The sequence below is a fragment of the Glycine soja genome, chromosome 18, assembly GCF_004193775.1.
Source record: "Glycine soja cultivar W05 chromosome 18, ASM419377v2, whole genome shotgun sequence".
NCBI lineage: Eukaryota > Viridiplantae > Streptophyta > Magnoliopsida > Fabales > Fabaceae > Glycine > Glycine soja.
The window spans coordinates 14,225,838-14,297,926 of record NC_041019.1 but is presented as its reverse complement, the minus strand read 5'-3'; the positions used below and the strand labels follow the sequence as shown (position 1 = coordinate 14,297,926).

Below are 72,089 nucleotides of genomic sequence, written 5' to 3'. Positions count from 1 at the left end.
ATATATTGATAGTGTAAATTATAATGTTATTCAATCATGTATGATATTTTTATTAACTTTTATAATAATTATTTTAAAATGTATATTAATTATAATTTTTTATTAGTTGACAGGATAAAGATAAAATACTCAATAAAAATTGAACTCAAATAAATAAATAAAGCAATGCATTGCATGGATCAAATTTAGATACCACCCTGTATGGGTCTACATATAACAAAGCTTCCTTTTACCCACCTTATGTTTATCTCCCACTTTGGGAGGGGGAGAACTGGAGAAGTCATGGTGGTAGCACAGAGAATAAAATTATTGTAGTGTTTGAAAATGAAATGCAGAGAAATCATATTTGTCCTAACCTAGCTTCCTAGTTTATAGGCCTTTGTTTTATACATACATGGAAATGGGATCACCTTAATTAGACAACTTTCCATCAAAATTAATTAGGACGCACAACTGGTGAGTTGATTATTATTTTGTTATAAATTGTAGTTTACATATGAGAAAACTCTCCAGCCACACTATATGAATATTAAAAAAAAAACTTTTAAGTGGGTCAATATATTTTCTTAATTAGTTCAAAATCAAATTAGGGAATCAAAGCTAATGATATAAATTTATACATAACATTTTAATCATATTTGACTAGCATGCGCATGCCGTTTCAATCTATTTTGTTGCTAACTGTTTTAATGCATTTTTTCCATAAAAATATGGCCCATACATTGCATAATAATATGCACCAAGCGGCAAGAGAGAGGAGCAACTTTTTGTTGGTCTGTTTCTAGGGTTTCATGCTCTTCAAGTCTGCGGACATGGTTCTCTTTCCTCTTATATATTTTTTTCAAAGAAAAAAAAGAAGAAGAAAAAACTGCATCATTTGTTTCTGACAATCCTTTGAATTTTTATTTTATAGAGAATTTTAAGTCATTTATTTCAAATTTTAGCTCATTTCATCTTCAAATGAATGAATTTTAGAATATGAGAATGAAAGATGATAACCATCTTATTTTCTAAAATTTAATTAGAACTTTCATTTATTTTCTTATATTTTTTGTATTTTAATTTTTAGATTACAAAAAGGAGGAGGATTAAAGTTCTAATGAATTATGAAAGAAAACATTAAGAGTAGCCCATAAGATGCTCTTGAGATGAGAAGATTTGTTCTTAGTTGAAAAGAGTAATGTAAAGGGAGGAGAATTTCAAATAAGAGAGAGATGTATAAACTTGTAAGTGATAGTGATATCATTTTTTTTATATATATAATTCTTGATTGAGGGAGTAAGGTTTTGTAGGGTGACACATTATTTGAGGAGGCTTTTCAAGTTTTTCCTTAAAACTTGTTATCTTATTTTGAGATAGCCAATATGTATTAAAATGTTCAGGTGAGCATAGGCAAGAGACATGAGTCAAGTTAAATCTTGTGTTTTTTGCTATTTTTATGTGGTTTGTTTTTGTATGTGTTCCTATATTCTTTGCAATGTATCTTATTGGTGATAGCTAACTATGATGTAAGTACAATCAGTATTAGCATTGAATGTTTAAATTATAGTGAAGTGATTAAATATGTATTTTAATGTCATTTTAAGCTTAACAACTAATTTAGTACTCCCTCCATTTTAAAAAAAAAAAAGAAATACTCATTTCATTTCTTTTAAATTGTCAATTTAAAAAAATTGTTTCTATTTATACTTTTTTTTATCAATTATACTCTTACTTCATTAATTAATTTACACATGTATTTATTGTGAAGTGGAAAAAAATGAGATAAAATGGGAAATCTCAACGATTTTATAAGAATTAAAAAAATATTGTATCTCTTTATTTCTATGTAACAAGCTTAAAAGACACATAAAAGGAAAGAATAATGTTTTAAGGTTATGCACATTAAGTAAGAAACATTCAATTGATACAAATATAGACATTAATTATCCCACTATCCACAAATAATAAATACATTCTACCCTCCACCAACTTATTTTTATGACACATGTCTCTTTTCAATGCAAGTATTTATTGATCATCTTAATTACATATAGGGATATTGTTGGAAAAATAATTCAAAAACCTAAAAGGATTATTCCCTCCATCTCAAAATAAGTGTCATAATTGAAAAAAAAAATTGTTTCAAAATAAGCGTCACATTTGACTTTTCAATGTAATATCAATTATTTTTTTCACTAATATAGTTCTCCTAATAAGTATCACTTTAGTTTTTCAATATAATTAATACTAAGGTTAGTTTTTGGAACGACACTTATTTTAGGACAAAGATAATATTATTTTGAGACTAAAATAAAAAAAGCTAAAAAGATTATTATTTTAGAATGAAGTAAGTAACTAGTTTTACTATAATTTAATTAGTCAATTTATCAATTTCATCCACCTTGACGTATTAGATTTTGATTTCCAATTTTTCGCTAAAGTTATTTCAAAGCTAGAAGTTGAAAGTTAATAAGCTAGCCAATATGAAAGTGGTTGATAAAACTAGTTTTTTTTTTTTAATACAAGATGGAATAAAGCAATAAATAAAGACACAAAATAAGAATTAGCTAGCCACGAGAGAAACAGAACACCCGAAGCATCAACACAAAGATAACGAAGATACAAGGGTGGATGAGAAGAAATTGCAGGTTAGAATCCCCCAACTGATATTATTAACAAATTAACATTTGTCGATAACAAAATCAAAATAATGCAAAAGATCCACAAAAGGAGAGGCATTCCAAGATGTGCAATCATGATCTTGAGCAACACCATTCTTGGCAAGGTGATCAACACAAATTATTAAGTCTTGAATTTTCCTTATTAGCATTGCATACTTAAACGTACAGGCTCAGATATTAAGGATATGGCATAAGCATAATCATAATAGGTTATCACTTGTGTGTATCCTAGATCCCAAGCAATTTGTAACTTGAAGAATGTCTATTAGTTTGGCATAAATAGTATCTCTTTGACCCGAGAAACTAGAGTAACCGACAAGGGTGACTTTCTTGACACACTTTGATCAACATTGATGGAAAAAAATCCATATATTCTTATGGCTACAATTAATTGTAGCATTTTGTTTAATCAAAAACTAACTAATATTATAATCCATTTGATTTTACATACATCAATCATTGTAAAAAAATGTGGCAAATTGAAGTAAAAGAGAGAGATTCCAAGAATACCTCACGCCAATTCACAATCTTGCTGGATGTGAAAAATAGTCTTGCTCGTAGAGCAATTGTAGCATTTGTCATGATTAATAATACCATGGTGATGCATAAACCACATTTGTAGGCAAGGAATTATGGCATATGAACCATGCAATCACACAAATGCATTCAGACAAGGATAATTTTCAAATCCATCAAAAAGACTCATCTGTAATGGTGGGAGATATTTTGCTTCACTAGCTAATTACAAACAAATCTAGTAGTTTATTCATTACAAGCTACTTTGATTCCAATGATCATGTCTTGAACACCCAACAGAATAGAAGGTAGGGGAGAATTAAAAAGATGAGGGATGACCCCTGGAATTAGAGTGCAAATGTTGGATAAGTCCCATTGATCATCCCAGGTAACATCCTTATAATATTTTTATAAAATATATAATCTCACAACAAAAAAAATCTAAAATATTTAAACTTGTATAAATTACAATTGTTCTCAACACATTTTCATATTTTAAAAATATTAGTATGATTTTTTCATTGTCAGTCCAATAAAAAATTAGAAAAATAAAGTGATAAAATTAATATTATTTTTTTCTCTTTTATATCTTATGATATTTTACATTCATTTAAAGAAAAAATATCTTACGGCAAAATATTAATTTTTGATGGGGACAAAAATAAAAGTTCTATATTCATATAAAAAAAACTTTGTGGGGGAAATTGGCCATATAACCTTTAACTTGGATCTATTGGTGCGTGGAGGAGAATAATGCAGTGGTGGCATGGTGTCCAATATGGAAAACATGATTTGTAAAAGTCACATGATTGAGAATAGTTGTAGATGTTCTAGTAGTAAAACTTAGCGTTGGTGGAATTGTAATAATTTTGTTAAAATTGGTTTGTATGTTTTGGAAGGTCAAGTGATCCATCAATTTTGAAGTTGAAAAGCCTAATATTGAATGACTACTAATGGGTGGTAATGACTACTAATGGGTGATAATGACTACTAAATGCATTCGTGATGGTAGAATTCCTATATATAGCACATGTGTTTGGTCCCTGAGCTTACATCTTTCATTTTCGTCTGATATACCATCTATAGAGAGAGTGAGAGCTTGGAAGAACCAAAACAAATAAGCTCTTTCATGACAATGGTTGGAGGTATATTTTGATTTTATTTTCCGCATTTGTTAATGACCTGTGTTTTGTTTTCTTGTTTATTACATCACAGGTTTGATATTTTAGTCTTACATTTGATATTAGAACCTCAGTTGCCTCTGCCTTGTCCATTTTTTGTTTTCGGTAATTTTTCGATCTAATTTCATTTTTGTTGTTGAGAGTCTTGTATGTTAAAAATAAGATTAGAAATCTTTATTTTGGTTGATTTCCTTGTTTTCTAACTTTTGAATTTGTAATTTTTCTCTCCTAATTTTTCCTTTTTGAGCAAATAATTGTTAAATTAACATCATTTAAGTTTTTGTGTAGAGAATATTAAAAGTGATGAATTTATTATGCTTAGTGAGTAAAATAAAACCCAAAAAGTAGGATAATTTAGGAAGGTTGGAATAATTAAGGAAAATAGAGCTAGTTAAGGAAAACAAAGCTAATTAAGGAAAGTTGAATAATTAAGGAAAGTAAGGTTAATTAAGGAAAGAAAGTTAATTAATAAAAGTAGGCTAATTAAGAAAAGCAGACTAATTAAGGAAAGGAGACTAATTCAGAAGTCCGCTAATATGAACCTCTAAAAGAAAGAGAGAAGAAGGAAAAGACACACAGAAATTCCAAAAGAATACAATTCCTTATAGAAAGGCAAAGACTAGAAGAAGAAGAAGCAAGCATTGGGAGTCATTACTTCCCTCCATTCCCTTTCTTATCTTTTCCTCCTTTACTAAATATTTCTCTCTTGCAATTGTAAAGTCTCCATGACAATTAGAGGCTAAACCCCCTTTGTTGGGAATTTGACAGTCAACTACTCTTGATGTAATTTCTCTTCCTATCTATATATGAATATTACATTTACATTATCCTTTCTTGTACTTAATATTATTACTTATGGCTTGATCACCCATTTGCATGATAAGTTTTAGGGGTAGCATTGGGAAACATTATTTTCTAATAGAACTAGGAAATGATATCTAAATAAAGTCATCGCTAGGGATAGGTTGATATTTGTTTAGCCTGTTATACATCTACATTCTTAATGTAATTTGCTATTTTAGCTCTGCAAAGGGATTTGGGAGAGAAAATAGATAAATCAAAGTTTACCAATCACAATTCATCAAATAACTGCATACATTCCAAAAAGCTTCATTGGCCAATTCTCAAGTTCACAATTGTCATAAGTTCATGAAAGGAATAGAACAAGATGTACTCCAAATGAAATGGTTAGCAAGAATGACAAATTACAAGGAATAATCACCAAACTTCAATCCTCATAAGGCTAGTGTTTCTCTCAATCCCATAAGTGCCTCGGTAAAAGTGTTTGAATTATAACAACTAAATAGTAAAATCTCCAACTTTGCACATCATCTCAGTCAATTCTATCATACATGCACAATGTGGATCACTAATGACTTTATTAGGCTTGTAACATGGTTGGGCTAACAAAGAAATCATGGTTTTTCTAAGAATCAAAGATTAGGATCTATGAGAGCATTTATTCCCCCAAATTATTTACAAACTAAAACTTAGAATTTATGATTCTTTAAATCTTCTCTCTCTCTCTCTCTCTCTCTTTTCTTGCAATAGAAAATCACCCAAAAGCATTCCCCCAAATTTGGGACAAATTTGTTTGGATCCATGAGTACTCTCCAACAACCTAAGAAATGGCAGTTAGTAAATATCACTTTTTGGGCTGGGATTCCAATGACAACTTTTTTTTTTACATTAGGCTCAAAAAGGGTGCTAGGGATGCATTCATTCACAGGATGGTTTTTTGGCTAAGTAGTTGAATAAAATAAAAAACAAGGTCTTGATCATTTCCACATCATACATGCATTTCAAGCAATCCAAGAATCATGCAAAATCAGGAAATTAAAACCAGTTGTTCTCTCACAGTTTAAAGTTCGCACAACTTACCGGTTTTCATTAAAGTATTCAGGTTCTCATTCCATGTTTTTTTGTCAGAAATACTATCCTTTTCATTCTTTCACTGCTAGTTCACACTCCATCCTTGCACTGACGCCTGCTTGCACGAGAATCGGCAATTCACAAAAATACTCATTAGTACGCAGTTCATCTAACTCATGCAATTGATTCTCTCAAAATGTGTTGCTACCAATCAATAAGTTCCTACTTCTCTATCATGCATCAAACTAAATTGAAACTATTAAATGATTGAATTTAAACTACTAAAATTAAACTACAAAAATTAAACTGCCCTAAATGCAAGAAATTAAAATAAAACAAAATAAATAAAGGCAAATAAAGAAAATTAAAAAAATCTTGATCAAAATAGGCCCCAATCTTGTGTGGGCCTTGGATCCCAAGCTTCCTGAGCAACAGTGATGTCTGCAACATAATCATCATCAGCTCCAGCATCTGCGATATCATCATCACCAGTACCAAAGCTATCACCCCCCTACAGAAGGAAGTTGGACTCCTGGCCAGGCAACTTGTACAACAATTTGGTCGCTTCTTGCAAGACATTCATACAGTTTTCTTAACCTCCTAGAGCTAAGGCAAGCACACATTATTATTGAAATAAATTGAACACAACTATCCTAAGAAATAACAAAAAAACACACAATGCAATTAACTAAAAAAATAAAGTAAGAAATCTTGGGTTGTCTCCTAGTAAGCATGTCTTTAACGTCACTAGCTTAATGGGTCAAATGCCTTCAAGGTGGCATGAATGTCATGTAGAATACATCTTCCTTGCACTTTTGCTTCTTAGCTAGAGACTCCATGAAACTCATGTATCCCGGGAATGCCTTCTATACCATTGCAAGAGAAGTGTTGGTGTTCAAGTAGAGAATGACACTTAAAGATTTATCGCATTCTACATGCCTTTCTTCCTTGTCAATCAGTTGATGAGGAGGGGTATTGACTTAGAGAATACTTTCTTGTTGAATTTCTACTTGTGAGCACTTCTCCCATTTTTGTTGTGTTCTCTTCTCGCTTTTTTCTTCATCTTTTTCTCTTAAATCATGCTCTTCTACAAGACTTTTCTCATGAGCTTCAACCTCTACAAAGTTTTCTTCCCTTGTGACCAAAAAGGGTAATTTAGCCACTTCTTTTGCTAGCTTACCAACTTGAATTTCCAGATTTTGAATTACGTGTTGATTAGCTTCATATGTTTCTATGAATTGCATCAACATGTTCTCAAGATTAGAAATTATTTCTTCTTCATATTGATTGTAAGGTTGTAACTCTTGCTCCCTCCAACAATTTTCATGGAGTAACTCTCGCCAACCTGAATCTCCAGATTTTGAATTGAGTTTTGATTGGCTTTGAAGCTAGCTTGGGATGTTTCCATGAATTACATCAACAAATTCTCCATATGAGAAATTTTTTTTTCTTCATATTGATTGTAAGGGTGTAACTTTTGTTCCCACCAAGAATTTTCCATGGAATAGAGATGACAATTATTATTGAAATTCTCTCCTCCACAAAAATCATAATTTATCGGTGGTGGGTGAATGACCCCTAATTATATGCTTTCAACATGCTCAGACCACCTCTTTAAAATATCTTCCATGGGTCAAGTTCTTCTAAGGTTCCACCCTGCAAGCATAGACTCACAAGAAAAAGATACTTCTTCTTTTTTTATCATTTAAATTTTAAAAATTAAGGAAAAATAAAAATTAAAAATAGAATATCCAAAATAGCAAGTACAAAGAACAAAGTCATCGGCAACGGCTCCAAAAACTTGTTGATGAATTGGCAAGTGCACCAATGCGTCCCAAGTAGTAAAGTTAAAACGAAAATCTGAGTATCGTATCCACAGGGACTTTGTTTGTACTTATGTAGATGAATATTTGATTAAGAAAAAGATTTAGAAAGATTGTAGAAAAATAGTAATTTAAATTGACATAAAAGTAAATCAAACAAGAGGAGAAATTAAACAAAAATTTAAATTAAAAGACAGAAAAGATGAGAAAATCCAATAGTATTGTAGAAGGAAATTCAGAAGATGAGAATGTTGGAAATTTAGCCTACCAGAGCTATGCTTTGCTGTAATGTTAATGATTTTTCTCTATTTATAATTGTTACAATTTACACTTGCATCTACTAGTATACTCTAACTTTGGTCCCCCGCATGAAAGAGTGTAATTTATCTATTTTCTCTCCCAAATCTCTTTGTAGAGCTAAAATAGTAAATTGCATTAAGAATAGAGATGTATAGTAGGCTAAACAAATATCAACCTATCCCTAGCGATGACTTTATTTAGATACCATTTCCCAATTCTATTAGAAAATAATGTTTCCCAATGCTACCCCTAAAACTTACCATGCAAATGGGTGATCAAACCACAAACAATAATATTAAGCATAAGAAAGAATAATGCAAATGTAATATTCATAAATAGGTAGGAAGAGAAATTACATCAAGAGTAGTTGACTACCAAGTTTCCAACAAAGGGGATTTAGTCTTTCATTGTCATGGAGACTTTACAATTGGAAAAGGGGAATATTTAAGTAAAGGGGGAACAAATAAGAAAAGGAATGGAGGGAAGGAATGACTCATAATGTTTGTTTCTCCTTTTTCTAGCCTTTGCCTTCTATAAGAAATTGTATTCTCTTGGAATTTGTGTCTTTTCCTTCTTCTTTCTTCTTCTTTTATAAGTGCAGATTGGAAGACTTCTTGTACTAAGCCCGCCTTTACTTTTCTTAATTAGTCATGTTTTCCTTAATTATTATACTTGTCTTACTTATTCTTCTTTCCTCAATTAGTTTTCTTTCCTTAATTAGTCATGCTTTCCTCAATTAGCTTGTTTTTCTTAATTAGCTTTGATTTCCTTAATTAGCTTTATTTTACTCACTAAGCACAATAAATTCATCACTTTTAATATTCTTTGCACAAAAACTTATATATAATTTAACCTCAAAATATACTCACAATTAGCAGTTATTAGCTTACTAGACGTCACGTGAGCCATTGGGTCATTTATGGTACTTTTGACATATATTCATTTTTCATATGTTATATGCTTATGTGTTTTTGTTTATTTTTGCAATTTCTATAGTTTTGATTTGTTTTATGCATGAATATATTTTGGAAAAGTTTATTTCGTGGATATATATATATATATATATATATATATATATATATATATATATGAAATCAAATACATAATACTATGTTTCGATTATGAAATTTTATATGAGAATTTTATTCATCATCGTATCATATTTTGATCTTGAAGTGCATAATATGATTTATTCTCATATGATTAAGTTTTATGTCTAAGTGATTTTTATATTTTGATTAATTATGGATTAGTCACAATATTTATAATTTTATTAAAATTATATATTAAGTTGTTTAAAGATCATATAAGGAATTATGCATAATATTGTGATTAATTGTATTTTATATAATGAATTTTATCCCACAATAATTTTTTATTATATTTGTATAATTAATTGGGATAAAATGACATATTATTTTTCATGGTTTACCCACAAGAATCATGAGACATGTATAATTTGTCAATTTTATCATAAAGTAAATATTTGCGATAAAAAACAAATTATTTTCATGTTGTACCCGTAAATCATGAATTTGAGTATGAAATTTTATTATTTTATCATAAAGTATAATTGTATCTTATTGAATTAAAAATTTTGCCCGCAGACAATTTTTATGTCACAAGATTCAATTTCTAGTATGTTTACATTGGTAACACATATAATTAAGGTTAATATACCTCAAATTTTGACATAAGCCTTTGGATTAGTGCAGCTTCTCAAACTAGTAGTTTTTCTGATATTCAATGTGATGTTTCCGAACTCAAAGAAGATAACTATAAGATATGGAAGGAGAGAATTCTTCTGTAATTGGGGTGAATGGACATAGACTATCCTATAAGGAAAGACAAACCACTTGCAATCACTAATAAAAGTAACCTAACAGTTGTTATGCTATATAGGTGGTGGTAGCGATCCAACCGGCTCAACATGATGTTCATTGAGACCAAAATCTCGGCTAGGATACGTGGTTATGTAAACCAGCATGGAAAGGTCTGAGACCTTCTTAAGGCTATTGATGACCAGTTTATGACTTCAGATAAGGCTTTAGCAAACACCCTGATCATGAAGTTCTCCTCTCTTTGGCTCACTAGTGTGAAAGGTGTATGTGAGTACATAATGAAAATGCGAGATATTTAAGCTCAACTTAAGAAACTGGAGGTTGATATGTCTAAGTCCTTCCTAGTGCACTTCATTTTGAACACCCTTCCATCGGAATATGGACCGTTTAAGATTTCCTATAATACACATGAGGACAAATGGTCTATCAATGAACTAATGACCATGTGTGTTTAGAAAGAAGAAAGGCTTGTAATGGAGATGAGTAAGAGTGCATTGCTGACAACTGTTTGTGGGAAGAACAAAGCAACTAAGTCTCAAGCTAATTAGAAAGGGGAATGGTAAAATACCACCTCAAGCTAATATTAAGAAGGTGACAAATTATTTCTTTTGTAAGAAGAAGAGACACACGAAGAAGAATTGCCCCAGATTCCAAGAATGGCTTGAGAAGAAAGGTAAATCAATCTCATTAGTATGTTATGAATCTAATATGGGTAGTGTTAATATTAACACATGGTGGATTGATTTTGGATCTACAATCCATATTGCAAATTCTTTACAGGGTATGCAAAACCTAAGGAAACCAATGAAAGGTGAGTAAAGCATTTTATCTGGCAATAAGCTAGGCTCACTTGTGGAGGCTATTGGAACTTGCATTTTAACTTTAAGTATTAGCTTTATTTTGAAATTAGAAAGGACCTTTTATGTGCCAAGTTTTTCTAGAAACTTGATTTTTGTTTTTCGACTCATACCTTTAATTTTAAAGACACATCGTTTGATGTATTTTATAATTATGAATGTGTTGAGAATGGTATCTTGTCTGATGGTCTTTATTTTCTTGGTTTACAAAATTATTCCACTTATAGTTAAATGCATGTTCAAACTAGTATTAAAAGGTGTAATATTAATGAGAATTCCTCTATGTTATGGCATCAAAGATTAGGACATATCTCCATTAAGAGGATTAAAAGGTTAGTGAAGGATGGGGTACTCAATACTCTAGATTTTGTTGACTTTAAGACTTGTGCGGACTGCATTAAGGTTAAACAAACCAACATGTCTAAGAAAGGTGCTAACAGGAGTTCAAGCATATTAGAAATAATTCATACTGATACTTATTGTCTAGATATAGATGCATGTGGTCAGAAATGTTTTATCACCTTTATAGATGATTATTCACGATATATGAATGTTTATTTGCTTCATAACAAAAATGAAGCATTGGATGCGTTCAAAGTCTTTAAAGCTGAAGTTGAGAACCAATGTGACAAGCAAATAAAAATAGTGAGATCAGATAGAGGTAGAGAATATTATGGCAGATATACTGAGAATGGACAAACACCTGGTCCTTTTGCAAAGTTTCTTCAAGAACATGAGATTGTTACCCAGTACACTATGTCTGGTTCTCTAAATCAGAATGGTGTTGCAGAAAGAAGGAACTAAACATTATTGGACATGGTATGGAGTATACTTAGCAACTCCAATCTTCCTAAATCCTTGTGGGTTGAAGCACTAAAGACAACAATGTATATATTAAATCGTGTTTCAACCAAGACTGTCCCAAAGACACCTTTTGAGTTGTTTAAAGGTTGGAAACTAAGTTTGAAACATATGCACGTTTGGGGTTGTTCATCTGAGGTGAGAATATATAACCCACAAGAGAAGAAACTTGGCCCGAGAACTGTTAGTGGGCATTTCATTGGATATGCCGAAAGGTCTAAAGGTTATAGGTTTTACCGTCCATATCATATTACTATGATTATGGAATCAAGAAATGTCAAGTTTCTTGAAAATGACTTGATTAGTAGGAGTGATCAATTGAGGGACTTGGATTCTAAAATTGATCATATAGAATCTCAACCTTTCACATCAAGTGAAAGATTGGTTGTAATTCATACCCCTCAAGTTCAAAGGGATGATGAATAACAAATGATTGGTATTCCACAACCTATTACTGATATCCAGTAGATCAAGTTGATCATTAAATTCTTGAAAATGATGAACAACCAGGTGAACAACATGATCCACAAGAAAATGTTGATGCAGAATTAAGGAGGTTTACTAGAGTAAGAAAATCAGTTATTCCTAGTGATTATATTATATATTTGCAAGAATCTGACTATAATATTGAAACTAAAAATGATCCCAAAACTTTTGGTCAAGCCATGAGTTGTAAAATTCAAATTTATGGTATAATGCCATGAAGGATTAGATGAATTCCATGCAGAGTAATGGAGTTTGGAACCATGTATAGTTGCCTAATGGGGCAAAGGCCATTGGATGAAAATGGGTCTTTAAGACCAAAATGGATTCATTAGGAAACATTGAGAGATACAAGACAAGACTCGTTGCTAAGAGATTTAATCAAAAAGAAGGAATTGATTACATAGAGACTTTTTCTCCTATATCTAAGAAATATTCTCTTCATATTATCTTGACATTAGTTACTCATTTTGACCTTGAGTTGCAACAAATGGATGTGAAAACAAATTTTCTTAATGGTGATTTAGAGGAGGAGGTTTATATGAAACAACTTGAAGGCTTCTCCTTTAGCAGTGGTGAGCATTTGGTTTGCAAGCTTAATAAATTGTACTAAATTATTTATTTTTATTATAGAATATATAATAATTTCTATTAAAAATTATTTATTTTCAAAAACTATTTATATTAAAATATTTGTATTTTTTTACAAAAATATATTGTACTAAATTGTTTTTCAAATATTTTTTCTATCATAAATCCTTTTCCTATTGGATATTATTTTTAGCCTTTTTATATATTACTAACAACAAAGTTGACTAGACGTTTTGTCATTTTAAAAACATTTACTTTGTGTTGTATCTCTTTATGAAGAAAAATAATGTTGATGTGTATAGTAGCAGCATTGTTAGGGCATCGAGTAAATAAATGGTAACTTAACAAATTTAAAATATTTTAGTATAACTTCAATAAAAAATTATATTTTAAATCATTTAAAGAATCATGTTTAATATTCTTAAGTTAAATAAACAAAATTGTATATTTTAACATGAAAAATAATGTAATAAAAAAAGAAGTATAATTTACTTTAACAATACTAAATTAGACAAACTAAACTTTATATTTTGACTTAACACAATATAATGTAATGCTTTCATCTATCATACACAAACTGTTAATTATTTAGAAATTATGCCGTTAATTATTTAGAAATTATGATAAATATACTTTTTAAGATAATTATTAAAAAAAATAAACAAACTGTTACGCACAATGAATAATAAAGTACATTTAATTTAATCCTACGGTAAGATAATTATCAAAATTCTTTTCTCTATTTTTTATAATAAAATATAATTTTTAAGTTAATTATTTAGAAATTATGGTAAATATACTTTTTAAGATAAATTAACAACTAATTTATCCTACGGTAAAGTACATTTTTATCGGATTATAATTTATAAATTACATCTACAAAGTGAATAATAGACTCGTCCACACAGGATTGACCCCTAAAACCCTGAAAGCTAAAATCCCTTCTCCGAAGCATTCGAGGGTTTATCACACTCTTATTCTCAAACTCTTCGTCGATCAGACGAAAACTGAAAACCCCAAACTTATTCATCAATCTCCACTACATGATGAGTGTGATTCTCAGAAGATCCTCTTCCGTAATCTCGCGCCGCTTCTTCGCCGCTCTCGCCTCCGTCGAGCCGCTTCCTCGCAGGTTCCCCGCCGACAGGCACGGTGTATCCGGCGACGGAGCCCGGACCTTTCACGCGAATCCCGGACCGTTGAATTTCCGAGCTTCGCCGGTTCCTCGAGCGGCGCAGTTCGCCGTCGAGCGCGATTACTCCAACTACGAGGAAGTTAGCAGCGCGAACAGCGACGAAGGACTCGAGATCGCGAAGCTCGGGATCGCTCCGGAGATCGTGGATGCTCTTGCCAGGAAAGGGATCGCGAAGCTCTTTCCCATTCAGGTAACGCCTAATTATATTCGCTGTGTTCTTCAGTTTTCGTTGGAAATTTGTGACTTTCTTTTTTGTTATTAGGTTTTATGCTTTGTTAATTGTTGTGGCGAGGTTGATGTGTGATTTTCTTTCTCTTTTATTTTTGGTGAATTTTCGTGTTTATTTTGGTAAAGGGAAATGATAAGTAACTTGAAACCGGTTGTCGGAAAATTTTACGGAATCAGTTTACTAGTAGAAAGTTTTTTCGTATATTGCAAGGACATTTTTAAATTTGAATATATTATTTTTAAAAAATATTATGTTAAACAAAATATCATTTTTATTACATAATAATAATGAAATAATCAAATTAAGTTCCTTGAAAAGAAATAAAACATAACAGAAGGTGTTTTCATTTTTAATAATGAATATTTTATTAGATGTAACGAAAAATAGAGATAAGACTTTTGATGTTAAGGAGGAAATTATTTAAAAAGAGATATAATTTCTGTATCTATTTTTTTGATATGTAGTGTGAAAATTCAAATTTAGAAAAGAAACAAATATCTTTAATTTGATATGGTACGTCAAAGAAAATAACTTTTGAACATGCTCTTGTTTAAGAATGAACACTCAAATTTATATTTATTATTATTATTATTTATGGTGAAATGATTTTACTTACATTCAGGTAATTTGTTTTTTTATTTATTTAAATTTTGTTTGAATTTGAAATAGTTTGGTTGAAAGAGAAGGCATATGTTTGTCTTTGTAGAAATCTTGCCATAAGTTGAAAATCAATTCTCACTATATTTTGTGCTTGGGCTATTCTTTCTTAGTAGTGGTCGTAAACAGCTGGACTGAAATGAGTTGATTTACTTCCAGTTGGTCCAGATATTTATTTTATTTACTCTTTGGTTGAAAAAGAAAGCAAATGTGTATGTTCATAGAAATTTCATGAAAGACACTTGTTGCTATATTTTGGGCGTAAGCTACTGCATTGTTATTAGAAAGCTGTGGTGAAATTAGTTGATATATATATATATATATATATATATATATATATATAGAGTGCAAAGGTCTGTGCTCACAGAAATTTCAGGAAAACTAATTTATGCCATATAAAACTGCTGTTTAGAAAAATTATTGTCTTTGGTCATGAGTCTTGAGATATTCAATTATTGTTGTTGTTGTAGAGAGCTGTGCTGGAACCTGCGATGCAAGGGCGTGATATGATAGGTCGAGCTAGAACAGGAACTGGGAAAACTCTTGCTTTTGGGATACCCATCTTGGACAGGATCACTCAGTTTAATGCTAAGCATGGGTACTTTATATTAGTTACACTTACATCTTACTTGAATCTGTAGTCTTATTTTTCTGCTTGAAGGAGGATTAGGTAACCGGTAGTATATAGTCTTGATTTGCGTCTTTAACTAAACAATTTTTTTTTTATTGATTGTTGCAGACAAGGAAGAAATCCTTTGGCTTTGGTTTTGGCTCCAACTAGAGAACTTGCGCGGCAGGTTGAGAAGGAATTCAATGAGGCTGCACCTAACTTGGCCACAATCTGTCTTTATGGGGGTATGCCCATCCAGCAACAAATGAGGCAGCTTAATTATGGCGTAGATATTGCAGTAGGCACGCCTGGTCGAATTATTGATCTTCTCAATAGGGGGGCACTGAATTTAAAGGATGTCAAGTTTGTTGTTCTTGATGAAGCTGATCAGATGCTTCAAGTAGGATTTCAAGAAGCTGTGGAGAAGATCCTGGAAGGGTTGTCTCCAAATCGTCAGACTCTTATGTTCTCAGCAACAATGCCATCTTGGATAAAGAATATTACCCGCAATTACCTGAACAACCCCTTAACCATTGATCTTGTAAGTACACTAATCTGTTTTAGGCTCCAGGAAAAGGCTACTGCAGTTTTCAAATGTCATTTCTGTTGGAATTATGCAATCTGCTAAAGCTTAAGATTTGTGATCCAACAGTAAATAAATTTCAATTGATGAAATCTTCTTGCGGAGTACTCAGATTTTAGTGATTCCCAAAATTGAGGTAAAAGTTTAGAGTGTGCAGAAAATTCCCATGATAAGGGCTAAAACTTTTAGTGTCCAATTGTGATGAAATACAAAGAGTAGGATATATTCTATGAGTAACTCAGGTATATGGATGAATAAGTTCACACCATCCTAAGGATATTGGCCAGCGGTACCTTTGAGATACAGAACTAAAAGGGTATCTCCCCTTCTTACGTTCTTAGGGATTTGTGCAAGAGACACAGGGAAATATAATAAAGTTCCTAAACATTTTTTGGAAAATCGAAACAAATCAATTCATTGGTGAACTAAGGCAGTTTACATAGTATAGGAACAACCATTCTGGTGTGGTTATTTATTCTGGATACATTTTATTTTACCAGAGAGCATACTAAAGAATCTTGAAAAAAGTGACATTGAGGCATGAGATTACTTGAAAATTACAAACACAAATTATTCATATTATATTTCCTTCAAAACTGCTTCTGAAACTGGCATATTTGGTTGCCTCTTCACATTCTCTTGAATGCTACTGGGACAAGACAAATGCATGTACTGAACTCCAGTAGTTGGATTGTGGACTCTGCTGTGTCCACAAAATTAAAGTGAAGAGAGTGAAGCTTGTAGCAAAAGTTGTAGGCTAGCTGGGGTAACTTTTCAGCAACAATTTTACTGTACATACTATATAGATGTATATATCATGTGTGTGCATATGTGGGTGGCAATGTGTGTGTTCTCAATCTTCAAAAGAAATTGTAGCTTTCTGCATTTATGTATGTATGACTATTTTACTGGACATGGTTATTAAAATTAAAAAGTGATTCATTATATGGTGACTCTTAACATCTGATTCTGATTATTCTATATAATTTTGGAATTTATGCTGCTGCATGAGATCTTCATTCAATATTAGTTTGGTGTTTAGGTAAATCTGATGGATGCTATTGATTTCTTGTCTCTTGACATCTAGCACACGGAACTGAACTGTACTTGTTATATACACATTTTTCCATGATATTTACTTTGCAAGAATGAATAGGAAATCTCGTAAAAAAAAGGAATCATGAGTAAATAAGAATGCTTGAGATTAATGTGCTGTATCCTTATATTGATTGGTATTTGGTAATAAGTTAATCAGGAACTTATTGGTGCCATAGGTTGGAGATTCTGATCAGAAGTTGGCAGATGGAATTTCGTTGTACTCTATTGTGTCTGATTCGTACACTAAAGCAGGAATTCTTGCACCTCTGATAACAGTATGAATTCAGATACAATCTTTTCTCTTTATTTTTTTGCATCAGCTATATTTGTGGTTTTCTTATCATTGCTATTTATTTATAAGCAGCTATTTTAGTTGTTGTTGTTTTTACTAAAATGATTGCAATTTAGTCTGCCTGGTCTGTGGACAGGCTTCTATTGCCTTTCCTAATGGTATATATTTTGGTAGGAACATGCAAATGGAGGAAAGTGTATTGTTTTCACTCAAACGAAACGTGATGCTGATCGGTTATCATATGTCATGGCAAAAAGCCTTAGATGTGAGGCCTTGCATGGAGATATTTCACAAACTCAGAGGGAAAGAACTCTTGCTGGCTTCAGAAACAACAATTTTAATGTTTTAGTGGCAACTGATGTTGCTTCACGTGGGCTTGATATTCCCAATGTTGATCTTGTGAGTTCTGGTTTGCTACACTTTCTTTTTGAAATAGTTGTGTTATATTGTTCTGTTACTTGTTTCTTGATTAAGGTTCAAGAAAAACTCTTATTTTCTATTTGATGATTCTGCTCCTTTGTTATTACTGTCCTTCGAATATTTGATACTGTAAACTAGGGTGCTGTGTTGTAATGTTTGGAAGGATTTTGGTGGGGGAGGGGGGCGCTTGAATATGTTTGGGATACTATTTTGGAATTCCTTAAATTTTGAGTATGAAGGAAAATTATGGGGTAATGTTCACTATTATCTGTTTCTGTTTTATTATTCTTTTCACCATTATCTGCTTTTGTGTGTATCTTGTTCACTCTAATCTTTTATGCCTTTATGTGTAATATATTGTCATTTCAAACCCATTGACATACACTGTTATTCAAGTTGTTTGTATGTAAATTTTTTACTTGGTTTCCTCTTACAGGTAATACATTATGATCTTCCCAATTCATCAGAGATATTTGTTCATCGATCTGGACGAACTGGCCGTGCTGGGAAGAAAGGAAGTGCCATTCTTGTTTTCACACAAGACCAATTCAGGGCCTTGCAGACTATTGAGCGTGATGTTGGATGCAAATTTACAGAGGTGATCTTTGCTTCCTTTCCATTTCCATCCTTCTATCTTTCTTACTGGAAGATGTCTTCATTATTATTATTATTCTAGTCCCTTACTACTCAAAGGTGGCTATCCTATTCTCTTGCCATAAATCCAATCCAGTTCACTCCGAAGGGGGATTTGAATGTGCTGCCTCTCAAAATTAGGGAACTTTGTGGTGAATATCCTTATTTTGTTATTAGTTCGTGATTGAATCAAGGAAGGAAGTCTTTAATTTGACCAAGGTTTTCCACTATCGCTGGGTGCCAACTGCCAAGTGCCGATAAAACTCAAGTTGATGAAATTCTTCATCGAGTCTAGTACTCTTCTATATCTTTGTTCAGCCGGCAAACTGGTGTCCGTACATACAGCAAGTGTGGTGTTCTACTCATTAAACTTGGGTAGATTATGCAGGATGTTATCTTGATGAGTGCAAAGGGTTATAATATATGTACATTTGAACCCATGTTCAACTGTCTAGGGTCTTCTTTGCCTTTGAGGCTCATAACACCAAGTAGGACGAGATGAAGCTGCAGATTTCAGACTAAAAAACCTTGAATGATTAAAATATGATGGCATTTGGATAGTACACTTAGTTTTGGTAAAGGACTAGGCTATGATATTACTGCAATGCAGAATACACATTTCCTTATCACAAAATTCTATGAATTTCATGCTCAATCACACGATGCATACATATACATCTATAGTTCTAGGTTGGGTTAAGTAGTATATTATATTGAAATATAAGTTAAATCTTGTATTAAACCTGTTAGTTATAGCCTTATAGGTTGTTCTTTGATGGTGAAGGGTATAAGGTTAACAGAAAGTATTTGTTGTAAGATGTTAAAAGTTGAAACCTAAAATTCTAAACTGAGTTCGCTGGAAATGATCTGAGAAAGGCTGAAGTTCTTTATGCTCATCTTTGAAGGCTGTAGCCAGCATATTCTCAACTTCTAATGGAGCAGCAGGGGTTCTTATGTTATGAATTCTCATTTTAACCAAATTGGATTAACACAAAATTGAGTCTTTGTCAAACTGATAATGCCTTGGTGAATATTTTTTGATCTCGATGTTTACTTGGTGTTACAAATTACAATTGTACTCTGTGTGTTCACATGCTCTTTTACTTAAGATGTGAAAGGTCAAATCCTTCTGCTATAATTTTTTTTCTTGACACCTTGAGTTTCTTTGACTCTTCCTATTCTTGTTTATCAGCTACCAAAGATTGATGCTCCAAGTGGATCAGCAGAGATGTTTAGTGGCATGGCTGGTGGTCGATTTGGCTCTATGAGGGATCGTCAATCTGGAGGTACAGGTTTTGGTCGCAGTCCTGGATTTGGTCGTTCTGGGAGTTACGGTAACTCTGGATTTGGCCAATCTAGTTATGATGGCTTTGGTTCTGGTCAAGCTCCTCAATTTGGTGGAAATTCTCGCCCCGGTGGAAATTCTCGGCCCAGTGGTTTTGGTAGTTCAGGTCAATCTGGTGGTTTTGGTAGTTCAGGTCAATCTGGTGGTTTTGGAAATTTTGGGTCAGGTCAATCAGGTGGTTTTGGAAATTTTGGGTCAGGTCAATCTGGTGCATTTGGTGGCAGAAAGTCAAACCAAAGCAGCACCTTTGGTAATTCACATGGTAGTGGTTTCAGTGCTTTTGGGAATGACCCAAATAATGACAGTTACAATAGATGAAAGCCGTTTTAACTTCAACTTGGTAAGTGCACCATCTTCATTTCTTGATTGTTTAATTTTGGCCTCTTGCACAGTTTAGTTTACTGTCTTTATCTAAATTTTCAGGCACTTTGTGATGGAAAAGGTTACGGCATAAGAATAATACATTCTATTCTTTGGGGCATTATTTTTTATTGGGATAAATCTTTAGCTCAAACTTAATTCTAGTGTTATTCATGGCAAAAAGAAGGGAGAAGGCTGTATCATCTACATGTTCCACTTCTGCCAATCTTCTGTGTGGCTCATTATTTTGCTTTGTTCGGTTGGTAGAATATGACTATGAAAGTACATGTGTATGTATATGCCTTGGAAATTTTGTAGCAGCAGCTTTATAGATGGGTGATCCAACTTTTTTAGTACTTGTTCCTCAAAATTCATAATATTTAGAAACAGGTAGGCGTCTGCTGTTCGTACATATTATTATCATACAAGGAAATTATCGTATTCTAATTGATGTAATATATTACGAACAATTTGTTTTTGGTTGCGCCGTGGGTCACTTCCGGGAATGAATGAAATATTAAAGAGAACCTCGATAGGTGATTGTATAATTGTATTGCATTAGGCACCAAAATTGCTGAACTGCATTGAATCATCTAGATTGCTAAATGGATAATTGGTTGAAGTTGATGGTCAACAATAACTTGATAATTACTTCTTTTTTTTTTTTTCCTTTTATCAGTGACCTCCTCTACCCCGACATATATATAAATAAACAAAATATATAAACATATCGGTAACCAAATTCACACGAGTAAAAGGTTCACAATCACTTCACTATTATCAATTAAAACTTATTAAAACATATTCGGCTCGAAATAAGATCATCAGAATTTACATAGATATTTTATTAAATCAGTGAAATAAAATAAAATAGATTAACATTATGCAATTAATATAAAAACTTATGTTCAAATGTCATATTCTATCAGAGCGTTGTGTCTCGACGTCTTTTAGCATAATGTTTCTTTAAGCAATTCACCTAGTCATTTGCTCCCCCAAACACAAAGTTCAAGATCATCACAGGATCCAAATACAAACCAACACACGGGGAGTGAGTTATCACATTCTTAACTAATAGAGAAACAAGACAGCTAGATATACATATCATATAAACCAAATAAAACTTACTTACACGTAATTCACGTAATTCCACCACTTTGTCATTCAAAGTTCACTTTTCATCCATCAATCACACTTTTTAATTATCAATCACATTACACAAGAATCATACGCTCTGATCAAGACATAATAACACATCAATTACATAATAAACAATTCTTGTATTGTCTTCATGTGATTCCTTTTTCTCCCTCCACGAATATTCTCTCACAAATTCCAACGGTGAAAGTGTGCGGAATTGAATTTCGAACAACATATCCAAATTTCATGAAAATCCAACGGTTAACGAAACTGGGATCGTAGTTTTACCGAAACAGTTTTGGATTTCTGCGGGAAAATAAAAGACTACAATGCGAAGGGTTTTCCTCTAAGCTCAGACATGATTTTGAAATTCCCAACGGTGAGAATGTTCGGAATTGGATTGCAAACGTGTTGCTAAAATTTCACGACGATCTAACGGTAAATGAGTCCGAGATCGTCATTTTTCTGATACATGTTTGGTAGACTGTGGGGAAAAGAAAGAGTTTTGAGTGAAGAAAAGAGAAAAACGAAGATGAGGGGAAGAGGAGACACCTGACTTGACATAACTATTTATACCTAGGGTACTCAATGTATTATTTCTTCTATATTTATTTATTTATTTACTAAAAAGTTTTTTAAATTTATTTATGAAAAATTGGAATGTTACATTATCCCCTTGCAATTGAATTGTTCCAAAAGTCGGAAGGAACTTTAATCACTCCCTATTTCGTTAAATGATAAATAACAACGTAGATGTTTAATAAACTTTGGTTTGTTGTGAACCACAAGACTTGGCAAATTAGAAAAGGTCGATCACGTATCTAAAAAGGAAGTTTTACCTTTCGTGTCACTCAATTCTTAACTCAAATCACAGTCTAGTCTTATGATTTTTGAATTCTAATAATTTAAATTTTATCATTATCTAGGCTGAATTAAATATACTTTAGCTGATTATTTGTACAGTTGACTTTAGGTATTAATCTTATAATAGATGTATAAAGGTGTTATCATTTGTATACTTTTTTTTTTTATGTACAAAAGACTTTTGAAACTATCTTGATTTGTGTCCCTCCTCCTTTTCCAAAAAAGAATAACTTTTTATAATTACATTAAACTAGTTGTGACTTCATAATTATTTAGTTCTGAAATTTGGTTGCCTTATGGTTGAATCTTAGAAATGATATTTGACAATTTCTTTAGGACTAAATTAATAAATGTATTTTTGCTTAATTGGCTTATTGTAAAAATGTTTTTTTTTTATTTTAACCCTTCAATTTATTAGGGGAAGAAATTTTGGCTAATAGATAAGTAAAATTTGATTAAGAATTGTTTTTCTAACCATTCAACCTAGATACGATCCAAATGATTTAACTATAATTTAATACATTAATCCCTTCATTAAAATATCAATTAAATTAGCCTAGAATACAATTTTGATCTACTTTTCAAAATCAAAGATCTTGGTTCAACTATCAATTTCAAGGCATTCACCGTTAATAAGAAAATGTTGGCGGCTAAATCACCATTTGACACTGCTATTGGATTTTTTTTTCATTAGATTCTTAACTAGTAACAAATTTTGCTTAAATTCTTTATTAAGATAAATGCTCAACTAATTAAATTAGTGATTAAAAATTCCAATATTATAGTATCACGACAACAATTTAACAGTCAACATTTTTTTTATTATCGGTCAAAGCTTTAAAATTGATAGTTAAACTAAAATCTTTGATTTTGAAATATAAGAGATCAAGCGTCTTTATTTTTTTTATAGTGAGATCAAAATTATAATTTGAGTAAAATTAGAAAATCAAAATTGCATTTTAGCCGATTACTTATCATCATGATTGCTAAGCGACTGAGTATCACATTGACATTTCCATGTAAAATATGCATGCTCAAAGGTTCACCGTGTAACTAAATGCACTGAAATGGAGTCAAGTGATATAAAGTTAAGTGTGTGAATTTTATAATTGTAAAATTTTTACAAGGTTCATTTACCTCTCTTTTTTTGGTATGTTTTTTTATGCATTTTTATCACTTGTTTTTATTGTTTTACATTCTTAAACCTCAAGGTGTATATGCTACATTTTGCAGTTTGATACGTAGTTACTATTTAGTATTGCATTCTTATTTCTTAACACATTTTTATTCCAGTTTTGTGCTCTATAGTTGAGCCTCATCATCAAAGAATAGGAAAAAGAAATGTCATATTAGTGATGTTATTAGGAGGCTTATGCTTCGGCACTTGGCAGTGGCTAATTCTGTTGTTCTATTTAGGCTAAATCATAAACCACGATCTCACGAACATATAAATTTTGATGAACACGAACATCGATCCATTTTCCAACTCGTAGAACTCAGTAATACATAACCTGAGACGTGTGTTAGACACACTGTCTTCAAGGATTAATTTGCGTAAAATCCAAATCCCCCAGGATTTAATTGATGCATTCTGAATTGACTGAAATATTAGAATCAACAAGTAAGAGAAGAACTAAGAATCCAAATAAAGAGTGGATAAAATAATAGGGATTTTTGTTTTTTTCAAGATGCAAAAACAATAAGGAGAACATCTCATGTTAATTTTATTTTTGGTAATAAATAATAAATATGATTAATTAAAAAAATAATATATAATTAATCTATTTTAAAGGAGTATCAAAAAGATTTTAATACAATAATCAAGTCAATTAAATTTGCATCATAAAACCCTTTGAAATGGAAATTGTTCGACGTTTAAAAACAGCACGTTAAAAGCCTTTTAAAATACTCAAAAATACAACAATCGTATGTACATTGTCACAATGTGTTATAGTTAGGCATACTGTGACATATCCTTCATTTTCGTTGGGCTCACAGGTAATTTTGCAACGTAGGTAACAAAAAAAAGTGTTGCGCCTTTATGTAAAATATATGTAGTTAATTACATGAAGAATTGAATCGATTGTAGGGAAAAAAAATTGAGTTGATTAATGCTGTTAAGAGGTACACTGAACTTGAAATCTAAGACCATATTGTCAGCATAGAGGGAATTTACTTGTCATATACAAATCCCTACACATGAATTCAAAATCACAAGCCACAAGCCTACTTTTTCTTTATCTTCAGATAATTCACATCTATAACCCCTACAACCACAACCATAAGCCGCAACTATCCCAAGTTGTGGCAATATATGGATAGTACTTAGAAGCTGGTTCAGCCTTGGACATTCCCTAAAGAACAATTGTTGAAGCCCAACAAAATTTCCAATTGAAAATGGCAGTTCATCTATGTTAGTATGATCCAAGTAAACCTATCTTATATTCTCCATCGTTCCCAGTACTTCTGGGAATTTCTTAAGACCTGAGCAACCACTCAGATCTAGAGTCTCTAGAGATGTCAAGTAGATTCATGGTAGCAACATTTCTAGCTGGGTGCATCTTTGAGCACTCCATTAACTTAAGTTTGTTAAGAAATCCAAGTGAACTATGGATGCTATATAGATTAGTGCTTATTAAGACCCAGTGTTGTCAAATTTGGTACTCCAAATAAGCTACGTAGTTCAGTTAAGAACTTGCATCCTTCAAAATCTAGCAAGCTCAATGACTCAAACACCTACAAAACAAAAGCCAGCGCCTCAAATTATGAGTTTTCAATTGGTCATAAATATCAGTGTTCAAGGCCAACAAAATGTGTTTAATGCAAAAAAAAAAAAAAAGAATTGAAAAAATACTTGCCTTGAGTGATTTGAATGATTTAAGGCAACTTTCAGGCAGGCTGAGTATAACAAGATTCTTGGGATTAAAGTTAGATGGTAATGATGGTGACGGATATCCACTCCAGTGCAGCACTCTCAGACTATTTGGTAGATTTTGAGGGCCTCTAGAAAAGTGTGCATTTCTGATTATAAGAATTCTCAAGTTTTTCATATGCTTGAAAGCTTTTCCACTCCACTGCTCTTCTTTGTCTTTACTCAAGTCCAGGACTACGACTTCAATTGCAGCAGTTCCCTTTCAATTCCAAATCATAATTTAAACAGAATTAAATTTTTGGAATGCATGTCTATCTACATATTTGAAGAAATTTACAATATCATAATGTTCTTTTCTGCCAAAGATTTGAAAATGAGATTAGAGAGAAAAAGGAAAGTGAAGAGAGAGAAAAATACCATGGAGATATTTATAACATAACCGTATTTTCTTCCAAAGCATGAACTATATCCTCGTTAGACCACAATCTACTGCGTCCGTCAGGCTCAGATGTTGATACCTGCCTCACAATTTCTCTGCCCATGTCTTGAACTAAGTCATGCATTCTCACACAGTCATTGCCATCTATTTTCATAAGAGATATTTGTCAGCCAACACTTGAATATCATTTTCCACTTGAAGACCATGTAAGTTTAGCATTTCTTTGTCATAACAAATTTCATAAGAAATGAAGAAACAAGCAATGTCAAGAAAAATTCCCTTCTTATCCTCTTCCAAGTTATCATAGCTAACTTTAAGTATTTCATGGATCTCTTTATGAAGAACTTTTTCATATTTATCTAATGTAGATTTCCATACATGTAAACTTTTGCCAAACAAATGAGAGCCTATTACCTCCAAAGCCAATGGAAGGCCATGAGCATAAGAAATTGCCGGTTTTGAAATATCTGCATAACTTGGATCAATTTTGTTACTTTTGAAGGCATGCCATCTAAACAATTCAAGAGCTTTTCATCATTTAACTGTTCAACCTCGTATGATTTTTCAACCCCATGAGTGTTCAGCAAATGCTTGTCTCTTGTTGTGATTATGACCTTGCTGCCAGAGCCAAACCAATCATGTCCCCCTGCAAGTACCTTTAACTGCTTCAGCTTGTTAACATCATCAAGAATCAAAAGGACCTTCTTTCGGTGGAGCCTTCTTTTTATTATTGGAATTCCTCTGTTAACATCTCCCACTTTGATATCTTTCTCACCAAGTATTTCATCAAGTAACGTTTCTTGCAGTTGTGCAAGATCATGATTACTAGAACTTTCTTTTATGTTGGCAAGATAACACAAACCTTCAAACTGAAAAGCTATCAAGTTATACACAGCACAAGCAATTGTTGATTTACCTATTCCACCAACCCCATAAATGCCTACCATGCTAACTCCCTCTTCAAATCCGTGTCCTAGAAGAGATGTCACTTCAAGCACTGGAGACTCAACGCCAATTGGGTAATCCGCAACATGTAAAAGACTGAGATTGATCCTTTTAGATACCTCTGTAACAATCTTTGTAATAAACTCGGATTCTGATTGTGATCTGCAACATGTGATGAAACTGAAGCATTTAATATTTTAATTCAAGTTTAGCTCATTCACATCAATCAAAACTAATCACGTACATATTATTGTTTCTATTCTCCACATTTTCTTAGTCTATATTCAACCATATTATATTTAGCACAAAACTTAGATTAAGTTCTTTAGGTGTTTTTGGTATTGTTTTCTTATTAGAATTGGAGTTTTACTTTAATAATTTGCATGATAAAAAATTGCATGAAAGATCGTGATAGGAACTTGGGTATTATGGGTGCCTAAGTCTCTCATAGTATGAGATGCTCGGTAGAGTATTTTAGTACTTAATTCTCCCCCCTTAACCATTTATAAGGATGGGTTTCTCAAGTGTTTGGGTGCTTATTAATTGGTTGTCGGTATCTCGAAAAGCACACAAGGTTTTGATCAGTAGAGGGTTTTAGCTTTTCCAGGCGGGTTCCCCAAATGCTTGAGTGCTCATAGATCAGTACAAGATACCCAGGTCAAACTCAATTCTGATTAGAAAATAACATAAAAACCACTTGGAATTGTATCCAAGTTCTGCCCTATATTTTAGTAAAGTCTACAATAGGCCCATATGGGTCCGGAAGCTTTATAACACAAGTTACCCTTTTTATATTTTAACATTAGGATCATAAGATTCATAACTGATCACACAAATTAACAATAACCAAATGGAGAATAGGATATTAACATATGAATAAAAGAAGAGATTTGAATTTAAACCAAAAGAACTAAAAGGGGTTGGAGTGATATACCTGTGTTGGAAATGCCAGCCAACCATATTAGCAGCCTTAGACAAAGCCTCTCTCCCTTTAAAGCACCTTGTCCTTCTCATCATCCTGAAACCTCTCCTCATGTTTGGCCAAAGCTTCTGCATAAGTCCCAGTTTGGTGCCGAACCTGTGTGATGGTTCCAAGTCATAAAAAACTGGCCAAAACAACCGTGCTGTTCGTTCCTTCAAGCACTCGAGGATCATGATTCATGACAAGTTCATTCAAGCAGTGTGTTGAGGACGCGTAATTCTCAGAGAAAACAGCAATGAAAATCCTAGAGATTACCAGTGAAACTGTTTCGGGTATCAACACCTCTAAAGACTAAAGCTGAGGAACACATCATAAGTGAAGGAAGTTGGAGATGGTAGTCAAGTGTGTCATTGTGGTCTTCCAGACTAAGAGTAACCAACGAGGATACTAAAATGGTGCAATAATCATGGCGTAGCCATATGTGATACTTTTGACCTTGCATTTTCAGAGAACCATTGCCATTGCGTTTCTTTCAGGGAAATCACTGTTTGTTACGAAAATTGTTGCTCGAAAGCCATGTACTTCCCCCCCCCCCCCTTGTTTCTGTCAATTTTTTTACTTTATTTTCTCTCTTTTTTAAATTACAAATAACCAAAAAAATACATATACCTATATTCAAAATTGCCATACCGTGTAGGAATCAATTCAGTGCAATTGTTTTTTTTGCATAGTCAGTACTGTAATGGTGAGATGAAAATCTAACGATTAAAATTTCAAATGCATGCTTTAAGTAGTTTGATTTATTGAGATAAATTATAAGCCGGCAAAGGTTTTGTGTAGCTGGGTGTATAAATGCATGGATAAGTCGGTTGCACGAAATCCTAACCCGTGTGTTTTGAGATAAGCCAAAGCATGTGTTTGGATGGAGCAATTTAGTCAAAAAAAATTTTTTTTCAAAAAATTTAAAATGATTCATGATAAAATAATTTGTTTGGATAAAATATTTGAAAAGATATTTAATTTTTGATATTTTTATAAATTATTTTGATTGATTAAAATAGTGAGATTTCAAATTCTCTCAAAAAATATATAATTTGAAATTCTTTTTTAGGAAATATTCACTCTAACTCATGTTCTTGCTTGCGACTCTTTCTTGCTCAACACTCGCAATTACAGGGTGACCAAAGTTTTTACGGCCGACACCAACATAAGTTATTTTTCACTGACATTGGCCGAGGTTTTTTCGGTCAGAATTTTTTTGTATGATGTCAACCAAAGCTATTTTTTGTTGATATTGACTAAGATTTTTTTAGATGATGTTGGTTAAGATTATTTTCTCACTGACGTAAGTCATGAGAATTTTTTGCGCTGACGTCTGCCAAGGATTTTTTTTTTTACCGTTGTCATCTAGTTTTTTCAGTTGATGTTGACCAATGGTTTTTTTGGCCAATGTTAGCTAGATTTTTTTCTATTGACATCGGTCATGACTAAATTTTGAGTAGACACATGCTAGGGTTTTTCAGCCAATGTCAACCAGGTTTTTCGAGCCAACATCAGCCAAAGCTATTTTTTTAGCTAATATCTGCTAGGGTTATTTTTCAGCCGATGTTAGCTAAGGTGTTTTAGCTAATGTCAACTAGATTTTCTTAGCCGACGTCGATTAGGATTTTTTTTGCTGACATCGACATTAGCTAGGCTTTTTTGTTGATGTTGACTAGGGTTTTTTCTGCTAACACTAGCTAGGTATTTTTGACCGACATCAGACATAACTATTTTTAGTCGACATCGACTAGGTTCTTACGGTCGACATCCACTAGAGTTGTTTCGATCGACATCGGTCAGAGCTATTTTCTACCCAACATCCGCCAAGACTATTTTATAGCCGATGTTGGGTAGGGTTTTTTGTCCGACATTGGTTAAGACTATTTTTTGGCCAACTTCGACTAGAGATTTTTTGGCCAACATTGACCAATGATGTTTTTTGGCTGACATTGAGTAGGTTCTATTGGTCGTCATTGACTAAGTTATTTTTAAGCCGATATTGGGTAGATTTTTTTGTCAACGCCTACTAGGACTTTTTAGGCCGACGTTGGCTAAAAATAGTTTTGGTCAATGTTGTTCGAAAAGATCCTAGTCGGTGTCGGCCAAACAAACCCTAACTGACGTCGGTAAAAAAATCTAGCCAACATTGGTTGAAAAATAGACTCAACTAACGTTAGCTGAAAAATAATCCCGGCTGACGTCAGTTGACAAATATTTTCAGCATACTTTGACAAAAAAAAAACTCTATTTGATGTCGACCGAAAAATAGCCTTGGTTGATGTTAGTTTAAAAACATCACTGGTTGTGGTTAGGCAAACAACCCTAGTTAAAATTATCAATAATTTGTATTTTTAAATTATTAAAAATAGAAAAATATTTTTTAATCAATATTTCAAAATTAGATTGTGTTTGTTTTCTATAAAGTTTAATATTAAAATTTAATCTATTTAAAATATAAAATTGAAATTTTACATATGGAAGAAATTGAATTGTCCTATCCAAACAAAGAATTTAAAATTGAAGAAATTTGAATTGATTTATCCAAACAAAACATTTGAAAAATAAAGGAAATTAAAATTAAAGCAATTCAAATTTTAAGCATTTCAAATTATTTGAAATTTTAAAATTTCTGATCTAAACATAAGGTAAACGTACTTGATACACGTACCTTATACAAATACGCATGCATATGTGTATGCCTAAAATGTGGATACACATAGGCAATGGAAGATGTACATATTAGACTATGGGAATAATTGTCTCCACAAGATTTTTTTTCTAATTACGTATAAAAAAAACAAAAGAAATAAAATAAAATAAATAAATTGATAGTAATTTTATTATTTTATTCTTTTCATTTTATATAGTATTAAGAATGAACAAAAAATCATAGAACATTTTCAAAGTATAAAAATACATACATCATAATTATAATTCGTAGAAATTAGTATTTTAGATTTTATTTGTCATGACATTATTTATTTTATAAAGTTCGTAATATTTTTCTTTGGCTTAAATGTAATTTTGGTTCCATATTTTTTAAAATCAATAAATTTGGTTTTTTTATTTTAAAATAGAGACATTTAGTCTTCATATTTTTTAAAACTTGTAGTTTTAATCCCTCTATTTTAAATAGAGACATTTAGTTTTCACTTTTATAAAAATTGCAATTTTGATCCTTCCAAAATATAGATTTGTAAGAGATTAATCTAATAAGACTCAAATTTAGTGACATAACACAAAATTATTTGTTTAATTCACATCATAATCAACGATAATCTCTTAGTGGTCAACACTTTTAGTTTGACTAAATGATCAAAATTGTAGATTTTGTAAAATTGGAGGCTAAATGTGGTTTTTTTTCGTAAATACATATTCTCTCTCCTACTTTTTTCCAATCTACTCTACTTTGTAATTTAATTTCCAATATACACTAATTGAGACTTTCTCTCTTCTTTTTGTTTTTTTTTAATTTAAAATATTATAAAATATAAATATTTTATTATATAATTTTTTAATTGGTTTTAAAATTACTTATTTATTAAATTAAATTTTATAATTTTATTTTTTAAATAAAAAATATACAAATAAAAAAATAAAAATAAAATTAAATAAAATTAGAGTACAATTTTTTAGTTACTTTGTATGTACTTTTATAGTTAATTTATGTGCTGTTGATATTTTCTTATGAAAAAAAAAGATTAAAATATCTAAAAGATACTGATAACGGCTAAATATGAGTTATTTTTTATAATAAATATATAATGAAAATATTTTTAAAGATATTTAATTAGCAGTTATTTCTTGCTTAAATGATATGAATTGATATTTTTCTTATATATGACTTGCATATATGAAAAGAAAAACAAAATAAATCCAAAAGATTTCAAAAATATAAATAATGTTTTGTACAAATTTCTCATAACATATCTCCATCTTAAGTTTCTCCTTGTTAAATTGTAAAATAGTGTAGATAGAAAAAAACAAGAAAAAGAAAGTGTATTTATGAAAAAAAAATCACTACATGTCTCTAATTTAAAATAGTATGATCAAAATTATAGATTTAAAAAAATAAGAAAACTAATGTCTTTATTTTAAAATAAAAAAAACTCAAATTACATTTAAGCATTTTCTTTTAAATTATATTATAAGTTTATTGGTTAATACGTATGGTACCGGTGAAATATTGCAATATTCTCTCTCTCTCTCTCTCTCTCTATATATATATATATATATGTATATATATATATATATATATATATATATTATTTAGAGGTATTATGAACAACATAGATTAAATATCCTATTTTCATACGTACGTGTGAATAATTAAATAAATACCTTTTTAACAATTTTCACTCCTAATTTTATCGGTTTATCAAATTCAGTGATCTTTGTAACGGGAAATAAAGCTTGAAGTTAGGTCATATTTTATTCTCTACACCTCTGATCAAACAAGTATTCAAATGAAGGCTGGTAATTTAGATGTATAAGCCTTCTTAGAGTATGATTCTATATTTGAAGCATGTTTGTTAATTACTATTTTAATACTTCTGTCACGATGTATATTTTGTAGTGGAAAAAAAAAATCATGTAGTTACATTACTGTTAAAATAGAGTTTTTAATCAAATATAGATGACAACTCTAAATATGCCTCTATCAAGCAAGAGGAGAGTTGTAGTGTAGTTTAGAATTTTAAATTTAAAAATTATAAATGACAACTTTTAAATTTTTTATTTAAAATATCCGATAAGAGAGTAGTGGGATAGTTTTGAATTTTAAAATTAAAAAAAAGAAATTTTTATAATTAATTATACTAATTTAAAAATTAAGAATTCCAAAAAAATTACAGTTTTTAAATTATACCAATTTATTTTAAAAATGATGAAAAGAGTACTGGGATGGCATAGTTTTGATTTTTAAAATTAAAACTAGTTTATCTAATCAAGCAATTTAACATAAAATATTTTTAAAAAAAATTTAAGATTACATACAAAGAGAAATTAAACAATAGTTATAAAAAATAATGATTTGAAGAAATTTAACTATCTAGACAAAAAATATGCATCTAGAGTAATACTTTGCAATGAAAAAAAATAGTAAAATGATCATAAATAACTGAGTAACAAAATTTAAATTTAAAGAATATATTAATTTTACCGCAAAAAATGTTATTAAAATCTCGGGGGCGGTGTATTTGTCTCTCTATGGTTTTTATTTTTATTATTTTGTTCTCTGTAATAGTTATGTTGTATGAACAATTGCATATATATGATGGAAAACATTGTTTGTTTTCTTTTTGTTCTCTGTAATTCGTTTTTTTTATTCCGATTTGTCTTGAAGATTTGTTTTGTGTATTTTTGTTGATTTTTTGTGTTGATTTCATAGATCCGAATGTTATACTTTATTTTCATAAAGAAGATGCATGCTATTAGACGTTTAATTTGAGAAACAAAAGGGCCGCAGGAATGGTGGAAACTGAAGACTACAACTACAAAGGAATAAGGGCCTACAACAACGGAAAAAAAAAAGAAGAAGAATTTTAACATTATTGGTGTAAGTACTTTCCCCGTAGTCCATCACTTATTTTAACCATTGATTTTAAATGGTTCATATCTAAGGTAGAAAAACTTTTGCACTGTGCAGCCCTTTCTCCAAACTCATGTTTGTATCTGCATGCTATCCTGATACAAACACCGTGAACACGATAAATATATGAATAGGTAAACACTTTTAATATTCAAAATATAAAACGTAATATGGATGTCAGATGTTGTGTCAGTGTCAGACATCGATATTGACACATGTCAAACATCAAATACGATAAAGAACTAGAGTGTCCGTATTTGATAGTCTGTGTACCTATTTAAGGGGTCCCATACCAGAAGTCATCATATATATACCCTTTTGCCTTTTAATTTTTTTTTTGGTGTAAAAACTTATCTCACGTCTCATTATTTTATAGTCCAATAAAAACCATTCGAAAAACAGAAAATCAAGAGTAGTCATGATTCTCACCTCGAACAAAGTCAAGTCGTGCAACGTGTATCTCACGACGTAAAACAAAACCAAGAAAATTTCTCCTTCTCCACTCAACCCTTTTAAGTTTTATCTTCCTTTATTTCCTCATTTTCACATTCACATCCAAACACGCCCCAAAACCATGGCCAGAAGAGTCTCTCCTCCCGTTGCCGTTCTCCTCTCCTTCCTCTTCCTCCTCACCCTCTCACGCGCCCGCGATGTTCCGAACCCCTTCTCCGAACCCAAACCTGACTCCGAACCTGGATCCCATCATCCCGAACCTAAAACCGTTTCGTTTACCATCGGCACCATCGATCCCGTTCCGCTGACGCTCCTCCGCTTCCGTCCGATCAACCGCCACTTCCAGCCCGGCCGTCCGTTGCCTCTGTCGCTCCGCACCGCCCACCGCCGTTGCCGCCACGGCCACCGCCGCGAGATCCCCTACGGCAACGACGCCATCCTGCTCGGCGACGCCGCCGCCGCGCGCCGGATTCATCCGCGCTGGGTTAGGGTTCAGTCCGCCGCCGAGACGCGGCTTCCGGCGACGGTTGAGCGACTCGATTCCGACCGCGAACACCGTCACCGCGGCGAGAATGACCACCACCACCACCACCACCAACATCACCGCCTCGAGGAGAGCTGGTTCGCGAAGAAGATTCGCAAGTTCATGAACCTCTTCTGATTTTGATGATGCAACGATCAACGATGATGATGATGCATAAATATATAGTAGTTATATATATAGATACGAATGGTAACTGTTTGTGTAATTAAGTTTGCATCTGATATAGAGATGTATGATGTATGTGTGGTTTGATGCACCATGATCTACTACTATACTATTGCTACTAAGTTTTTATTTTATGTTATTTATGAGTTGTTAGGGATATTTTATACTGTAGAATAATATGGTTTTACTGCCATAGACACTTGTAGTGGTTGATGATGAATGAGTATAGAGAAGCGTTACTTGCAAATCCTAATAGTTTATATCTTGCTTCATGTTGGCTTTGTTTGAGGTAGAATGGTTTGTTGGCAAAATATTAGAATCGATTTAAGTTTTATGGTAAAAAGCAATTTAGATACATATATTTTAATGAATTTAGATACATATGTTCGATTTTTGTACCTTTAAACATATAATCAAAGTCTGTCTTCAATCTGGGCTGATAGTTTGCTTATTACAATACCATATTTAAGGTCTCAGGTTCGAGATATGACAAATTCTTCAAAACCAAACAAACAAGCATATAATCATATATCTTAAGTATTAAGATAGGTTCCATTCCGGGGTCAATGTGTATAAGAAAAAAAAAATTAAATATTTAACCTAATTATATATCTTAGATTTGAACTTAAAACGATTCGATTGGAGAACAATGAAAGAGATTTGGGAATTTATTAGAACATTTTTGTTAGATTTCATCCATGCCCTAGATTGGAAGCTCACTCATTGAACCAAATTTTATAATTCCTTTCTATTGCTACACCCCAGCTTTTGTTTGTTTTATTGACCAGTTCATATTCCAAACTTGCTCCCGATCGCCTCAGTTTGCTTTTGACCCACCGTTTCCTTACATAATTTATCTATTTTTATTTTCCTGCTACAAATCTGTGTGGATGTTTTTGTATTGTACTACACATCACTTCAGCTGTTTTGGAAACTAATGTGCTGCTGTTGTTAAGTGCAACGTGTTGTATAACATAGTTCAAGTGGGTCCCTTGATCTTCGAATTAAATTCTACTATGAGAAGTTAGTAGAAATAACAAATTGTTACTAGGAATCATTGATTTGAAGGGTTGGCTGTACTAGTCCTTGGGTTACTTGAGAACCAGTTACTGAGCTATTTCATGCATGCCCTTCGAGAGCATAGTGGCCACTGGTTGAGTTGTATATAAAAATGATGATTTATATAAAAACTCCTTAAGCGTGTTGAATTCATGGCATAGTAGTCGTTCCAGTTTCCAAGCATGTTGAATTCCATACCTTTTGGCAGTTTCACAGAACTCCTTTGGGCTAGCTAGCATTCTGGTTTTTATAATTGTGGGAGTTATTGATTGACATGAAGAATAAGGTGAAGGAATATGTAAATGAATGTTAATGTTTATCAGATACAAAAATATTTGTCTATGTCTCCTCCTAGTTTGTTATGACCTTTAAATACACCAGATCTAGTTGGGAGGCAATTTCGATGCTTATACTAAATGGATGGTAAAGTGGAAGGTAAAGACCAAGGAGGAAACCACTTAGGAAGATGAATCCACTATGTGAAGTCAATTTCCAACAAACAGCCTTCAATGATTCACGTGAAAGTGGTGGTTATCTCTGTCCAGAGCAAACAGAGAGAGGAAGTTTGCTAGATTTTGGGCTATAGGGTTTAGTAGCCATAGGTGTATTATATTTGTAGGTAGGTTCCATCGTTATAGTATCATATTTTTCTTTATGATTTGATATCCTTTAACAATACTTGAGTTATTCCTCAAATGTTGGTTCCACTTTGCATGCTGAGACCAACCAATGAAAGTAAATATTTCCAAAGGAATAAAGAAAAGAAAGATAGACTACCATCTCCTGCGAAATAGAAATTCAACAAGCTTAGTCGTGAAATCCTTACTCCCTTGTCTTTGGTCCATTAGCCACTAGCCACGGAAGAAAACCAAGCACGCTAGTTTAAATGAAGAGACCATGAGCTATTACTAATTACTGTACCACCTGATTATCATCACTCCTTCTGTTTGTACAAGCTTGAAAATGAATCTCAAGAGTCAAGACATTTGAAAGAACTTTTACAAAGCTTATTACGTAATTCCATGAGCTTTTTTATTTTTGCTCATTTTAATAAGGTTTTTGATGAAGCATATTAGAAAGTTAACTTATTTCTATAAATTTTATGATAAAATTTATGCTTAAATATATTTTTTATTCTTAATAAATATTCAATTTGTATGTTTTTTTTAATAAATTTTTGTTTTACTTTAAATTCTTAATAAAATAATATTTTTATTTTTAGTCCTTGATATTTTATTTTAATGCCTGATAAATTAACGAATTTTGTTTTAGTCCTGACTAATAATAAATGAAATTTTTTATCTAAAAGCAAATACAAAATTTATTAATTTATCAGAAACTAAAGATAAGTACCAAGGATCAAAAAGAAACTTATTATTCTATTAGGAACTCAACGCGAAATATAATTTATTAGAAAACAAACACAATAATCAAATATTACAGATAAAAACATATTTAAGTATAAAATTTATAACAAAAGGGCTTGGGTGACAAGAGAACTTATTAAATAAGTACTTAATTAAATTGTTTATATAAATTGGCTCTCACAATGTATGTTTGACACATGATCCTCAACATGTTTGACTAAATTTAATTTCACATGATATCATACAATTCTAAAGTGGTGATTCAATGGCTTTAAGTATAAGAAATCAATGAAAGAAGCACTCAATTACTACAATACTTGAAGAGAGTGAAAATATCTAAATAGCACATGATCCAGGCTCTTGGCTGCTCAGCTGAGAACATGGCCAAGGGCTAACCTGATGAGCAAATCCAAACACATCAGAACACTTCCAAGAGGGAGATCTTGGTCCTTCCATGCCATGAAAGTTGATATCAGACAGACAAACATCAGTGAAGGGGGAATTTCTCAATCCATGTATCAAACCTGCCTGGTTAACCTTCACTCCCCAAACATTCTTAATTGTGATGCCCTTCACAACAGGGAGAGCATTCGGGTTAAATTTTTCATCTGGGTGCCCCCCTACATCACCTGCAATTTTTATTCCCTGCCTTGCATTCTCCACATACACATGAGCCACTGTTATGTTCTTGATAAGCCCTCCCCTGCCACTGTTGGTCTTGATGTGGATACCAACTCCCATGTTGAAGAGGTTGATGTGTTCTGCTAGCACATTCTCCACCCCTCCAGAGGTTTCACTGCCAATTGCAATGCCGGCAAATGGAGATGACCCTGTTACACGCCGGATGGTGATACCGTAGCTAGGGCGACCGTACGCAATACCATACTCATCCCACCCACTCTTTACAGCCACAAGATCATCTCCGGTAGATATGTATGAGTCCTCTATGCAGACATTTGAACTTGAATCTGCATAAATGAATTATGTAGATAATTGAGTACAGAGGCCTATTTTACTTGTTAAAACACCTCATGGCAGATTCATTTACTACATGCATTATAACATGACACTTGATAGTGTTGAACTGTTGATTAGACTTATGCAGCAAGAGATCAACATAAAATCTTACAGTATATCAGAATTATGTAGATACTTGTAAGCGCTTGAGCTACATACATAGCATGATAGCACTAGTGAAGTCAACAGTAGTAATTTCAATACTTCCTTTGAACAGTTTATCTCCAATAAAAGATGAGATACAGTTCTGTTAAGATTTGACTGTTGGAACTGCCTAACAAATTATAGTAGATAAGATTTTTATGCTATTTTTTAGGAAAAAATAAAAGTCATGTTGACTGATAGGATAAAGCAGTTTTGATCTTATTCTCTAGGCATGATTTGTTAGTGATGTTATCTTTTTGTTAGCAGTTACTATCTTTTCCATGCTTTTAAATACGTTGCTTCATATCAGAATAAAAAAAGCCTTTGCAGTCTCAATTTCTTTCTTTATGCTCCCTTTTATTGTTTAATATTTCTGCCTACTCTTATTAAAAAAAAAACAACAAATTGGTATCTAGAGCTCTTATCTTTAAGGGATCTGTGAGTTGAGAGAAATCACAATGGAGGGAGAAACATCATACACAGCAGGTTCACCACCAATTTTTGATGGTGAGGAGTACGAATTATGGGCTGCAAGGATGACGGCTCATCTTGAAGCTTTGGATCTTTGGGAGGCAGTAGAAGAAAACTATGATGTTCCTAAACTACCTTTAGATCCAACGGTGGCTCAGATGAAGAATCATAGAGAAAGGAAGACCAAAAAGGCTAAGGCTAAAAATTGCCTTTTCTCTGCTGTGTCAAAAATTATTTTTACAAGAATTATGAATTTCAAGTCTGCCAAACAGATTTGGGATTATCTCAGATCAGAATATCAAGGCTGTGAAAGAACCAAAGGCATGCAAGTACTCAACTTGGGCAGAGAATTCGAGATGCAGAGCATGAAAGAGACTGAAACAATTAAAGGCTACGCTGACCGGCTGTTAGGCATAGCAAATAGAGTGAGGCTTCTTGGGAAAGACTTTCCTGATGAAAGAATAGTGCAAAAAATCCTGGTCACTATACCCGAGAAGTATGAATCGAAGATATCAGCATTGGAGGAGTCTAAAGACCTATCAACCATCACCTTGGGAGAACTCATAAATGCTCTACAAGCCCAGGAGCAGAGAAGAATGATGAGACAAGAGGAGGTGGTACAAGGTGCGTTTCATACGAAAACACAAAATTCAAGAGGTGGCAAAGACAAGAAGAACAACAAATGGAGGAACGAAAAACCAGAAGGCTCCAACAAGCAGCAAGGTGAGACCTTTCCTCCTTGTCCGCATTGCAAAAAGACAAATCATCCTGAAAGAAAATGTTGGTGGAGGCCAGATGTCAAGTGCAGAAAGTGTGGCAATATGGGACATGTAGAGCGAATATGCAAGTCCAAATCAGAGGAAGCAAAGGTTTCTGAAAAATCCACTCCAAACACCTGAGCATAGCCTTTCACCACCAACCTGGCCTTGTATTTATTTACAGAACCATCTGGATTAAGTTTGGTTCTATAAACCCATTTTACCCCTATAGGTTGTTTGTGTTGAGGTCTGTCCACTAGCTCCCATGTGTCATTTTTTTCTATCATCTTCAACTCTTCCTTCATAGCATTTATCCACTTGTCATCCTTTTCAGCTTCTTCAAATTCTGCAGGTTCTAGGACAGCTACATTACTCTTTTGATAAATCTCAGATAAAGATCTTGTACCTCTGACAGGAATTTGCTAAATGCTATGAAGGAAGAGTTGAAGATGATAGAAAAAAATGACACATGGGAGCTAGTGGACAGACCTCAACACAAACAACCTATAGGGGTAAAATGGGTTTATAGAACCAAACTTAATCCAGATGGTTCTGTAAATAAATACAAGGCCAGGTTGGTGGTGAAAGGCTATGCTCAGGTGTTTGGAGTGGATTTTTCAGAAACCTTTGCTCCAGTTGCACGTCTTGATACAATTAGAATGCTACTTGCCTTGACTGCATATAAAAGGTGGAAAGTTTATCATTTAGATGTAAAATCCGCCTTTCTAAATGGTTACTTGCAGGAGGAGATTTATGTAGAGCAACCTGAGGGGTTTCAAATCAAAGGAGAGGAGCAGAAAGTTTACAAGTTGAAAAAAACATTATATGGTCTTAAACAGGCTCCTAGGGCCTGGTACAGCATGATAGATGATCATCTTCAAGATCTTGGATTTGTCAAAAGTCCAAGTGAGGTTGCATTATATGTGAAATTGGTAGATGCAAATTTAATCATTATTGCTGTCTATGTTGATGATTTACTTGTGACAGGAAGTGATGAGAAACTCATAAAGGAGTTTAAAGCCAAATTTGAATACTTGAGACAAAAGCTTGGAGTTTGCAGTTCCAAAGTCAAGGAGGAGTGTTAAGATTTGACTGTTGGAACTGCCTAACAAATTATAGTAGATAAGATTTTTATGCTATTTTTTAGGAAAAAATAAAAGTCATGTTGACTGATAGGATAAAGCAGTTTTGATCCTATTCTCTAGGCATGATTTGTTAGTGATGTTATCTTTTTGTTAGCAGTTACTATCTTTTCCATGCTTTTAAATACGTTGCTTCATATCAGAATAAAAAAAGCCTTTGCAGTCTCAATTTCTTTCTTTATGCTCCCTTTTATTGTTTAATATTTCTGCCTACTCTTATTAAAAAAAAAACAACAAGTTCTATACTTCTATTACAAAGGAAAGAGTTCAATACCAAATAAGTGAAACTTAATGAGGTCCTTTGCAATAGGATTTGACTATTTGTTATAACTACTTCACTATTTGCACAAGATGTGGCTTATTTAGAGAGAATTTACCTGGATCAATTCCATCAGTATTAGGAGAGTCACGAGGAGCCAAAATTGTGACATATCGAACCACAACATTGCTGCAAAGAAAGAAGAAAGTTTGAAATTATATTTCATGAAAACATCTCTACCTATTCAATTCCTTTTTAATTTGTTTCAAGCCAGTTGTAATCAAGAAAACAAAAATATTATAAAAAAAAGTGTGCATTGCTTAATTATACCTGCAATAAACTGGGTGTATATTCCAGAAGGGAGAATTCTTGAAAATCACATTTGAAATAATAATATCTTGCGAATTCACAAATTCTACAAGGTTTGGTCTTGTAAATTGAAGTGTTCTCTGCCTCCACATGTTCCACCACACATCTCCTTGCCCATCAATTGTCCCATTCTCACCTATGAAAATATGGGGTAAACTCTCAGTTCCTAATATATCCAATCCATTATGGTTATGCAGTACCATGACATTTTCCTTTCTTTTTTTTTTTCCACTCATTATTTTACATTTCATTCTTATATACTTTAGTAATTTGTAATACTATTTATTTTTAGATACACAGTGGTCTGCTACAAACCAAGAAATCAAAAAAGTAATTTAATTTTTCAGAAACTATTTAACATTTGATACCCACCTGTAATTACTACATCACTAAGTCCATCTCCATGGATAAAACTCATATACCTTCCTCCAGGGAGCTCCCTTCCTCTTCCATACGATGGTAAGGGCGCAATTAAAGGCCAATTCCCCAACTCCTAAAAATGAAGAGAGAAATAACATCAAAAAGTGTGGTAGGAAAGAAAAAAAGAGAGATCACTCAAGCTTCCTCTTATGCTTCCTTTTCTTCCATTAAAACAATTAAAATGTGTTAGAAGGAACAATAGAGGTGCTTTGATTTCCACTGGACTCTGAGCATTCACTTCAAATCATATTGTAGCAGCAAAACATATGAAATTATTACTTTACACACACGCCAAATGAGTTTGATAGTCATAGTCCTATCATATAGGTTTACACCATGCATCTAAAAGTGAATGTTGAAACAGTCACAAAGCTTTGGAACTGATACCATCAGTCAGGTACTTTTAGTATGCTTAGAACCCTTCACAAAGAGCAAATGCTCAATTCTCAAATGATCCAAGACTGAATTAAGCCTCTCTCTTTGATTCCCCTATTTACTTAACTAATCACTCTTAACTGTTATTTTTTCTCTTCCCTCTCCCCTAACTCCTAACAATTACAGTATCACCATACCACTTCTTAATAATGTTAACAGCACATATTCCCTCCAATCAAGTTTAAAACATAAACAAGACATAAATATGCAGTTTGTATTCTGCTACAGCTCCAGCGGAATAAAGGGCCAGATAACAAAACCTTCCTAGCAAGACTTGATTCAATAAACAATAAATGGGGGCTCTAAGAATATAACTATAATCTATAGCAAACTATGAGTATCCACAAAATAAGTATCATTATCAGATCTCTGATAGCACATATAAATAGTAGTACTCAAAATTAGTTTTACATCAATTTATTTGATACCCCTCATTCAGATTTTGTTATTTTAACCAGCAGAACCAGTATCCCACTCCACTTTTAATTACCAAAGCAGACAACACAACAGTAACGGCTATTGGCCAGCAAACCAGCTGTACAACAAAGCCATTGTCAATGCTTTAAATATCATGCACATGTAGCTATGCAGACAAGAGACCCACCTATACTTTTCATCCCATTCAGCTTGAGGCCCACAATAATTCATGTGAATTCTTTGTCTTAGACAACCCATTATCTATTTAGTCTTTACTCTATATTACCAACCATACATAATTCAGACAAGATAAAATAAACAAATACCAAATGAGCCAATTCATGACATATATCAGACCCTTTTATCATACAGAGGTTCCTTCTTTCAGTCCTCTCATCATTCACAAGAACTGAATATTGACCCTAGATTCTACCATTCAATTTTTGGGGCCTCTTGAATTTTCAGAAAATATGCTGGCATTTGCTGGCATTTGCTGGCATTTTGCATTGCAGGAACTATATAGTCATTATCACTTTGATTTTAGTAGTGTCACGTGGGCTCTACAGACTCCACTGTTGATCTAGAAAAATTATATTATATATCACAAATTGTTCAGACAATTTATATTAATAAATGGTAATATATTCTCTTCAATATTTTAATAGTATATACACGTATTCGTCTGCTTTCAAACAAAAAGTTGTACACCGACACAATTGATCTCAATAAAATAATAAATTAAGATTTCATACACAAAATAATAATAATATTAAGAGTTTTATTTTAATATACTGGAACCTAATTTGCAATTTAGTGTTTTATTTAAGTATATTTAAATTATTTATACAATTTTATGGTTAAATTGATTTTTTATATTAAAAAATATTAGTTTATTAGAATATTATATTACTTCCTTCTTTTTATCTCATCCTGTCCGTAATTGCCAATTAGGTATCTTTCTAGGTGTGATGGTTGACAGCAAAGGAAAAGGGACAAATGATAGCTGAATAACAAATTAGAATACCTTTCAAAAAAAAAAAATTACAATCAGGGATAACAACCCAGATTGTAGAAAGAGTTTAAATTATTTCAGGTACTCAATTTAATACAATAGAAATAAAGAAATAAATCGTAAATGAGAATTATTTTCAAAGGATTCAAATGGTGTTTTGTTGAGGTTTACGTCATCCTCGTCCAGAAACAAATGCATCCAAAATAAAAAAGAAAATCAATTCAAATGAAAAAAAAATACATATAACGCATAAAATTTATCAAATTCTAACAAGTATAACATTGATTAAGAAACTAATTTTTTTTTATTGGAATGCATAAAATTCTTCATAATTTTTTTAAACTCTTATGTCTAGGATAAATACTTTCTCTTTCACAATAATTTCTTACAATTTAAATACTAATAGTGTAATGAAGTTCATTATCTATTATAATAATTATCATAAAAATCATCCCAATAATCATTTATACTTCACACTATACAATTTTTTTACAAGGCATAACAATTAAATTCAACAATTAAAACATTAAAGATATTATTTGTTATAATTAAATTTTAACCAAACATACTTATTGACTTATTGTGTCTGTATTATTTTAATTTCTAAAAGAATTGTTTATTTAAATCAATCTTTAAAAATATTAATAAATTTACACTTTTCTTAATGATTCAATAATTTTTGTTGTTAACCAAGACAAAGATGCAGCGGATTAATAATTTAAATAAAAAGGAAACAAAACATTAGCAAATCCATAATCTTACCACATAAAAAAAAATCCATAATCTTAAAAACTCAATTCACATAAACCCAAATTTTTAAGCAACCAAAACCCATCATCTTTCAAACAACAAATCGCATATTTAATAAATTTTTAACCAGAACTGCTTTTTTAACAAAAAATAATTAAAAAAAGAGTAATAATAAGAAAACGGTGACGAACGGTGAATGAGAGATAACAATACCTGCGTGGCTTTGATAACAGCACCAGCAGCCAGATAAAGCGTCATGTGGCTAGTGAGGTTGAAGCTCTCCGTTAAGTAAACCCCCGGAGGCACGTAAAGCACCGTGCCGCCGCGCCTTCTCAGGTGCTGAATGCGGTACACGGCCGCTCTGAACGCTTTCGTGTTCAGCGTGCGGCCGTCGCCGACACCACCGAAGTCCGTTATGGAGATTCTGTCGCTGCGGTATCTCAGCGGCACTATGTTAGAACATGTTGCCGCTGAGTAAATCGCAGCAACGGAAGAAGAGAAGAGGAGGAAGAAAGTGAGAGTGAGGAAGGGTGAGAAAAGCATTCTTGGGGATGGTCGGAAGAAGAATAATGGCCGTTATCTCACAATAATAGTGGTGTCATTTGTAAAGCGGTGCTGTTTTTATGCTGTGAACGAGAGTAAAGAGTCTGTCGGAAGGGTTTTCTTTTCTTTTCTTTTCTTTTTTCATTTCCTCCACTTCTTTTACTTTTATAAGTTTTTGAAAAATTAAATTAAATAAAGGTGACATACTTTATAGGGACTAACATTTATTTTCTCAAAAAAATTTGATAATGAAAAAAATGAAGAGAATCCGTTTATTTCTATTGGATTTGGAAAGACCAGAAAAGGAAAAGTTTAATGGTACCGACTATAATTTTAAAATATTAATTAGGTAAATAAAAATATATTTAATTACTCCAAAACTTTTTTACCAAATTTTTAATTAAATTTCTATTTTTTTTATTTTAATTAGATTCTTGAATTTGTGTTTATTTTTTCATTATGTCCAACAAGAATCTAATTTAAAAAATAAATATAAGTTTAGAGATCAATTAAAAAAAAAGTTAAAAAATATTTAAAAATGAAAGATAATTCATGGACTTAATTAAAAAATTACCAATCTCTATAATCTCTGCTAGATAGTATTGTCATTTTTCTAGGCTCTAAATTCGGTATTATTAAGTTCGTCGACTTGTTTAGAACATGTAGGAGTGAAAATAACGGCTTGCAAAGTTTTATATAGTTTTTCAACTATGTTCATGAACTATATCATTTTTAAATAGGTTTTAAACTTTTTTCTTCTTCTTTCAATTGGATCTCTGACCTAATTAAAAAATAAATTCAAGTTTAGAGAACCGCATAATAATTAAGTCATTAAAATACTTTTTTTTAAATAATTTAGTGATTTATTATTTACTTTTTAAAATTTTGGGGGGCGTTTGTCTAATGGACCATGTCTTTAACCCCGAAATATTTTTTTTCCAGAAATATGACATGTAAATGTTATTCTCGATTATTTAAAAAAATGTGATATTTCTTGTAATAATTATTTTATTACCTTATAATAAATGTGTAAATAAATTTTTCCAATCTCATTCTCAGAAATAAATAAATAATTTATAAAACAAATGTCTCATTTTACTACTAGAAAATAAATCATTAATATCCGTTTCACAAGACATTCAACATCAATTTTGAATCGATGTTAGAACTATCATAGTTAAAAGTATGTCATTTTTTACATTGTTTATAAAATTGATATCGAAAATCATAATCTACATCGGGTTTTCTTAAAACTTGCGAGATGTTATATAATAAATTATAGTATCAATTGTAACACAACCGATAAAGTTTTTGCTAATATAACACATTAATTTTAGTCAAAACCGATGTTATATAACACATTACAACATCGGTTTTGACAAGATCGATATTGTTTTTGTAATTTTTTAATATTTTATTTGTTTTTTAAATGAAACCAAACCTGCAAATTAAATCCAAAATTAGTCCAGGCAGTATGAATGATTTTCATATATATATATATATATATATATATATATATATATATATATATATATATATATTCAAACTATTATCGAATAAATACAATTAAATAAAGAAACAATTAAAGCAAACGTAAAATATACTAAACACAAGATTAAAATGATAATGAAACAAATATACCAAATTACATCAAACAATGAAACAAATTAATAAATGTCATCTATAACTTATGTTAAACATAAGTCTAACAATTCTAAATTGTCTTTATTCTCTCTTGTTCGAATGTTCTTGAATCAGTAGAATTCTGCATCATATAATAAAACATAACTTAATCGATCTAAATAATAACAACTGTAATAAATGAAATATGTTATGAAGTAAATAATTATTTTTTCTCAATTATCCTTCAAACCTCCTAGGACTATGATTGACATCCAATGCATGACGTAATAGTCACACTCATTGTTTCCTCTTTGCTTATTACACTAAATTCAATAAGAAATTTAATTTTATCCCAAAATTAGTGTACAAACTAATAAAATGTCATTTTGAAGAAATTAAACATTGTTTAAATTACTTACTTTATCTGGAATCCATTTAGCATTTGCCTTGAATTTACTTTCGTGTTTATCATTGAATCCCTTCAAAGCACTAGTTAAGAGAAACATGTATATATATTGCACGATTAAAATATTTGTATAATACTAAGGATAAAGTAAATGTGCTACAAATTAAAACTGATCTATTAACTATTCCTTTTAAGTAGTTGTGGGGCTTATTTGTATTTGTTAAATTTTACTTACTCATTCAAGAAGGCTCCTAGGTAGACATCTCTATGTGAATTCTGCATTCATTTGTTAATATAATCCTCAAATTCAAACTTTGATTACATTGATCTTTGTATAGATTGTGGTTCAAGGAATTCATACACAGAGTCATTCCTTAATCGCATACTTAACTCATTCATATGCCTATTTTTGTTGAAATAATGTAAATTATTAATCAATTTAATACAATCAATTAGGTAATAGACGGTAATTAAAATGTACTCACATAATCCACAATTATATAACAACGATGTTTAGACATTGACCACCATGTGCTATTTCCCTCAAGATCTTCATGTTTTATGTACAAGGGAACATTATCATTCTACACCCAAGCATAATTGCATCCCATGGTACTTGCATAGGCTTAAGAAAAAGTTGCAGGATCATCAAAGTCATATGATATATGTGATGAGATACTTTTTATTTTAATTTTATTTAACCCCTTTCTATATAAATGTAATGTCAATTGATAGAAGGACCGACCAAAATTATTTATTCTAAAAAAATAGAAAGACTAAATTTTTTAATTTAGAAATAGAGGAACAAAATTACAATTTACATTAAATTATATTTTGACTGATATTCCTAACTGGATGGTGGAGATTGTTTACCATTGAATTAGCTTCTCTTCCCTGGCGTATGACATGTTGGAGTGAGATTTTGTCATGGAAACTCTGCTTTTGGTTGGTATTCCTCACTAAATGGTGGAGATTGTTTACCATTGTATCAACTTATCTTTCCTTTCTATTAATTGGAATGGTAGACAAACTATGTCTTTTTTTTTGTTCTATGTCTTGAGCGCCTGGGCCATCTTATTCAAGACTCTATTAATAAAGGCTTATGGAAACCTTTGATTTTTGGCAAAACCAAATGGGATCCCAACTTCTCTTCTTTTTTTTTTTTTTCCGATGACATCATTTTGGTTGTTGAGGCTTCCCTCCAGCAAGTTGCTGAAGTCAAAAGGATCTTAGACAATTTTTGTCTAGCTTCTAGGTAGAAGATCAATAAACAAAAGTCCACGGCTCTTTTCTCCAAAAGTGTGGATCATACTTTGAGATCTTCTATTAGTGCAACCCTTAATATTCTCAGTACGACTAACTTCGATTCTTATTTGGGTTTCCCCATTCTTAATCAAAGAAAATCAGTTGTCCACTTTAGTTCTATGATTGACAAGATCAAGAAAAGGCTCTCGGGATGGAAATCTCGCAACCTCTCCTTAGCAGGTAGAGTAACCTTGCCACAATCATCTCTTCTGAGCATCCTCGCTTATATCATGCAGATCACTCCTCTCCCAGCATCTGCTTGCAAAGATATTGAAAATCTTTGCCAATATTTCATTTGGGGAAGCACCCATGATCGAAGAAAAGTTCACCTCATCTTTTGGGAGGACATTTGTAAACCCAAGGATAAGGTGCTCGGCCTTGGCTTTCGTAATGTTTATCTTCTGAATAAGTGTTATATTCTCAAGCTTTCTTGGCAACTCATAGTTGATAGAGATGCTCTGTAGCTGAGAATTCTTCGTACTAAGTATTCTGCAGGATCTATGGCTATTCCCAAGGGTTACAAGAAGAACTTTCACGTCTCATATTTGGAAGGGTATTGCTTAAATGTGGCCTTCGATTGAATCCAGTGTTAGATAGGTGGTCAATGATGGCCTCTGTGTGAGGTTCTGGGCTGGAAAATAGATCTCGGGAACCCCTTCCCTCCAGGCTATGATACCATATACCATCCCCATTGTGGAGACACCCCCATTTGGTGCCACTCTAATGATAAGGGTTTCTCTATCAAGGCAGCCTATCTAATGAGGACACTCTTAAGAATCCTACAATGCATAATTCTAATCTTTTGTGGAATTAGAACAGTCCCCAAAAAATTAGAGTTTTCCTTTGTAAATTAGCTCATCATAGGCTTCTTACTAACACCGAACGGAAGAAAAGGCATATGATAGCTCCTTAAACCATTATCCATATATTGCGTGACTATGACATCAGTCAGCAATTCTGGATGCAAATTCTAGACCAGGAGTTATGGCCCAAATTCATGAGTCTTGGATATGATGATTGGTTGAGTTTTAATCACAATAATGACAAACAGATCTCTAGGGGTAGTAGTTGGAATACCATGTTCGGGATGGCTTTTTATCACCTCTGTGGGGAAAGAAACTGCATGATTTTTACCACAATGGAGCATGTGCATAAGGTCCTAGCCCAATCTATTTTTATTCAAATAGATACTAATAGTTTATCCTCATCTTTGGCTCATCATAGGAAGGGGGAAAATGATATTCGGTGGCACCCACCCCATCAACATGTCTATAAGGTTAATATAGATTACTCTTTTTGAAAAACCACCTTTTCTACGGCTTGTGGGGGCTTGATCAGAGACTCAAAGGCAGTTTCATAAAAGGTTTTATGTGAATCTAAGTTCTTGCAATGCTTAATGGGTAGGGTTGTGGGCCCTTCATAAAGGTATCAAACTAGCAAGGGATCTGCATCTCAACCATGTTAAATTTGAGATGAACTCTCTGTTGGTCATTCAATTGGTTAACAACAGGATGTCTAAATCTCAACAGTTGCAGTCTCTCATTGATGGTATCAGCCACCTCTTTTGTAGAAGTGACTGGATAACTAAGCTCACCCATGTGTATAGGGAATCCAATAGATGTGCAGATTTGCTAGCAAACCATGGGCATGATCAAGAATCTCTGTTGGTTCTTTTTGATGTCTCTACTACCAACCTTGCCCATTTTATTTCAGATAATTCTCTCCCACGCTTTATAGCACTGTAGTTTTTGTCTCGTGTTTCCACTTTATCAAAGGAAATTAAATTATATTTAAATAGTCAAAATTTAAAATACACATAATTTTGTAAAAGAATGGCATGTGCAAAAAAAAATATGTTGTTTTAGGTTTGTTTGATCCACTTGTCTATTTTATGTGCATAGAAGAATGGTTGGTACTTATAAAATCTTTCGGCATACTAATATTCCACATGTCCCACTCACATAGTTCCACTTCACTAGCAATTCCCTCTTCCCTTGTAGTGAACTTAGTTGTGAGGTAGTGCACACAACCATGGCCTCCTGGAAATTAAAAAAAAATAAAGAGAAGAAGATGTAAAGTCTCAAACTAAATAAAAGAATAACAATAGCAATACCACTTCAAAGTTTGACACATGGATTAATAATACAAAATTAAACATACAACAAGCACAAAGAAAAATAAAAATGCAAAGAAGAAGTTTTATAGTAGCTTGGGTTGAAGCGAGCAAGCGCTATCATTAGAGAGAATTTGATTGCACTTATCTCCTAAGATACGAAAACTCATTAGTTTTGATCGTGTGTATCGAAAGAATCCTTAAACCTTCTGAACACCAATGTTTTTTCTCTCAAAATATAACATTTTATACAAACAAGAAGAGAAGAAATTTAGAGGAAGAATGTTATTGTTTGTAGTGCCTAACAAAAATACTTCTTGTGTGCTAGTGTATTTTTTTCGTGCTTCTTTGTAAACAACTGAATATATATAGGAAAAGAGATACACTAGTGTTGCCCCTAAAAAGTGCAATGTGCAACATCAAAAACTGAACAACAAAATCTCAACTTACAAAAAATATTGTAATGTTAAAAAGAAAAGATAACTTAACCTTAAGAAAACTTAAGGTGCAAGTTGCAACAAAGGGGAATTGATCAAGTAAAAGAAACTCCTAAAATATAGGAATTGAAAAAGATTATGGAAAATTAATTCTAAAAAAACCATTTTATTAAAAAATGATTAACTTTAAATATTAAATTATAATAAAATATTTTTCCAACAATCCTCTACTAATTTAAAATTTAAAGAAATGAAATAAAATCATATAAATAAACATAGTTTGTATAAAATATTTAAATATAAAAATAAAAAGAGAAAAATATATTATATTTCAGTATAAGGAACCTTTCGGGTTTGAGTCTTATATCTAGTATTTATGAATTTCAAAGCGAGAAGAATGTAGAGACTTAACTGTCTTGAACTACACCTTCTTTAACTAGGCTTTGGTACACAACCCCTATAATATCTTGTTTTGTAAGTGTCACTTAGAGATTAGCCTATATCTCACAGTGGTGACCCCACTACCACACTCACTAGGTGAACCCTCAAAGGGTGGTTTGTGACCCCCACCCCTACAACAATTGTCATTGGATCCATTAAGAGATATTTTTATTTTTAAATTAAAAAATATATGTAAATACCTCAATCTTAACATTGCCACAATTTACAATACACCTAGTCATAAGAATGAGAAATGGAACAACTTCGCAAAATTAATATTTTGGTGTACTTTAATCAACAAAAAATTTCGTTGTTATCCGTTGAACTTCATTCATGGGATCACCAATCACATGGAAACGGGTGTTCATTGTTGTGACTAAATAATGGGCTTTAGACTCATTCCCCTCTACGACTCAAGTACTTATTGACGTGTCAACCCTTTTGTAAGCGGATTCACAATATTGTTTTCTAATTTAACAAAGTCAAGAGAAATAACATCGTGAGATATCAAATTTCTGATAGACTTATGTATCACAATGCATTGAAATTGGAGGTATAGGCTTATTTAACAAAGGCAAATCACATAGTAAATTTTTAAGAAACTCAACCTCACTAGTAGCCGTGTCTAAAGCAATAATCTCTGCTTTCATGGTAGAACATGAAATAATAGTTTATTTAGCAAATTTTCATGACACTGCACCACCAACAAAAGTAAAGACATGACCACTTGTTGATTTTGCTTCATCAAAATCAGAAATTCAATTTACATCATCACTAAATCCCTCAATTACAACAGGAAAACATGTATAGTGAATGTCATAATTAATGATTCCTTTTAGGTATCTAAAATCCTTTTCCAATGCAATCCAATGAGAATGATCAGGATTATGAGTATACCTTCCCATTGTACCAATTGCATATGCAATGTCAGGCCTAGAGAAGTTTGTCAAATGCAACAAAGAACCAATAATTTGTGAATATTTATGAGAAGAAATACCTTCACTCAATTCTTTTAACTTAATAGATGAATCATAAGGTGTAGAATCAGTTTTTATATCAAAATAATTAATTTTTTCCAATATCTTTTTAACATAATGTGATAAGGTCAAAACAATGTCATCATCTTTTTTTATAAGCTTAATACCCAAAATCAAATCTACAGGACCGAGGTCCTTCATGTCAAAATTATTAGACAAGAAAGACTTCACATCATTTATGACATGCATATTATTACCAAATATCCATATGTCATCCACATACAAACCTAAAATGACACATCCACTATCATCAAATTGTTTCACATACACACATTTATCACTATTATTGATTTGAAAACCATATGAAAGAACAACTTGATCAAACTTTTCATATCATTGCTTTGGAGCTTGTTTCAAACCATATAAAGATTTAACAAATTTGCAAACTTTCTCTTATTTACCCGATTCTACAAAGCTTTCAATTTGGCTAATATAGATTTCGTCTTCTAAATAACCATTTAAAAAAGTAGTTTTTACATCTATTTGGTGAATTTGCAAATTAATAACACAAGCAAGTGCAATTAAAACCCTAATAGTAGTAACTTTAGAAATAAGAGAATATGTATCAAAGAAATCTACACCTTTTACTTGTTTACAACCAATCACAACAACTTTTGCCTTAAATTTTTCTATAGGTCAATCAGTTCTTAGTTTCTTTCGAGAAACCCACTTACAACCAAGTTCTATTAGTTTAATTGAAATCACAACCAAGTTTTATTAGTTTAAGAGAATTCATTTCATCGTTGATAACTATTTTCCAAAAAGGTGCATCAATAAACCTCATGGCCTCACCGTAAGTTTTAAGATTATTCTCAAGCAGGAAAAAACAAAATTCATAACCAAAATCCTTAGCTTTTTTTAGATCTTTTACTCCTTCTAGGTTCAAATATAACATTCTCATTAGCATCACTACAAGACGGTAAATTAGAACAAGAAATATCACAAACAGATTTAGACAATTTATTTTTTAAAGGAAAAATATTTTCAAAGAAAATAGCATCTTTAGATTCCATAATAGTATAATTAGAAAACACAATCAATAGTTTTAGGTCCAATTTTTAATTTCTTATTAATAGGAATGTTAACCTTTGCAAGACACCGTCACACTTTAAGATATTTTAGATTTGATTCTCTTTTTTCTACATAACTCATAAGGGTTTTTTTTTCCAAAATTTTTATAAGGAATCCTATTAAGAATATGACATGCAGAATATAAAGTTTCACCCCACATATTTTTAGGCAAACTAGAACTTACAAACATAGCATTAACCATATCAAGCAAGGTACAATTTTTTCTTTCCGCAATAACATTAGATTGAGGAGCATATGGAGGTCTCACTTCATGAATAATACCATGCATTTCACAATAATTACTCATATCTAAATATGTGTATTCCCCACCTTACCTAGAATTTTAATTTTCCTTTCTAATTGATTTTCTACTTGTATTTTATATTTGTGATTAACTAAATACACATAGCAATATTTAGAGAAATCAATGCAAGTAATGAAGTATCTCTTACTACCACATGTTAACACATCATTACTATCACATACATCACTATGAACCAATTCAAGCTAATTAGTTTCTATTTCAATACATGTAGTAAAACCCTTTCTTGGTTGCTTTGCTTGAATACATGTTTCACATTTGTTTCAAATTAACAAAAGCTTTAGGAATAAGATTAAGAGACATAATCCTTTTGATAGAATTCAAATTTAGATGTCCAAGCCTAGCATGCCACATATCAAAACATTCAACATTTGCACACAAAAGAAGAAATGATAGATATTTTATTAATAGAAAAAGGCATAAGACTTAACTTAAACAAGTCATCACAAATGTAGCCTTTACCAATAAAAACACCACGTCTAGTAATAACAACTCTATAGGACTAAAAAAACAACCTTATACCCTAGTTGGACTAACAAATTAGTACTTATTAAATTTTTTCCTAATATAAAAAATATGATAAACTCCATCTAAAACAAGAAAATTTCCCGAAGACAACTCTAACTTCACTTGACCTTCACCTAGCACATGTGCCATACTCTAATTCCCCATGTTCACAATACGTGTTCTTGATTCATGATCTAAAGAAAATATTTTTTTATCAGCACACACATGAACATTAGTCTCAGAGTCTATAAACCAATCATTTGAGTTAAAAACACAATTTAACTTAGGGTTAGTGACATGGTACTTGTCAAATGGGATATCAGAGGCAACACCAATGGTAACAACATTAGCCTGAGGTTTAGGGAAAGACATGGGTTGGTGGCGGCATTGAAAATAATTCTTGGCCAAATGATTAGCTCACCCACAAACAAAGAAAAAAAACTTCATTCCCCTGATTTTTATTCTTAGGCTTATTGTTGTTATTAAAAGCATTGTTCTTATTTTTAGAAAAATGAGGCTTTCTACCTAACTTATTTTTTTTAAACCCATGCTTCTTAAAGAACTTAAGAGTTAGGCTTACTAGAGCTCTCAACAAGGTAGGCCTTAGATTGGAAATCAAATTTTTGCAAATATTTTTTAGAAAAATGATGTTCATCCTCAATGCGAAGACAAACAAGCAAATCATCAAAGGTAAAAACCTTCATGTTTATGTTTCAAACTTCAAGAAAAATTCATCCATGAAGGAGACAATTTTGAAATCATGAAAGCCACAAGCATAATGTCAGGAAAACACAATTCCTTTCAATTTCATGTCATAAACAATGTTTTCAAATTCATGGATTTGATCTTAAATAGATTTTCCATCAACCATTAGAAACTCAATCATTTTTTCACAAGAGTATCGATTTAAACCTTTTTCGGAAAATCCATATTTCAATTCAAGTGCTTCTCATAAATCAACAAAAGTTTTAGTATGACAAAAAATCTTTTAAATGTTATCAACCAAAACACTTAAACTGCGTTCATGACATAAAATATCTTTATCAAAACATCTTGCTTAGTGGTAGAAGATATGGTAGCATTAGTTTGAACTATATCAATAGAGGAAGTCAAAGTTTTTATTTCTGTTTTAGAAACCACAAAGTATAAATCCAATTCAATAAGTCAGAATTTCATTTGTTGTTGCTAACATAAAAAATTTTCACCCATAAATTTTCCAGGCTTACTAGAAAGGGACCTAATCATATCCACGACAAACATATTGATGAGAGAGAAATTGCTACTATAGAAAAAGACTATGCAGGAAGAAAGCAATAATATTTTCTCTTTAAGATTGTTGGAAATTAAAAAATAAAATAAAATAAAAGAAGATGCAAAGCCTCAAACTATATAAAAAAACAACAGTAGTAATGCAACTTCAAAGTTTGACACATGGATTAATAATGCAAAGTTAAACATACAACAAGTTCTCATAGAATAAGTTCTTATTAAAAGTGACATTCTTGCTTCTGATAACTTTCTTGTTTTGGTCATCCCAAAACCTGCAGTCATACATGTCAGATCCATAACCAATAAAATAACACTTCCTCACCTTTGGATCCAATATATCTTACTATCAGAGCAAAATTGTTAGAGTTTTGTGGTCTTAGTTCCTTTGTCCCACATTGCTTGATTTGTAAAAACTTGTGTCTCATTAGTGTTATATATAGAGACACCTTGTAAGCTTTAAAATGTGCAAGTAATAAAAAGTTCTCTTAGTGTAGCTGTGGACGTAGGTACATACATTGTGTGTTGAGCCACGTTAAAACTTTGTGTCTTGTCTATTTTCTCCTTATTCCTTTCTCTTCTTCTTATTACTCTATACTAACAACTGATATCAGAGCCGATGGTTCAACTTGGTGACTGGCTTAGACGAGAAAGATGGCGGTAATGGATCTTAGCCTTGGGAATCCCTTATATCGAAAGTCTTCCTGGTGGTGAGTCTAGACAGCGTGTCCTGCAAATGGAGCGACGGTGCAAGTATCGCAAGTAGCTAGAGCATGTGGGCTCTAATGGCTATACTCATGGATGATAATGACTTCCACTCGAGGGGAGGCTACCATGTGGAAGAGACTCACACTTGAAGGAGAGATTATTGGGTTACAAGTGTGAGGTGAAGTCCCACATCGGGCAAAAGTGGAAAAGTTGAGCACCATATAAGTGAGGAGAAGACCCATAAACCTGAGCCTTAAGGTTTTGGATTAAAGTGTGGTGTCAAGTTCCCTTATGTGGTAACTTGTGGTCCACCGGTGTAAATCTATCCGGTGTTTACTCCCCTCGAATCTCCCCAACAACAAATTCTTGTAATCTTTTAAAATGAAAATGAGGTTGCTGCATCAAAACTCATGAATAAATATTTCATAGTAGTCTCATTATTTTTTTCATTTTCCTTGGTAGATAGAAGAATAAAGTGAAACATCTAGAGATACAATGAAAAGTGTTAGCACATACTTTCTTACACACTCTTTGTTTTTAGCTAAAATTTAATAAAAACTACAAAATTATGAATAAGACTTATTAAATAAGAAATGAGACCTATTAAATTTTATGATTTTTAATCAATTTTAGTTAATAATACTATGTTCAAAAGATTGTATAAGAAAATATATTATTAGGATATTTCTCTATCTTTAATTGTGGACAAATTTCTTTGGTATCCAACTTGACTTTAATTTTCTATATTAAATATTTGTGAATGTGGTTGTTGAATTCTCCTTAAATAGTTGGGGATGGCAAGTGTAATGCAAACTGTGTGTGGGAAAACATATGGGAAAAAATATTCAACAATGAACATTATATTGCAAAAAGCAATCATCATACACTTGGGAGCAATAATGATTCTCACATGTTTCTATTGGTTCCCAGGGTCATTTCTGAAAGCCATAGTGCAATCAGAGAGCATAGCAGAGTAAGGTCAAGTTTTTGCGTGGAATTAGTCTTCAACTATATGCATTTGCAATATCCTATCCTATGCAGAGGTTCCTCCAAGCATAGAACATTGTGAACCCTCTTGCATTTATGTCAGTTAGGGTGTTCCTTTTGCATGTGCTTCTCAGTTGGTTGGTTGTCTATGTTTTGGACTATGGACTTCTTGGAGTTGCCCATACTCTCAGCTTCTCTTGGTGGCTTCTTATCTTGTTGAATGGGCTATACATCATTCTTGGCCCAAGTTGTAAGCAAACTTAGGTTGGCTGTTGGAGTACAAGTGTGAAGTGAAGTCCCACATCGAGTAGAAGCAAAAAAGTTGAGCACCATATAAGTGAGGAGAAGACCCATAAACCTGAGACTTAATGTTTTGGGTTAAAGTGTGGTGTCAAGTATCTTTATGTGGTTGCTCATGGCTTATTGGTGCAAATATCTCTGATGTTTACTCCACTCAATTCCCCAACAATGGTATCAGAACCGATGGTTCGACTTGGTGACCGACTCAAACGAGTAAGATGGCGGCAATGGATCCTTAGCTTGGGGATCCCTCTGGCGGTGGACCATGGGTGTAGCAACGGTGCAAGTACCTAGAGCAGTATCAAAAGTCTTCCTGGCGGTGGGTCCATGCGGTTAGAGCATGTGGGCTCTCGAGGGGGAGGCTACCATTGGAAGAAACTCACACTTGAGGGAGCATCATATAAGTGAGAAGAAAGATCCATAAACCTGAGCCTTGAGGTTTTGTGTCAAGTTTCCTTATGTGGTTGCTCATGGTTTATACAAATATCAATTTTAAAGGGCATCTCGTGAGTTTGTTTGATTTGAGAAAATATTTTCTACTTTTACTAATAATCATAAGAAGGACATTATTGAGGTGAAATTCAAATTCTGATTAACACCAAAAATGCTTCAAGAACTGCATTTAAGTTTTGTCCTTGCAAAATACCTACCGTCCTTGTTTTCACTTTGTTCCCTCTTTTCAAAGATTTGTTTAGTGAAAACACCAAATGTTATTATTACCATTTGTTGTAACTATTAGTTAAAACAAGAAAATAAAATTTCAAGTCATACAAACCCTTAAATTTACATTTTTTTCTTCTTTTAACAAGCTGAAAATGCATTATACTGTAGTTTGGAGGCTTGGTACAATCAGGGATTAGTGCTTATATCTGGGTTGGTCTCCAATCCCAATCTCAGTGCCTACTATTTAATTTGGTATGTTATTCTGAGAACAACCTTTATTGGTCATAGCCAATTAATCTTCAATTCTTCATGTTATCTAACCATAATTTCCATGCCTTACATGTCAATGAATGTACATTCAGTATGAATTACTTAAACTGGGACCTGCAATTTAAGTTGGGGCTGAGTGCTGCAGCCAGGTTAGTGTCAAAAGTCTCAACAAAAGAATGTTCATTTAAGCAACTTTCATATTAATGGGAAGTTGGGTGATTGTAGTGTCCGAGTTAGCAATCAGTTAGGGGCAGCTCATCCAAGAGTAGCAATAATTTCGGTCATTGTAGTGAATGGAATCAGCATTCTCATCAGTGTAGTTTTCTGTGCAATTATTTTGATATGCCGAGAAGCTTTTTGCAAACTTTTCACTTCTGACTCTGAAGTCATTGAGGAAGTATCTAGTTTGACTCCACTTTTTGCTATCTCAGTTTTCCTAAATTTCATTCAACCAATACTGTCAGGTAACAAAGGTTATATGCATGAGTACCACTTTTGTAAAGGAGAATTCTAGCTACCCCTATAGGCTATTCGGATCCAGATTCTTTGCAGTCAATTTTCCATGCATGCACATTACTTAAAGTCATCGAATGAAGATTGGATGGCTCCTATTTTATCTCAGTAAATCAACCTTAAAACACATTTGAAATTTGAGTCATCCGATCTTCATCCCACAGTCATCTAGAATCTAGGTATCCCTATAGCTTATTTGGATCCAGATTCTTTGCAGTTGATTTTTCATACATTCACATGACTAAGAACTGTTGGATCAAGATCAGACGGCTCATATTTTATCTTGGTAAATCAACCTTAAAACACATTTGAAATCTCAATCATCCGATTTTCATCCAATGGTCACAACACAATGTCTATGGTGTGAATGTGTGCAAGATTGACTGCACCCAAAATCCAGTTCCAGGTTATTCCTACCCCCAATTGATGTGATGAGGGTAGTTGGATAAATAGTCAATTGGATCATTTTGTGATTTAAAGCCATTAATTTGAGGTAGTTATTTAGTTAAATCAATATAGCAATTAGTTAAAAGAGGTCCTTACATCTTTACTTCTTTCTAACCCTAAACAACTCTAGGGGTAGCGGTAAGTGTGAAACATTTTCCACACTAACTCTATTTCTTAAGTTTTGCATGAATATTTGTAGCATTTGGGATTGTTACAGGGTATCTGCTGGGGGATGATCTTTGCAGTTCTTGTACAAACAGCAACTCTGATAATTTTAACTGCTAGAACAAATTGGGATGCAGAGGTAAAACATATGCAATGTTACAGAAATTGCTTGTTACATGTAAAGTTGTTAAACTATTTGATTTGAAAAAGCTCTTGCTCACAGCAAAAGGTCAGCAGAAGATCATCAGACCCTAGATCACTTGATTGTCAACGAATAATTATTATTATTTTATTTCAACAGACTAAAAATAGAAAAGCTGTTCTTGTTTTGAGCCACATGCCTATTACTTGTTCCATTTCTCCGCTTTGATTATCTGTTCACATAATTCTGAGGATCAAACAACTAAACTAGGTTTTACTCCCAGCGCAAATATGATTATTTAACTTAGGCATTGTCCTCCTAACCGTTGATTTAGTAAATATGTTCATGTGTGTACAAGACGAGTTCAAATTGAAAATAAAAAATTCGCGACATTATAGTATAAAAATAATTCCTCCACGGCGAAGTAACAAATGTCTTCTAAGTTACTCAAGAGTTCCTTTCAAATAAAAAAAGTTACTTAAGAGCCTAAAATATCAATACTTAAACCACACGTATTAAAATAAGCAAAAGACATTAATTAAAATAAACTGGACATAAAAAATCAACAAAAAAATGGATGAAAAAGTCAAACTTATAAAAACTACTTCCAAGGAAAAATTATAATAGGCGGATTAAGTTAAGTTATTCAGAGTTCTAACAGGGTCAACTGTTAAAAGATGAAATCTAAAAGACGAGAAAAAACATAAATTGTTGCCACAATTTTATTATATATAGACTGATAGAAGTGACAAGGCCTTAGGTACGCAATATTCACATTACCAGTAACACTGACTACGGAAATGCAACACAAAATGTGATTTCACAAGTGGACACATAGTCTTGAAGACTATTGCCAAAACATTTGCTATATATAGCCTATAGGTTGATAACAAAAGAACAAGCATAGATTCTGTTTCTGTCCACTAGTTGTGACCCAAAGATGATTACAGACGAGATATCTGAAGTGGGATAGACAAGGAAGCCTCTTCTCCCATCACTGGCTGGAATAAATCAACCTCTCCATATCGCTCGAGCACACGCATCCGGCAATCTTCAGCGGCCATCATTCCAGTGGAGAATGCCCCATGGACAGATCCTGGATAGCTCATACTCGTTGCTTCCCCTGCAAAGAACAAGTTATCTACTGGGACCCGTAGCCTCTCATATAGTTCATGGGGTTTCCCAACTGCATCGTAGCTATATGAACCTAGTGAATTTATATCTGATCCCCACCGAGACACAAGATACTGAATCTGCATAGTGGAAACATATAACCAATTAAAATAAAAAAGCACATTTTCAAAATTCTGTTATCCTAATATGCATGTTTTATTCCCCCCCATTTTTAATTTCAAAATTTTGGTCCACTATTACTAAAATTACTTGAATTTGGTTCATCTGTTAACTGGTCATCCAATCCTTGATGAAGATGCTGACATAGCAATTACAGATGAAGTACACGTGGAGTTGACATATACCAAACACATGAGCATGTCAACACCTCCATTAAGTATTGGACCTCCAATTAAGTATTGGATGGAAAATTAAGATTGCACAATTTTTAAAAAGGAGATCAAAATGGAAAAATTATATATAAAAAAAAAACAGATGACCAAAATTGCAGATTGTACTAGGACAAAAATTGCAATAAGGCTAAATTATATAAGGGCCTACGTATTTTAGACAATGTTTTAGTGATGAAAGCATTCATTTTTCTTGCACGGCTAAAAGTGAAACTAATAAGAAGCAAAATTAGTATGGTTACCGGTGAAGAAGCATCTGGAAGAATCTTCTTGAGCTGCATGAAAGCGAAGTTGACGGCTGCTTCATCAGACATCTTTTCAACGTCTTTGGCAAGCTGCCCAGAAGGCATGTAAACCAGAACAGCATGACCGGCGGCCTTGTGGAGATTAAGGAAGTAGCTACATCCATAAGATGTATCTGCAACTACTCCCAAGAACTCCACATTAGGCCAAAACACATTTTCAAAGTGTAAAATGATTTTATTCTCAAGTCCAATCCCAAGATCCGCAATGGCAGCTTCCTTCCAGTCTGGAAGCTTTGGCTTAAACAATATTTTCTTTGCCTTGAGCACCCCAAGTGGGACAGCAATAACAGCAGCATCAGCAAAAAACATTTTCCCACTTTCCACTGTTACCTTTACTCCATTATATCGCCTAACTACTTTTGTGACCCTGAAAAGGGGGCATTACCCAAGCCAGTAAGTAAATTTAACTAAACGAAATAGTACATAAAATTCTAAAAATGATAGTTCAAAATAATATCTACCTGTGCCCCAAGAGAATATCAAGTCCCTTGGCTAGGGTATTTATAACAGGCAAGTAACCACGGACCATAAGACCATGACCACCAGGGAGCAGCACCTCCTGTAAGTACACACCAGAAGAGTGATATAATAATAAATTATAGAAGGAAAAGTAATTCAGAAGAAAGAAAAAAAAGAGATAACGTCTTGGTTATGAAGTTTCTTCTAAGATGCTATAAATAGGATAAAAAAGTCTTGTTTATCTGATTTTTTTCAACAAACTTTATGGTAGGCTGATACCAAGTGTATAACAATTTTCAACCCTAAATCCCATAATGGTTAAGACCACCTTTTCACAATCATGCAATATGATGGTATATTCAGATGACAAAGGATTCCTACATGATGGTAGGCTGATACAAAGTGCATAACAATTATAATGATTTTATTTTATAATTTTGTTTGACTTTTGCTTCAAATCATAGGCAGCCGGCATTCATTTGACTTTACATGATGCAATGTGCCTAAATTTGATTTATTATATACAAAAGGTTTCAATCAGATACATACTCCTATATGTAGATCAGGAAACACATTTACATGGTTATCGATCATAGAAGGCTGCATGTTGAAGACTCATGCACCTGGCTATGAGACGACTTTACAAATTATTTCTTTCAATATAGGAGCTACCTGTATGTAACACCAAACAGAATTCAGTGCGTAAATTGGGGTGGGTGGGAAGGGTGGGGGAATTGGAAATTTGGAACTCAACCACTAATACTTGCAAAAAATATTTTCAACTTGATTTGTTGAAATTACCTGGTCCCATCCTTTCAGTGAAATAGTATCAGAATCTGCAGCAAACCAGCCCTCCATTCTGCATAAGTACCACTGAAGCACCTTATGCGCAAGCCCCTCCAACCTGAATTCAAGTGTAAGTAATCAATAACTAGGTCTAAAAATGTAAAAGTGGTGTCAAAGAAATTGTTTTTATGCCCATAATAACCTCAATTCCGGCTTCCTGTCAAAAACAATGGAAAGACCACGAAGTACAGACATGTCTTCACTGGATTCTTGTCTTATTTTATCTGTCTGCATTTAGTTATGAAGTGATCATTAAGCATTTCAACTATGAATATACAGTTTATTAGGCATAGGAAAATTAATAAACAAATTACTTGCCTCCTGTAAAATTGTCTCAAATATTTCACCAACTTTTGTTACCAACTCTGGAGGAACTTGTTTCCCATCCATATCAAAAAGTGCATAGCTGCAAGAAGTTGATGAATTTCAAATTTTCAATCAAAAAGAACTAGAATATTGTAATTCCCAGAACGCAGGATGATTACCAAAATAATATTTGAAATGATCATGTACTACGCAAGCGTAGTAGAATTAGCTAAACAGAAGGAATATATATATATATATATATATATATATATATATATATATATATATATATATATACACACACGCACACTCACTGACCTTTCCAAATCATGGTCATAGAGTACGGAGTTATCCCCACTAGTACGGTAAAGAGGTAGACCTAGCTTCCCAATCACCGAAGCCAGCGGATTCTCGTTGGAAACTCCATGCAACCTGAAAAGTTAGTAAGTTTTCGAACTACAACAAAATAAAAAAGACAAATGGAAGAAATTTTGCAATAAGCAAATAAAGAGAATAAGATTTACCATGATGCTCCCAGGTCAACAGGAAAACCAAATGAGTAATCAGTGTGAATTCGGCCACCAATTCTATCCCTTGACTCTAAGAGAACAACCTGACCAAAAATTATAAACAAAGGAACCATTTAGTCCCTCAACTCTGGAAATGCATAATTGCATAATAATTGGCTTCGAACAACATGTAGGTTCAAGTTTCAAATAAGCAGCACGCAATACCACAATCCTTGAAAGTTATTAAGTTATTTTGCCACTTCATGACTTGCTTATTTGCGCAAACTCACATAAATTTCTGACAGGTTCATCAGAATAAAAAAATAATTAAAAAAACAAAAATTGTGACCACAATTGCTGCTTTCATGCCTTTTTTAGAATCTTATTCACCCAAATGTGAGTACAAAACCAGCCCAATTCTAAACTAACAAGTATCACCCAGGACACTTCCCCAGAAATCCAGAACGTTACAAGCTTCTATTCAACAAACCTACAAATAACCTATAAATTGACCCAAAAACAGGGGATAATCGTAATCATTGATTAACCCACCATTTTTTTCAGTGAAATAATGCAATTTACTTCAAACTTTAGACAATCTCTTAACAATCAGAATTAGAGTTTCATCTTGGTAATTCAAGTAATAAAGTTTGCTTTGAAGGTTAACAATTAACATAAAGTATTGCTTTTCAATAGAGTAATATTGAAGTATAACAAAAATTCATATAATTTCATATAATTAGATCAGTTACCTGAAACGAAGCATTATGGAGTGCACGAGCAGCAGCAATCCCAGCCATGCCACCGCCAATGACAATAACGGATGGTGACCTTCCCTGCTGCTTGCCATCGTTTCCATAGCATAGAGCTACAATAAAAGGGAAAAAAAGAAAGAAAGTAAATATCATCGGACACGGTAAAAAATATAACATCAAAAGACACGTAACATAACTTGGGTGTACAAAAGCACAACACAACCCAATTTTCAAATCATTCCTTCAATTTTTCTCTTAAGAAACCAGAGTGATCATGGCCTCATGGGTGTAAAATAATATATTATGTTATTCATAAAATATTACTTTTTCTCTTTACCTCTTTCCATTACATTATCTATCTTATCTTACAATTCTCACTATATTGGTATGAACATTTTTTTGTCCTATCTTACTGTAAGAGGATAATTTATCTAAGAAAAAAGTTACACAAACACCAAAAAACGTCTTTAAACATATTATTTTATTATTTCAACTATCACCCCTTTATTATTTCAGGTGTTGGGTGGGTGTATGATACACGTAAGTAAAGATGTACATATATCACTGCTTTATCTAAAAGTATGGTAGGTAAATATCAAAATCATTTCAAAACGTCATAATATATAATATATAGTTTACAAATTACGAAAAACAGATGCTTTTTTCAAATCTCCTAAGATTTGGTATATACACAACATTAACGTATAGATATAAAAGAACTGTCCTTTCTCCTAACAGAGTCTAAAACAATTAGATTATAAACTATAAGAAATTGGAAAAAAAAAGTCATTGTACAATATAAAATTAAATAAAATTCAACTATAAAAAAAGAATAAAACTTAAAAATGTTTTTTCTCTCATTTCTTTTCCCTCACTATGTAGGCACAGGTTTCCACTAATGTTTTCGTTTTATTTAATCTAAATCATATCCTAAAGAAAACTTTATTGAGTTTGTTAAACTAGAAAAAGAGAAATTACTTTTTCCAAATATATTTTTTAAAACCTTTATATTATAAACATATATTTTAAATATTAAATAAAAAAATATCCAAAAACAGGTACAACTGCACAAGTCCGCGTCTGGTAGACTAACACGTGCAACCACTGTTACCGACACAAACCTTTTCATTCATTTCAACAATAAAACCTAACTAACACAATAAAAAATAAAAAAAAATTAACAACTTTAATGATACAATCAGGATCTTAGATTATTTTTTATAAATCCTGTCTTATAATGAATTAAAAATCTCTTAAAAGATCTTTTTTTTTTTTTTTTCCTTACCTCCCCTTTTCCCTCATACATTCACCGCCTCCCTCTCCCCTCCAAGGCCTCGCAACCACCCCCTCCCCTCTCCGCGACCATTTTTTTTTTATTTTTTCTCTTTTTTTTTTCCTCAACGACCTTAGGTTTTTCCCATTGATTTCTAGTTTTTTCTTTCAATAGTTTTTTTCTAGGTATGTCAGATATTTTCAAGATTATTTTTTAGAAGAATTCATTCTCCATCTCGAAAATATCTGGTCTCCCCTTCTTTTATTAGAAGATTTAGACAAGACCAGATCTTAAATTAAAGTTGTTCACACCTCAACCACGCACCGACATTTGAAAAAGCACAAAAATAATTTAAAATTTTAAAATATAAAAATAGAAACACGATCAAAAGCAAACCTCTAGTTAATTGGGGATTACTCTTAGTTCTCGATTCCATATTCGGAATTAAAATTCGAGATTACTGTTACTATCGAAGGTAGAGAAGTGCGATTGAGGCGAAAAATGGAGGAAAAAACTCAACAGACACGTAACGAAGTGATTGAAGTTCAAGTTCGACGATGATGAATCCAGCTTCCCGAACCAGTTCATGCAGCTCGAACCACGGAATCGAACCGAATCAAGCGACGATTGAGAACGATTCTGCGGAATCGCGATCCTCGGCGGAAAAACGAGAAGGTTCTGGAGAATTCCAAAGTTCGTTTGAAAGCTCAGAAAGATTTTCCGAGATAAGAAAGAGAGAGAAAATGAGAAAGAAAAATTTAGAGAGAGAAAATGGATTCTAGAGAGAGAAGAAGGACCGTTGAGGTGTGATATCAGAAAGCAATATTCTGAGATTTATAGAGTTTGTTCGAAAAGCTCGTCATTCGTCCCATCCAAACTGCACCGTCCAGTTCACGCGCTTGAGAGGGTGAGAAGAGAACTTCCTATAAAATTTAACACGTGCTTTTCGTTTTGGATAGTTTGGAACGCCCGGAAGGGATTTTGAGCGTGTAGGCTGGGTAAAATTAATTTTAAATAAAATTGATATTTTAAAATTAGTTTTGATTAAAAATAATTTTAAATTAATATAATTTATATTTAGATGTTTTATTATTATAAAATTAAATTACGAGTAAATTTAAGTATAAATTTTTTTATCTACTGAAAATTACTGAGTGTTATTTTAACCCAGAATTCTTGTCGGACAACTTAATTATATGTAGTAATTTGCATTGGTTACAGATGCCGAGGAATCAAAATCAGATTAAGACATCAAAAGAGGATTTTCGGCTATTATATGTAGTAATTTGCAACTGATTTTATTAATCTGTTGTATCTTTTATTATTACTTTAAGAAAATTAATATACATTGAAAAAAAAATTAGCATAATTTCCTTCTCAAATTAGGGATATTTTAGTTTTACTTTTAATTTTATTTTAATTAATAGTTATATTACATTAATTACAGACGCATTAATAGAATAGATTAGGGATTTTCAATAAGACATCGAAAGGATTTGCAACAGATTTTCTTAATCAGTTGTATGATATATCAATATCATTTAATAAATATATTTTACTCATTAAGCATTGTTAGTAATATATAATGTAGTTCAATATTTGTGCTTTCCGAAAGCATTAGTAACAATCTATATTTGCTAAAGTAAAATGTTGACAAAAAAGGAATTCTCCACACGGCAATGCAATTTCTAAAGCAACTAATTATTTCTTAAAACTAATATCTTAAATTTGAACATAATAATATGATTGAAAATATAATTAATGAATATTAGACCATTTAAATCAATCCGTAATTATGACATTCGATGCTATGATTTTTGCAATTAATTCTTAACCCAACCCTATCTTGAATTAAGAATTACAATTGAAATTGAAATTAATTTAATACGAATAAAAAAATTTATCCCGAAAAGTAACAACTGTCAACATAAAAAATATTTAATAGGATATTATATATCATAGATAAATGATTGATTACCAACTATAATTTATTTTCTCATAAATAAAAAAGTTTTTTTTCTGACCTTCGTAATTAGGGATTCATTGACTGTTTTAATTAATTAAAATTATAATAAAAAATTTTAATAGTATCATCTTATGTGTAATATGGAATAGAAAATAAAAAAGTAAAATTGTCACTGTATTTGTAGGATGATTAATTAAATATAATTTAACAATTTTAAAAAATCAATAACCGAAAACTAAATTGTTTTCTTTAATATTTTTTTCTATAAATATTTTAAAATTTTCAAATTGCCATAATTTTAAACAGTCTTTCATTTTTTTAGTTTATTTTAATATTTATTATAAAAACGGAGTAAAAAATAAACATTCTTATTTAAAATATCTACTGTATAATAAGTCTAAATTTAGCCTAAATTGATAGAAAATCTACTGATAAAAAAAGATAGAGAATTTTTGTAAATATATATTATTTGAATTGTCTGACCTAAACATTATTTAATTATAACCTTTATTTACGAAAATAAATATTGATCATGTATGAGTATTGAATATATGGATAAAGTAATATTGACTATTTGGACAAATTCTCACTAATTTACTATAATTTGTTAACAAAATTGAATCTAAAATTGAAAGAAATAAAATATAAAATATTTAAAATATTTTATTTTCAAAACTTATAATCTGATTTTTAATTAATTTTCATAATTTATTTGAGATTTAAAATTTGAAAGTATGATTTTTTTACAGTATCCAAAAATTAGTGTTATTAAACTTTAAATAAAATACTCCGCACGTGTGATAACATGATTAGTGTAGATATATAAAAAAAAGAAGAAAATATGTTTAATTTCACAAAACCTAAAGGATTATAAGTGTAGTTTAATCAACCTTTAATTGTTAATTTGACATGTAATTTGCTAAAATGAATGAAAGATATTAAATAAGTATTTAGTAAATATTTTATATATTATAATTATTTGCAAATATATAAAAAATAAATAGCCACTCAAAAGTTTTAATTTTCAAAGATTAAAAATTAATTTTAATTCATTAAATAATTAATTATAATTTGAATATATATTTCTATATTTAACGTTAATTAAAAGGTTTGAGTGTTAAATAAAATATGTTTTGACTGAATGATCAATTAGTAATTCATATCATATTAAATTACATTATAATTAATAGTTTGAGGTGTATTAAAAACTGTTATTTGAACAATCAATTAAAAAATCTAAAATACAATTATACAAGGGAAAAAGTAGTTTGCAACAAACAGCACGATAATTTTTTAACAATAAGTGTTTAAAAATATAGATACTCTCATTTTAAGTTGATTGAAATAGTGTTTTAAAATGATTATTTAAATTACTGTCCTACTTAACACATAACTATTTTTATTTGTCATTTATTATATTTTCAAAATTATAGTTTACTAGATATAAAATAACCTATCTATAATAGACAATTAAAATGTTTCATGATTAAAATAAATATATATTTCAAATATTTAAAAAAATACTCAAAAACAATATTTACTCGTGCTCACAACAATCTAATTTTTTAACATACTATTTCAACATTTTTTTTGAAAGATACTTGCGTTAATATATATATATATATATATATATATATATATATATATATATAATAGATTAATGACGCACGAGAGTGACGACAATTCGATAGGAAGATAGTCTCCTTCCCTCTCTCTTTTAGTCTTTTTTCTCTTATAGTTTTTTGAATATGAGATCACCTTAAGATTGACGTCGGTGAAATATTGAGTAAATAGACAATTTAGTCCCTCAGATTGTACCCATTTGACATATTAGTCCCTAACTTAATATTAAATTTAAAATAATCTCTATCTTTGCAAAAGTGTTACAAAATAGTCTTTCCGTTAAATTTTAAAGTAATGCCGTTAGTGAGGTCAATTTTAGTGCCACGTGGACTATCCAACGTGACACTAAAGGATGACGTGGCATGACACGTGGACGTGCCTCCTAAAAGATGTCACGTCATTTGATGATAACAAAACGAGTAAATAAGCAATTTAGTCCTTGACTTTATACCCCTGTTGCATATTAGTCCCTAACTTAATGAAAAATTCAAAATAGTCTCTATCTTTTGCATAAGTGTTGCAAAATAGTCCATAACTTAAAAGATGTCGGAAATCGTGCTTAAAGTGTCCATGCATTGCAAAGGTTGTGCCTAGCACGATTTCTGGCAGCGCAGATTCCTCCTTGGATTCCTTGTCATCTTTTGATTCCTCTGGTTTTTTCTCTTCTTCTTTCTTTTCTTCTTTATTTGCTTTTTTCTCCTCCACTTTGTTTTCCTCTGGGTTTTTCTCTTCCTATTCAAAACACACACAAAAAAATCAGAACCCGGAATGATATATTAATGGTAATTGAAGAAAAAAAAAGAGAAAAAGAGAATGGTTATGCAGACCTCGCCCATTAGTGTTGACGGTTACGGAGATAAGGTTGTTGCTGTGGATTTTTGGTTCTTTTTATTTGTGCAAGTGTGTGTGGGTTCTTTTTCGTATATATGCCTCAATTGGTTCAGAACCATCAAATTTGAAGAAGTCACTCATTCTATCATCATCAAATGATGTGGCCTAAAATTGACCTCACTAACAACATTACTTTAAAATTTAAACAAAGGACTATTTTGCAATACTTATGCAAAAGATAGAGACTATTTTGAATTTTTCATTAAGTTAGGGACTAATATGTAACGAGGGTACAAAGTCAGGGACTAAATTGCCTATTTACTCGTTTTGCTATCATCAAATGACGTGACATCTTTTAAGAGGCATGCCCACGTGTCATGACACGTCATCCTTTAGTGCCACGTTAGATAGTCCACGTGACACTAAAATTGACCTCATTAACGGTGTTACTTTAAAATTTAACGGAAGGACTATTTTGCAAAGATAAAGACTATTTTGAATTTAATATTAAGTTAGGGATTGATATGCAAAATGGGTACAATCTCAGGGACTAAATTGCCTAATATTTCAGCATCGATTTTTTTTTTTAGTTACTGTTTCAAAATATAGTAAGGTATTATTAATATTTTCAAGACGACAAAAGCTTTTCAAGTTAATTTTGGACGTTAATTACAGGGCATGTCAGCTTCATGATTAATAGAAGTATTCTCTTTCACCCCAAAAAGAAAGTGACATGAGCACATAAAGAGCGATAAAGAGAAAATAAATATAAAAAATAATGTAATGTAAAAAGAGTAAATATTAAAGAGATACGAGAAAACGAAAATGTAAAAAAAAAAACTAAAAGTTAATATATCATTCTATGTTTGGTATAATTAAAAAATTTGAAAAAAAAAATAAAAATCTAAATTTAAACTGGCTAGAAAGTATAAAAGATTAAATTTGAAGGTGTATCTAGTTTTTATTGTTAAAAAATATTTTTAGATTCTAAAATACAACTGAATAAGGTTATTCAGATAATAAGTGGAAGTGATACAAGACACAAAACAAAGTGTAGAATTAGGGAAGTAGTTGAATAAGATTTTTTTTTGGGTGAAAAGTAGTTGAATAAGATGAAGACAAACGAAAATGAGAGAAAACATATCTTATATTTTTTTTAGGTTTTAAAATACTTATATCAAAAATATTTTTCAAAATATAATAAATTTTAGATATGAAATTGATTATTGAGTAATGTATAATTTTTTTAGAAAATAAAATTTAAAACAAAAAACTGAGCAAGAATCATTCAATTAAAAGTTAGAAGTCAATTTTCCTCTTTCTTTCCCTTCTCCTACTGTGATCACATCCCTTCCACATAGCCATTTCCATTATAGACATTTTCTTTACTCACTTAAAGACAATGTGACGCGTAGGATTGCACAGAAATAAAAATAGTTCAATTCTTTTGAGTCCTTATCGATACTATCTAATACTATATTCAATTCATCATCAACTAGGGCAAGTACATTTAATGATGTGTTTCCAAAAGTTCAAATATGATTTAAAAGTCATATGCCTGGTTGAGATTCAGTGAATAGGGGATATAATTCATTAACATTGCACAAGCTGCGTATATGATATTTAAGGATATAACAGCAGTATATATCTCATTTACTACATGAACTATACATATTTCTTTTACGGTTTTTTACTTTGTTATTTTTAAAATATTATCTGTGTATTTATATAAAATTAAAAAATATGTGAAATTTTTATAAATTAAAGATACCAATACATAAAATAATATTTAAAAGAAGAGACATAGATATAATTTTAGAATAGATAAAACAACATAATAAAAATAGAATTAAACATAATAAAATTTAAATGATAATTTAATATCAAAAAATTGGAATGAGTGGGGCATGTAGCCTCACAATAAGTTATCATAAATTTACGACATATATATATATATATATATATATATATATATGTAAAAGTATGGCATTATAAAAGGGAACTTAATTTTTTTTTTTTTACTATTTTTTGTATTTTAATTGTATGTTTTTAATGTTTTATGTTTTTTGGACGCTAATTTAATTTTCTTATTTTAAATTTAACAATCAAATTTTGCAAGAGCAAAAAAAAAAAAAAATCCCATTTTCTAATCCAAGGATCAAAACCAGTAATTCAACACTAGGCATTGCACTGTTCAACGTCCACCGCTAGAAGGTTTCCCCTAGCACCCGACGCTACATTGATAGATATTTGCTATTTTAGGGTGACAAATATTGTCTAAGCATTATAACAATCAATGTTAAGCACTGGTAAGCAATGTTAGGCTCTAAGTCATAATTATAACCAGGACTTTATTTCTTGTAACATTATATGCACCAATAGATTATGATAAGTCCACAAGTGAATTTAATATTATACTTT

The 72,089-nt window shown here is 31.8% G+C and overlaps 5 protein-coding genes and 1 pseudogene across 6 annotated transcripts; 3 read left to right on the top strand and 3 right to left on the bottom strand.

Moving 5' to 3' along the window:
• Positions 1-13,891: 13,891 nt before the first annotated feature.
• On the top strand, positions 13,892-20,935 carry LOC114394535 (DEAD-box ATP-dependent RNA helicase 53, mitochondrial-like). Of its 2 annotated transcripts, XM_028356146.1 has the most exons (9): positions 13,892-14,373; positions 15,540-15,667; positions 15,809-16,220; positions 17,537-17,635; positions 17,827-18,051; positions 18,509-18,670; positions 19,898-20,156; positions 20,184-20,390; positions 20,474-20,935. In XM_028356146.1, the coding sequence occupies exons 1-8, from the start codon at positions 14,032-14,034 to the stop codon at positions 20,366-20,368; spliced, it is 1,812 nt and encodes a 603-aa protein (XP_028211947.1). In that variant the 5' UTR covers positions 13,892-14,031; the 3' UTR covers positions 20,369-20,390; positions 20,474-20,935. The 2 variants fall into 2 exon arrangements, with proteins under 2 accessions (XP_028211947.1, XP_028211946.1); XM_028356145.1 differs by having other exon boundaries at positions 19,898-20,390.
• A 3,658-nt stretch (positions 20,936-24,593) lies between these two features.
• On the bottom strand, positions 24,594-27,990 carry LOC114396975 (annotated as a pseudogene).
• A 5,640-nt stretch (positions 27,991-33,630) lies between these two features.
• On the top strand, positions 33,631-34,639 carry LOC114397562. The gene has a single exon (XM_028359652.1). The coding sequence runs from the start codon at positions 33,799-33,801 to the stop codon at positions 34,336-34,338; it is 540 nt and encodes a 179-aa protein (XP_028215453.1). The 5' UTR covers positions 33,631-33,798; the 3' UTR covers positions 34,339-34,639.
• A 2,289-nt stretch (positions 34,640-36,928) lies between these two features.
• LOC114396583 (probable polygalacturonase) lies at positions 36,929-44,698 on the bottom strand. Its single transcript, XM_028358644.1, has 5 exons — positions 44,220-44,698; positions 41,345-41,465; positions 40,934-41,108; positions 40,722-40,792; positions 36,929-37,780 (listed from the first exon to the last, which is right to left on the bottom strand). The coding sequence occupies exons 1-5, from the start codon at positions 44,547-44,549 to the stop codon at positions 37,149-37,151; spliced, it is 1,329 nt and encodes a 442-aa protein (XP_028214445.1). The 5' UTR covers positions 44,550-44,698; the 3' UTR covers positions 36,929-37,148.
• Positions 44,699-48,002: 3,304 nt separating this feature from the next.
• Positions 48,003-58,699, top strand: LOC114396974 (protein DETOXIFICATION 41-like). Its single transcript, XM_028359126.1, has 5 exons — positions 48,003-48,270; positions 48,379-48,436; positions 57,904-57,987; positions 58,098-58,154; positions 58,231-58,699. The coding sequence occupies exons 1-5, from the start codon at positions 48,003-48,005 to the stop codon at positions 58,517-58,519; spliced, it is 756 nt and encodes a 251-aa protein (XP_028214927.1). The 3' UTR covers positions 58,520-58,699.
• Positions 58,700-59,957: 1,258 nt separating this feature from the next.
• Positions 59,958-66,055, bottom strand: LOC114396607 (polyamine oxidase 2-like). The gene is made up of 10 exons (XM_028358678.1): positions 65,645-66,055; positions 63,973-64,088; positions 63,236-63,324; positions 63,030-63,143; positions 62,724-62,811; positions 62,548-62,633; positions 62,361-62,463; positions 61,562-61,659; positions 61,038-61,467; positions 59,958-60,525 (listed from the first exon to the last, which is right to left on the bottom strand). Exons 1-10 carry the CDS (start codon positions 65,682-65,684, stop codon positions 60,217-60,219), a joined length of 1,473 nt encoding a protein of 490 aa, XP_028214479.1. The 5' UTR covers positions 65,685-66,055; the 3' UTR covers positions 59,958-60,216.
• Between the last annotated feature and the right edge of the window lie 6,034 nt (positions 66,056-72,089).

Excerpts from the sequence above, each read along its gene's own strand:
- LOC114394535 (XM_028356145.1), top strand. The coding sequence starts at position 14,032 with ATGATGAGTGTGATTCTCAGAAGATCCTCTTCCGTAATCTCGCGCCGC. Across the intron at positions 14,374-15,539 it reads CGAAGCTCTTTCCCATTCAG|AGAGCTGTGCTGGAACCTGC; the intron begins GTAACGCCTAAT and ends TTGTTGTTGTAG. Across the intron at positions 18,052-18,508 it reads ATATTCCCAATGTTGATCTT|GTAATACATTATGATCTTCC; the intron begins GTGAGTTCTGGT and ends TTCCTCTTACAG.
- LOC114397562 (XM_028359652.1), top strand. The coding sequence starts at position 33,799 with ATGGCCAGAAGAGTCTCTCCTCCCGTTGCCGTTCTCCTCTCCTTCCTC.
- LOC114396583 (XM_028358644.1), bottom strand. The coding sequence starts at position 44,549 with ATGCTTTTCTCACCCTTCCTCACTCTCACTTTCTTCCTCCTCTTCTCT. Across the intron at positions 40,793-40,933 it reads ATACACCCAGTTTATTGCAG|CAATGTTGTGGTTCGATATG; the intron begins GTATAATTAAGC and ends CTTTCTTTGCAG. Across the intron at positions 37,781-40,721 it reads TACTGATGGAATTGATCCAG|ATTCAAGTTCAAATGTCTGC; the intron begins GTAAATTCTCTC and ends TCATTTATGCAG.
- LOC114396974 (XM_028359126.1), top strand. The coding sequence starts at position 48,003 with ATGATTGACAAGATCAAGAAAAGGCTCTCGGGATGGAAATCTCGCAAC. Across the intron at positions 48,271-48,378 it reads GGTGCTCGGCCTTGGCTTTC|GATCTATGGCTATTCCCAAG; the intron begins GTAATGTTTATC and ends AGTATTCTGCAG. Across the intron at positions 57,988-58,097 it reads AGTGCCTACTATTTAATTTG|TATGAATTACTTAAACTGGG; the intron begins GTATGTTATTCT and ends ATGTACATTCAG.
- LOC114396607 (XM_028358678.1), bottom strand. The coding sequence starts at position 65,684 with ATGGAATCGAGAACTAAGAGTAATCCCCAATTAACTAGAG. Across the intron at positions 63,144-63,235 it reads GTTGACCTGGGAGCATCATG|GTTGCATGGAGTTTCCAACG; the intron begins GTAAATCTTATT and ends CTAACTTTTCAG. Across the intron at positions 62,812-63,029 it reads TATGACCATGATTTGGAAAG|CTATGCACTTTTTGATATGG; the intron begins GTCAGTGAGTGT and ends AACTTCTTGCAG.